The sequence below is a fragment of the Solanum verrucosum genome, unplaced genomic scaffold (genome assembly GCF_900185275.1).
Source record: "Solanum verrucosum unplaced genomic scaffold, falcon-dt-bn FXZP01000164.1, whole genome shotgun sequence".
NCBI lineage: Eukaryota > Viridiplantae > Streptophyta > Magnoliopsida > Solanales > Solanaceae > Solanum > Solanum verrucosum.
The window spans coordinates 15,430-87,518 of NW_026020388.1; the positions used below are offsets into that span (position 1 = coordinate 15,430).

At 37.0% G+C, this 72,089-nt stretch overlaps 2 protein-coding genes across 2 annotated transcripts; both read left to right on the forward strand.

Annotated features, from left to right (window-relative positions):
• The first annotated feature begins 20,636 nt into the window (after positions 1 to 20,636).
• LOC125839143 (uncharacterized) lies at positions 20,637 to 27,231 on the forward strand. The gene is made up of 4 exons (XM_049518123.1): positions 20,637 to 20,738; positions 22,267 to 22,406; positions 23,544 to 23,625; positions 27,148 to 27,231. Exons 1-4 carry the CDS (start codon positions 20,637 to 20,639, stop codon positions 27,229 to 27,231), a joined length of 408 nt encoding a protein of 135 aa, XP_049374080.1.
• Positions 27,232 to 27,375: 144 nt separating this feature from the next.
• LOC125839144 (protein THYLAKOID ASSEMBLY 8, chloroplastic-like) lies at positions 27,376 to 35,371 on the forward strand. The gene is given in 3 exon segments (XM_049518124.1): positions 27,376 to 27,574; positions 27,728 to 27,932; positions 34,843 to 35,371. Coding segments are annotated over 3 exon segments (933 nt in total).
• The last annotated feature ends 36,718 nt before the right edge of the window (positions 35,372 to 72,089 follow it).

Sequence of the window (72,089 nt, forward strand, 5' to 3'; positions counted from 1 at the left end):
AGATAGACTTCGGTATAAATCTTCTTCCAGATACTCTTCCTATATCTATTCCGCCATACAGAATGACTCCAACAAAGTTGAAAGAGTTGAAATAACTGTTAAATGCTCTTTTAGATAAGGGCTTTATTCGACCAAGTGTCTCACCTTGGGGCGCTCCGGTCTTATTTGTGAGAAAAAAAGATGGTTCCCTTAGGATGTGTATAGATTACCGTCAGTTGAACAAGGTCACCATCAAGAATACGTATCCTCTTCTGAGAGTTGATGATCTTTTCGATCAGCTTCAGGGTGCTTCATGTTTCTCAAAAATTGACCTTAGATCAGGCTATCATCAATTAAGAGTAAGGGAATGTGATATTCCAAAGATAGCTTTTAGAACCAGATATGGTCATTATAAGGTTTTGTTCATGTCCTTTAGTTTGACCAATGCGCCAACAACGTTCATGGATCTTATGAATATAGTCTTCAAACCTTATTTAGATATGTTTGTTATCGTCTTCATTGATTACATACTAATCTATTCAAGGAATGAAGAAGATCATGTTAGGCATCTCAGAATAGATCTCCAGACTTTGAAAGATAAGGAGTTGTATGCCAAGTTCTCTAAGTGTGAGTTTTGGCTTGAGTCTGTGGTATTCTTAGGCCATATTATGTCTAGCGAGGGAATTAAAGTTGATACTCAAAAAATTGAGGGAGTGCAGAATTGGCCTAGACCCATATCTCCAACTGATATTAGGAGTTTCTTGGGATTAGCTGGCTATTATAGAGGGTTTCTAGAGGGGTTCTTATCTATTTTGTCTTCTTTGACCAAGTTGACTTCGAAGACAGTAAAATTTCAATGGTCTGAAGCTTTTGAGAAAAGCTTTCAGGAATTGAAAAAGAGGTTGACTACTACCCCAGTTTTGACCTTACCAGAAGGTACTCAAGGTTTGGGCTATATTGTGATGCATCTAGAGTTGGTTTGGGTTGTGAATTAATGCAGAATGGCAAAGTTATAACTTAGGCCTCCAGACAGTTGAAAGTTGATGAGAAGAACTACCCAACCCATGACTTAGAATTGGCTGCTGTAGGATTTGCTTTGAAGATATGGAATCACTATTTGTATGGTATGCATGTGGATGTGTTCACCGATAACAAGAGTCTTCAGTATGTGTTTACTCAGAAAGATCTAAATTCAGACAAAGGAAGTGGTTAGAATTACTCAAGGATTATGACATGAGCATTCTTTATCACCCAGGTAAGGCTAATGTTGTTGCTGATTCCTTAAGCAGGTTGTCTATAGGTAGTACCGCCCATGTTGAGGAAGAAAAAAGAGAGTTAGCAAAAGATGTGCATAGACTCGCACGCTTAGGAGTCTGACTAATGGATTCCACAGAAGGAGGAATAGTGGTGATGAATCTTCATTATTGTCAGAAGTGAAAGAAAAGCAAGACCAAGATCCCATTTTGCTTGAATTGAAGGCAAATGTTCATAAGCAAAAAGTATTAGCTTTTGAACAAGGGGGAGATGGTGTATTGAGATATCAATGTAGATTGTGTGTACCTATGGTGGATGGATTCCAAGAGAGGCTTATGGAGGAAGCTCATAGCTCCAAATATTCCATTCATCCGGGTTCCACAAAGATGTATAGTGACTTGAGAGAAGTTTATTGGTGGAAAAGCATTAAGAAAGGCATTGCAGAATTTGTCGCTAAGTGTCCAAATTGCCAACAAGTTAAAGTAGAGCACCAAAGGCCCGGTGGTTTGGCTCTGAATATAGAACTTCCAGAATGGAAGTGGGAGATGATCAATATGGATTTCATCACAAGTTTACCAGGGTCCCAAAGAAAACATGATTCTATTTGGGTGATTGTCGATAGAATGACAATATCAGCCCACTTTTTGCCAGTAAAGACTACCCAATCTGCAGAGGATTATGCTAAGCTATATATTCAAGAAGTGGTAAGACTTCATGGAGTTCCGATCTCTATTATTTCAGACAGAGGTGCGCAATTTACTGCACAGTTTTGGAAGTCATTCCAGAAAGGCTTGGGTTCAAAGGTGAACTTAAGTACTGCTTTTCATCCTCAAGCTGATAGGTAAGCAGAGCGTACCATTCAGACCTTAGATGATATGTTGAGGGCGTGCGTGATTGATTTCAAAGGCATCTGGGATGATCACCTACCTCTCATTGAGTTTGCCTACAACAATAGTTACCACTCTAGCATCCAAATGACTCCTTATGATGCTCTTTATGGGAAAAGGTGCAGATCTCCTATAGGATGGTTTGAAGTTAGTAAAGCAGGGTTGACTGGGCCAGATTTGGTTCATCAAGCTATGAAGAAGGTGAAAGTAATTCAAGAGAGGTTGAAAATGGAGCAGAGTCGTCAGAAATCCTACACTGATGTTAGGAGAAGGGAGTTAGAGTTTGAAGTAGATAATTGGGTATATCTTAAAGTTTCACCCATGAAGGGTGTTATGATATTTGGTAGGAATGGGAAACTTAGTCCCCGGTATATTGGACCTTATCAAATATCCAAAAGGATTGGCAATGTACCTTATGAGTTAGAGCTACCACAAGAGTTAGCCGCAGTTCATCCAGTGTTCCACATCTCCATGTTGAATAAATGCATGGGCGATCCTTCATTGATCATACCAACTGAAAGTATTGAGATCAAGGATAGCTTATCCTATGAGGAGATTCCTGTTCAGATCTTAGACCGCGAACACTACAAGAAAAACACCCTCTAAGGAAGGGAAATATGGTCCCAGAAAGTCGAAATCTGGTCCCAAATAGTCTATTGCGACGGGAAAACGCTGGTCGCCACCCGTCCTAATAGGTCTCTTCGCTAAAGGTCAATTGCGACAGGCTCCTTTAGCTGGTCCTTAAATGTTTTTAGAGACGGAAGCAAAGCTGGTCGCAAAACTCCTTTTTAGAGACCATGTATCTCGTCCCAAATAGTTGATTTTCTTCTTTAAAAAATATGTAGCTTCTGGTTGTTAAATCCCTTTAGCGACGAGAAACTATCTCGTCGGGGATCACTTTTTTGCGACTAGTACCTATCTCATCTTAGATTAACCTTTAGGGACGAGCAATATTTTTGGTCTCTTATTGATCCCCAATGTTTCTTAAGCTTCGTATAAAAAAAAAATATTTTACCAATAAACATAAGATTGCTACAAAAAATCTCCAAACAAAAGGCTGATATAAATATAAAAATTGGTTAACATCCCATGATGTTAGTTTCAATATTTTCTGAACAAAAAAGCTTAGCTAATCAACATCTCAAGCTAGACCATGATATCATGTTTTGTATAACTTCCATAGCAAAATAATAATGATCGTCTTTTCCATCTTCTAAACTTGTATCTTGACTTGTAACTTCAATCTTCAAAATCTGCAAGTACAAAATTTTTGAGAAGACCATAAGTAACTATTGGTATATATTTGGAGTAATATGTAAACTGTATACTAAAATTAGTTAAACTTCTCATCCCAACAAAACTCTAAAATTATGCGAGGGTTATCTAGAAACATAAACAAGCTGCATGAATATAAGAAAATTAATTAGGAAAGCTTTGATATGCATTAAGGAAGAATTCAAATCTATATCAAAACACAAAAATTCGAGGACAAGAGATAGTAAAAATGGAGAAATTCCCCATCAAGAATGTGTGCTATGGATATCATAGACTCAACAACATCTCTTTATATAAAGTGCATATGGATAGTTGAGGTCCAAGGAGAAATGGGTAGATCATCTGTAATTCAAATTCCACCCAAATATGTAGAGGACAGTATGCGTTGTATCAAGAGAAGACAATAGAGGCAATTCCGAAAGGAACTAGTAGCAGGCTAGCAGCATATAGATGTCTGCTGTTGGATAATCTTCCTAGGAGGTATTCAACTCACTGGATGCTCTTAGATTATAAAAGTACTGAAAAAATACTTCGAGTGTTTTCTATCAGAACTTCAAGTCTAAAACGTCCTATTAAATTTCAAATCTGATCCAAATTTGTTCATGATTGAAATTTGTTATGGTTTCCTCATAGTTGTAGAGTTTCCTACCAGAACTTCAACTGTCCATTTAGTAGTGTATCACAAGTCTAAATTGTCTATAGTTTTCATGTTTTTATGCCTTGATGTAGAAGGTTGGGAGACAAAAACAGATTACATTCAATAGTGTATCACAAGACTAAAAGGTCTACAAATTGCATTCACAGTGATTGCATTAAATCCTAGAGAACTATCGATTGCATTCACAATGACTTCTATATCCTAAAACATCAATGCTAAAGAGAACCATTATGTATAACAAGGAATTGAGTCAGTTCTTGGTTTAATTATTCCTTCTGGAAAGAACCATGATTGGTCAAACAGTTGCGGACTATCAGTGGAATATTACGATCATCAATAATGAGATATCACATTGTAGGGAGTTTTTAAACTAATATGATGAAACATTTTCAACTTAGCTCAGTATTCTGTATTTCTATTGCTTCTTGCATATATTGTTCATTGAAAGGAAATGAAATTGATACATGACCCCCAAAACCATCCATTCTATTAGGCACAAAGCTACAAAATTGAATCTGAAAGACAAAAGTTGAATAGTCTTTGCTATCTATGCAATTAAAATCTCAATAGTTTTGAAAAAACTTACTTGTTCCAACTTCTTGGATGTATTTCTTAAGTTGATTGGTAAATGGAGGAAATGGAGTCTAAACTTTCATATAGTGTAGCTTAAGAACCATGGAGTTCTTGTGTATCTCCCGTTCCTTGACTAGAAGACATGATTAAGTATGTAAGTTCTTGTTCTCCTCCCTTCCTTACAGTACCTGGAGAAAGCCAGAAGGTGCTCAGACAACAACTCATCAGCAAATTGATAGAAGATAATAAATTGACGAGAAGAAGGAAAAAGAAGTGACTACAGGTTAAAAGAGTCAAGTGCATTGATAAATGATTACAGGTTAAAAGAGTCAAGTGCATTGATAAATGATTACAGGTTAAAAGAGTCAAGTGCATTGATAAATGATTACAGGTTAAAAGAGTCAAAGAGGATGATCTAATTATGATTTATGAGAAATTCAAAAAAATTTAGTTGGTTTACAAAAATGCTAAACTAGTCACTTAATCAAAGGAAAAGAAAATGTTAAACAGAACCTACAGCCCTGCTATATTTCTTAGAGAACTGCAGGATGAGCTTTTCCATTGTGCAAGCACATGACAGATATGCTTTGCAGTATGCTCATTCCAAGGCTAATTAATAACTATAGGGTAAAAACAAAGCTGGATATTGTCTTTGATTAAAAGAAAATGAGATTACCATCTTGACGACTTGACCTGCCCAGATTCAGCCCAGCCGCCCATTTGCCACCTAGAATTAACGGCAGAAGATTACAGAGAAGCCGATGATTATTCAAAGAATTCTTCAAATTGAAACCTCAAATATTATCAAAATGTAAGTTACTTTTTATTACAAGCCCACCCGGTCCTGGTCCATTCCAATAGCTAGCCTAGCTCGGTCTGCATTGATTTTGGGCGACAATCAGGACCAGCCCAGCCTGCCTGGGACAGTTTTGGTCCCCATTTTCTGTGCATGTTAGGTCAGTCTCCTGGGCCAACCAGTCTCAGTTTCCAGGTCTAGTCAACAAGGAATATCTAATTTGCTCCCATGTGTATGGTAGAGATAGTAGCTTACCTCCCTTTAAATCAAAACATAATCAAAGTACCTCCTCATAGATGTAAAGACTTTGCTAAATACTCCCTTTCTGCTAAATCAACCTAAACTTTAGCAGTTGAATGATAAAACTATGCTTACAATCACTTTAGTAGTAGTAAATAAGTCATTTGACACGATCACAGAAGTATTGCTTAAACAACACTAAATCAAAGACCTGAATTATGCACTGGGAGAGCTCGACGACTCCAATTGCAGGCCTTAGCCAACCATGTCCCTTAGCAGTGCATGGCATAGTTGCCATCTGCATGAACAATAAACAAGATGACCAACTCCAAGTCACAGTTGAAAAAGAGGGTAGATAAGAAACCAAAAGTTAAAGTTTAAAGTCAACTTATATTAGCCAACACATACTGAACAGTAGCAAATCATATTCATGTACAAAAAAAAAAAGGATGGCTGGTTGCATTAACATCAGACAATCTCAACCTAAAAGAAAAGTTGTTTGACAATATAAGTTCAAAACTACATCTATAAGATATCAACTAAACTATCTAGAAAAAAAAAACTAAACTATTAGAACACATAATACTGATTAAAAGAAATCTTTCAAACGGTCGAAATAGCCTACAAATCACCACCGTATAATGTAACTTATCCCATCATAGCACTATAAATGGTGGGATAAATCATTTCGAGACTAAGTAATACCCCTAACCAAATGCATGTAATCCCTTATCCCTTATACCAAACAACCCTTTTGTATTCAAGTTCTTGTTTTGATAAGTCTCCCCAAAATGAATACTAACGTACAATTATAAACGGCAGAATAATATATGAAAAAAAACAAGATTATTCCATTCACATTATTCAGAGAGAAGTGTCACAAGTACATCTTCTGTCTCAAGTGTTAGTCATAGTATTCTCAAGATTTAGCGCCAGTAAATAGAAAAGTTCACAATCATCTTATTTCAAATGAAACATATAGACATTTTCTACACAACTCAAGGGCATAAGTATGAAAACTGAAGATATAACATATAGTGATAGTCAAGCAATATATCCTTCAACCAAATGACACAAAAGATTATTGATCACACTTAATGAATGTATAATTCTCAAGTTGATATGTAAGGGAATAAGAAATAACATGTTAAAGGGAATAAGTGTATTATACAAGAATACTCAGAAGGTTTGAGGATCCAACAAAACCTGATTGCCGGTAGACTCAGCAAACAATCCTTCTGCAGCAACAACAATCAAGAAGCAAATATGAGAGCTCTGCCTGATCAAATATGACTGATTTAATATATAACTCCATCTTGAAAATAAGTTGACATAGTTGTTCATTTTCCTTCTGAAAGCTACTTAAAATCTATTATTTAAAGTTGTTTTGGTTAATTTGTGGAGATTCAGTTAGACAAGAATGGAGGAATATATTGTGCAACTATATATTAGAATGTATCTTATTGAAAAATCTTGAGTTTCCCAAGTTAAAAATCCAAATGGAACAATCACTGTTTCTACTTTCTATGTGCAGTACCATGGGAGGTAATTTGTATCAGTTAAATTGCTTTTTATATCTTTCATTAGTTCGAGTTAATTTGATTGTAAAAATATGATTTACTCATTAGATTAAGATGCCATGTTACAGAACATATTGAAAAACATGAGGGTTGAAAATCTTCACTACAATTTTAGATACTCACAATACAGTGATATGATCTTTTATATTAGATAACTATTCAATGGTGTGATTGAAATTCCTAATTTATTCTAGTTAGATATAAATCTGTTAGGAATTAGTGGCACATTACTACGCACGTGGATCAGTTTTAACAACTTCAACTACTTTTCCCGCCTTCTCTGTTAGCCTTAAAAGTTGAACAATAGTTCACTAGTTATTCAAGATGGCTTTCTCAAGTTTAATACAACTCGCTCTATCTTCTATTAGAACATTATTTTAGCTTATTGAGCTGCCAGTGCCTCTGTTCAAGAAAAGTTCACTGTTCTCTTACTATTTAGGAACACTATGTTCTCCTACGATTGATCCCTTTCATTTTTGGGATCTTATCACACTACAAATTTAAATCTATTTTAAAATACACAAGCAACTTATCTAAGAGAAGAAGAGTAAACTGAACTAGAAGAATAACTCGAACAAGAAGAGTAACTCGAAGAAAACAAACAACTCACCGAATAAGAGAAGAAAATAAGAATCAACTCGCGAAAAAGGAGGCATACCTAAGATTATAGTAAACAGAAGACATCGATTCATTTTGACAAGAATGGAAGAATATATGGTGCTACTATTAGAACTTATCTTCTTGAAAGATCTCAAGTTTCCCAAATTTCAAACAAAAATAGAACTATCATTGTTTCTACCTTTTATGAGCAACACCGTAGGAGGTAATTTGAATCAGTTCGAGTTAATTAGATTGTAAAATATAATTGATTGCTTAGACATACACAATACACTGATATGATCTATTTATATTAGATAACTATCCAATGGAGTGATTGAAATTGCTAATTTATTCTAGTTAGATATAAATCTGGTAGGAATTAGTGGCACGTTACTATGCGCGTGGATCAGATTTAACAACTTCAATCACTTTTCCCGCCTTCTCTGTTAGCCTTAAAAGTTGAACAATAGTTCACTTGTTATTAAATATGGATTTCTCAAGTTTAATACAACTCGCTATCTTCTATCAGAACATTATTTTAGGCTCATTGAGTTGCGAATGCTCTGTTCAAGAAGAGTTTACTGTTCTCTTACTATTTAGGAATACTAATTTCTCCTACGATTGATCCCTTTCATTTTTGGGATCGTATCACACTAAAAACTTAAATCTATTTTAAAATACACAAGCAGCTTATCTAAGAGAAGAAGAGTAACCTGAACAAGACGAGTAACTCGAACAAGAAGAGTAACTCAAAGAAAACAAACAACACACCAAATTAGAGAAGAAAATAAAAATCAACTCGCTAAAGATGAGGCATACCTAAGATTATAGTAGATAGAAAACATAGATTCAGTTTGACAAGAATTGAAGAATAGATGTTGCTACTATTAGAACTTATCTTCTTGAAAGATCTCGAGTTTTCCAAGTTTCAAACCCAAATGGAACTATCATTGTTTCTATTTTTTATGTGCAACACCATAGGAGGTAATTTGCATCAGTTCGAGTTAATTAGATTGTAAAATATAATTGATTCTTTAGACATACACAAATACACTATATGATCGATTTATATTAGATAACTTTATGGTAGTGCAATTGCAATTCCTAATTTTCTTAAGTTAGATAGAAATCTATTAGGAACTAGTAGTACTTGACTACACACATGGATCAGTTGAACAACTGCAACTACTTTCTTTCACTGCTAGTCTAAAAATGTGAACAATACTTCACTTGTAATTCATAATGGATTTCTCAAGTTTAATACAACTCTCTCTATCGTCTCTCAAACACTATTTTAGGTCATTTAGCTGTGAGTTCCACTGTTCAAGAACGGTTAGAAACACTCTATTCTCTTAGGATTGATCCCCCTCATATTTTGGATCTTATCACACCACAAAATTTAATATACTTAAAAAAACGGCCTTCTAGTCTAAATGAAAAAGTGTAAATCAAACAAGAAGAGTTATAATCGCACAAAACTAACAACAAATCAAATTTAGAGACGGAAAATATCAAATCGCGAAGGTGCGCATACCTGAAATTCGAGTAAGGTAGAAAATAGAGATTGAGTTGAGATCGCTGCTAGGAAGACCTGTGCTTTCTCGATTTTGAGAAAACACAGATGAAACGCTGAGAACTACGAGCTATGCTGAGATCGCTTCAAGGCAGATGTTGCTAGGGTTTTCTGATTCACGATAGTGTTTTGAGAACAAAGCGCTATTTGTCTTTTTTTATTTTTGCAATTTTAATTACACTTATGTTTTGGCTTTAAGTTTTGGTGAAAAAAGAACTTTTTTTTAATTTGACCCTTAAATTATAATTTGGGACCACTTATTAATTTTTTTAGAGACTAGATTTAGTACCTTCATAAAAACATACATAATTAAGGACCGAAATAAAATCTCGTCCCAATACATATACTTTTAGAGACATGATTATTAACTCGTCCCTAAATGTTGGTCTTAAATAAAGCTTTTTCTTGTAGTGGAAGTTCGCAAGTTGAGGACAAAAGAGGTTGCGTCAATCAAAGTCCTTTGGAGGAACCAATTTGTTGAGGAAGCTACTTGGGAAGTGTTGCTCCCCAGTATACACGCAAGTGTACGTGGTCGCGTAAGTAATATAGATTCTTGAAGAAACGAGTTATCGTTCCCAAGGGACTTATAATTAATTTATATTTACCACTTAATTCTACAAATAAAAGTAAAAGTAATCTGTTCAAAAAGTTGATGATTAATTGTTAACTACTACTGATTATAGACTAAATGAAAGTAACTAATTGTGAACGATTTTGATATAATGTTTCAAGAAGGTTTAAAGCAATTCCAGGGCCGTAGCATCCACTGAATATCATGTATCATATTATTGGCATATAACTAATTTCAGTTGTCAAGTTACTGGTTTACAGGGTTAATTGTATGAGTCGGGCTACACACCTCTAGTCGCCTACTCCAATTAGCTATCTAACTACATCGTTGAGCAACGATAAATAAACTAACTGGTGAACATTTATATTTCATCCTGTTTCGTAACCAAGCGAGTTGTTCGTCCGGGCGTCACTCCTGAACACAAATCACCTCACTTAACGGGTCGATCAAGCTCTCTATATTCTCTGGTCTATCCAATCTCTCCTCTCTCGATTTTAAGGTTAGACACTAAATTTATCTCTAGATGGCCAGTCAAGAAATACTAAAACAAGAATATAGAAGTAACTTATAATGACAACCAAGAATTAATTCATGAAAGCCTTAAATAATCAACAATCAATTCGTAGCTACAGCCCCAGAACTAGGGCGTTCTAGCTACTCATGCTATTAGAAAACAAGAAAGTACAATTTTTCATTCAAATTCTGGAAAATAGAAGAGTAAAAGGATTAAGACGTGTTACAAACTTGAATTCTTGCCCTTGCACACTAAATCAAAAGTCGACCCTTACTAATGAACCCTATGGATCTATTTATAATAATTAGAAAAACTAAGACTCAATCCCAAGCCAACAAGGAGTTCTATTTAGTTGAATGTTTGCTGGAAAAGTCGGCATCATGGTGGGGAGTCGCGCCTCTCGTCGCGCCTCTCATCGCGCCTGAAACTCGCCTCTGAGCTTTTTACCCGGGCACGTCGCGCCTCTTAGAGCGCCTGAGTGGCGTCTCTAAAATTTGGCCCTTGGCGCCTCGCGCCTAGCAGTTCGCCTGGTCCTGGGGTCTTCATCCTTGGCCGCTTTTCATGCTCTTTTACATCTCTTTTCTTCAAGTTGACTCCAATTCCCTTGAGAGTTCCAGAAACAACTAATCATGTGTGTAAGTGTACAATCATCACAAGTTACAACAAAATTTAAGCTAAGGACTAGAGATCATCTTTCAATCTCATTGACTTTTGGGCAATTATTGGCAACTTGGGCATGTAAATATGCCTAAGATCAGGAAGTTGAAGAGGATATGAAGAAAATATATCCACATCTCTTTGAATCCGGAGAAAATGCAGACGAAGGTACTAATTCTCTTCTTAGTACCCTTTAAATTATGAGTGAGCATGTTGTTTGCCTGTATTTGCTTGTTGGCTGTTAGAACTTGATGTTGCACCCTGAGCATGGTAAGAATAATCTCATTCGAGGATGAATGTTCCCAAGGGGGAGATATTATAACATCTCGCAATTTGAAATAACTAGGAAGAAGCTAATAATTGGAAATAGTCATTTTTGGAAAGAATGAAAATCTGGATATTTGTTTAAGTTAGGAAAAATTGAGTTTTTGTCAAACTCAAATGGCCATCAATCCTAGATCAGGATGAGTTAGATGTACTTATAGACATGGTTGGAAAGCTTTTGGAATGATCTTTTCAATGCCACCGAGTTTGCGCGATTCCGAGTTCGTATCAGTAAGCTATGCCTTTTGGAAGTTGGGCTGTTGGATTAAGGAAAGTCTAATCCGGATTTTTGAAGGGTTATTTAGTCTTTTCCTTACCTAATTATTCTAATTCGTTTTTAGGAGATTAATTGGGATAAAACCAGATTTTGGTAAATTTAGAAAAGTTAGAGTTCACGCTAGGGCTTGGAGAAAAGAGAAAAGAGGAGAAAGGAGAAGGGGAAGCAAGATTTGTCGATTTCGTCAAGGATAGCTTGTGGATTTTGTCGGGGGTGATCCCTAAAAAGGTATGTGAGATCACATAGTGTTGGGTTAGTTCACCCACGCGCCAATTATTATTCAATTCAGCGAAATATGTGTGATTTGAAAGTAAATCCTTTGAGTTCTTGCTGAAATTCGTTTGAATTCTTGTGGGTTGTTTTGTTGAAGTTTCTTGCGATTTGATTCATGTTTCCGGGTGTAATTTTGGTTTGAATCTATCATATATTGAGGGTATAAATGAACCTAAGTGTTTGGGGAAAGAACCATTGGAGTTTAGAAGGTTTAGAATTGAAAAACGGAGAAGAAAAGTCATCAAACACCTGGGGAAGGGGTTGGGGCGTCGCGCCCCAAAGCAGTCCCTGAATGTGGGGCTCTGGGGCAACACACTAGCTAGAGCGTCCCAAAGCAGTCCCTGAATGTGGGGCTCTGGGGTGATACGCCAGCCAGAGCACCCCAGCTTGGTCTCTGAATGTTGAGGGCTGGTGCTCTGCGCCTTTTAGAGTGCCAGGGACGCCAGTTCTCCCCACTGGTTCCCCACCTTTTAGTACATGTTCCTTAGCAATGTACCTATAATTTATAGTTTATTCCAACACTCTAAGTTACATCTAAACATCATGAAATCATCCGTAAACATGAGATCATGAACCTTGAATCCATAATCCAATTCAAGGAAAGTTAGGATCAAAGCCAAGAGAAGTAAGAGTCAAGTCAAGAGAAGTTCTTAGAGTTTTCCAAAAGTCTTTCCCAAATGTTTTAACTTTGTTCTAAGACATAAATTTCAAGTTAAGCAAAGAGTACAGAGTTGAAGTTCATTTCTTCAAAAGTATATGGGGACGAAGTATTCCCAAAGAGATTTAAAATGTTTTCACATTTAAATAAGAATAGAAACTGAGATTTCCAGCCTTCGGGCTAGTTTTCAGAAAAGAGTAATAGCTTTCTAAATGAAGCAAGAAGGGAAAATGAGATTTCCAAGATAGCCTTTGAGCTAAGTTTTTGAGCACTAATCCCAAATTACAGAAGAAGTATGTTTTTAAACATAAGAGCTAGTATAATCTGGCAGTAGTATTAAGCACTGAATTGGGGGCGACCATGAGTTCAGATAACTCACGTCTCCATAAAACCATATAGCCACCATGGGTAGAAAAGGGTCATACTTTTTAGATGAATACTTTTCACAATAGACTAGTGGATCCATTAGGCAGTTAAGGTCCTATACCTCTGTCGGGTATAAGATGCACTAGCAGCGTGAGGTAGATCGTTGTATCATCACTATAGCTCTTATGTGATGGTTGTCAGTTAGAGAAACTCCCATAGAAGTTATTGTATTTTTATATACATCAGTTTATTATATTTTTACATACATTTTAGAGTTATGATGTATCCTTGTATATACACAGAGTTGACATCATGTTTTTTAACAACTTTTCTTTATATTGCATTTTAAAAAAAACTGATGTATATTGAAATGAGTTCAGTTAAGTATTCATGAGTTGACAAGAGCCAAGGTAAGTGTTCTTCCAGATTCCCTTTCAAGCCTATGTTGTTTTAGCATTCCAACTCGCACACTCGTACATTCAATGTACTGATGCCAGTTGGCTTGCATCATCTTATAATACAGACACATGTAATTAGAATCAACATCCCAGTGCACCGTTGATCCAGTGAGCAGTTCAAAGTCAGTCGGTGTGCCTCTTTGCATTCCGAAGGATCTATTTTCATTGCTTTCTAGTTAGTTCATTATGATGTTGTGAGGTTTGTCCTGACATCCATCTCAGTTGTTTTAGAGGATTCATAGACAGTCAGATGTTACTCCTATGAGTCTTTTCATTTTCATTTCTTATTGTTAAGATTTGGGTTGCCACTTTTGGAAAAGTTGAATGTTAAATCTTTAAAACATTCTCAGTTATTTTATTATTTAGTTCAGTTAAGTTCTTTGATCATTATAGATATGAATATTGTCTTCCATTGAGTTAAGTAAGCCAGGTGAAGGGTTTGCTTGGGGCTAGCAATGTTCTTTGAGTGCTAGTCCCGCCCAGGGTGTAGACTCAGGTGTGACATGTAGAGATGACACGAGGGTTGATGAAATTGCCAATGCAGGTAGCTTTTGTAGTTATTTTATATATGAATCAAAATATAATAATGACTCTAATTGAAACTTTTCTTATATAGTTTTCTTAATAATACTTTCGGTTTACAAATATATGTTCACATAAATAAAACTATTCTTAAATTTATGTTGAATGCAGGGCTGGTGGATGAGGTGCGGCAAATTTTCATTCCAGATGCAGATTACACCAAAGGAATCCGACGGTCCATTGGTGTCCCCGAAATGGCCAGATATTTAAGGGACGAAAATAATATAGACGGAGATGATGAATCAAAGAAGATGATTCTTCAAGCTTCAATTTCAAGTATCAAGCGTAATACTAGTATATTAATTTGTAACCAACTTGAAAAGATTCAACGATTAATAAATGAGAAAATGTGGTCGATGCATCATATTATTGCTATTGACGTTTTCAAAGAAGATAGAAAGTAAGCTGTTGACGAAGCATGGAGGAATACTGTTTTGCGACCAGGCCTCGATATTGTGAAAAGATTTCTCAAAAATGATGATCATAATATTATTATTGAGTGTACATAAACTATCATTATCTCTATCTTGTGTTATTTTGTCTCTTGGTTCTTTAATTTTTGACCTATTTTGTATAGTTTGTATTGAACTACAGATATATATACTATTCTTGTCTATAAAAACATTGTTATTTATAGAGCAATATTTACGCTTTATAATTTTTTTTATTTTAAGGTCCAATCCAACCCGAAGCCCCAACTCCAAGTCCAAGTCTTTGATATTTAATATATATTAATATAAATACTCACTTACACAATTACATGAGATCATTCTTAATGTCAAGGTAATATAGTGAAAAATTAAATGACTATAAATGTTTGGGAATATTCTAACCTTAAAGTATTTGAAAGAATAAAATTCTTAACTCCAAATTTAAAATTGTTACATAGACAAAGAAGAGAGAGTAATAAATTTGCAATCTATCGGTAAGGATCATTTAAGGAAATATATTATACCTAATTCATTCACAATGATGGAAGCTTCATTCAATAAAACATTTATCTATTATTACATGCTGCACAAGGAAATATAAATAATTGTAATTGAAATAGTTATCGATAATTGTTCCTTCCCTTCTAATTAAATTAGACTTACAACTTATGACGTGTTGTTAAATAGTGTATGAAGTGACACATTATCACTTGAATGTATTCCTTTAGAAATATTATTGAGTTCTTTTTACAATCCTTTTGAAATCCATATTTCAGTCAATCTTCTATGTCATATCATAACAATGTGCATCTAGAAAATTTATCCTAAAATTATTTAAGCCTAATCTGTAACATCTCGCAAATTGAAATAACTATGAAGAAGCTAATAATTGAAAATAGTCATTTTTTGAAAGAATGAAAATCTGGAAATTTTGTTAAGTTAGAATAAGTTGAGTTTTGGCCGACTTCAAATGGCCATAACTTCTAGCTCAGGATGAGTTAGAGGTACTTCTAGATATGGTAGGAAATATCTTGGAATGATCTTTCCAACGCCACTGAGTTTGCACGATTCTAAGTTCGTATGAGTGAGTTACCCCTTTGGAAGTTGGGCTGTTGGAATAAGAAAAGTCCAATTTGGATTTTGAAAGGGTAGTTTGGTCTTTTCCTTGCCCAAGTATTTTATTTCATTTTTGGTAATTAATTTAGGGTCTAATTAGAATTAGATCAGTTTATGCTTTTACCAAAATACTCTAGGGCTTGGAGAAAGGAGAAAGGAGAACCGAAGCAAGATTCGTCATTATCGTCGCGTTTAACTTGTGGATTTCATTGGGTGTGATCCCTACATGGTATGTGAGTTCACACAGCGTTGGGTTCGTTCGCCCACGTGCCAAACATGTTAAATTCAACATGAATTCGTCCTAACAATTGAAAGTTTGTATGTTCTTGATGTGTGTTCTTGAATTTGGTATGATATTGATGAATTCTTGAGAGTTTAAGGTCGATTTCAGAGTTGTTTTGAGTTGGGTTCTTGTGTACGTTTGCTGGGTATCTGAATCTAAAGAGGATTTGAGAAGAAGAATCGAATTTAGGCGAATTGCGGTTGGAAAACGAAGAAGAAAATTAGTCAGGCAAATCTGGGCACTGGCTCCGCGTCATAGACCTGCTCCCCAGATTTGGGAAAAATTCCTTCGTGAAGCAGAGCGGTAATGGACCGTTCTGCCTCAAAATTAATTTCGCGATAAAAAATTTAAATATATATATCCGCGTCGCGGACCAACTCTCAGACAGTGATCTCTTGATATTTTCTCATGTTTAGCTATCTAAAACACTCCTAAACATCATGAGATCTTTCCTATCACAAGTCACAATCTTTGAATCCATAATTCAATTCAAGGAAAGTTAAGAGTCAAGTCTATGAGATAAGAAGCAAGTCAAGAGAAGTTCTTAGAGATTTACAAAAGTCTTTTCCAAATGTTTTAACTTCGTTTTAAGACTTAAAGTTCAAGTTGAGTAAAGATTAAAGAGTAAAGTTTGAAGTTCATCTCTTAAAAAATATATAGAGACTATGTACTCCCAAAGGGTTTAAAATGTTTTCATATTTGAATAAGAAAGGAAACCTCGGTTTCAAAAGAACCTTCGGGCTAGTTTACAAAAAAGAGTAATCGCTTTCTAAATGAAGCAAGAGGGGAGACTTTGATTTCCAAGATAGCCATTGAGCTAAGTTTTTGAGCACTAATCTCAAATCACAGAAAGAAGTATGTTTTTAAACATAAGTGCTAATATTATATTTTTGGGAGTAGTATTGAGCATCGATATAGGGGAGAGTTCAGACAACTCACAACCCCCATAAACCATGTAGCCATAATGGCTAGAAAATGGTCATACTTTTTAGATGATTCCTTTAGTGCTTTTTAGCATAGACCAGTGGATCCACTTAGTAGCTCAAGTTCTATAACCTCGGCAAGTTATAGGACGGCCCTGGCAGCGTGAGGCAAAATGTTGTATCATCACAATAGTTCTTACGTGATGGTTGTCGGTTAGAGAAACTCCCACAGAAGTAATTGTATTCTTATATACACAAGAATTTGTATTTTTACATACATTTTAGAGTTTTAGTGTATCTTTGCATACACATAGAGTTGACATCATATTTTAAACATCTTTTCTTTATATTGCACTTGTTTTAAACTGCTTTATACTGAAATGAGTTCAGTTATTGTAACATCTCGCAAATTGAAATAGCTAGGAAGAAGCTAAAAACTGGAAATAGTCAATTTTGGAAAGAATGAAAAATCTGGAAAATTGTTTAAATTAGGAAAAGTGAGTTTTTGGTCAACTTCAAACGACCATAACTCCTATCTCAGGATGAGTTGGGTGTAGATCCAGATATGGTTGGAAAGCTCTTGGAATGCGTCTGAGTAAGTTATGCCCTTTGGAAGTAGGGTAGCTGGATTAATGAATGTCTAATCCGGATTTTTAAAGGGTATTTTAGTCTTTTCATGGCCCTATTATTTTAATCCATTTTTAGGAGTTTAATATAGGTCAAATCAAATTTTAGTCAGTTTTAGAATTTAGAATTTCACGCTAAGGCTAAGGAGAAGAGAAAAGAAGAAGGAGAAAGGGCAAGATTCATCAAGATTGATAAAGATAGTTGGGAATTTTCGTTTTGTTTCACGGAGCCGTCACATAGTCTTCTCCCTCAAAAGTCATTTTTGAAACTAAATTTTAAAAGCTTCTCTGCGTCGCGGACCCACCCTCAAATATTGATTTTTGGTATTTTCTCATGTTTAGCTATCTAAAATCATTCCTAAAAATCATGAGATCTTTCCAATCACAAATCACAATCCTTGAATCCATAATTCAATTCAAGGACCAGTTAAGAGTCAAGTCAAGAATAGTTAAGATCAAAGTCAAGAGTCAAGTTAAGGGAAGTCCTTCAAAGTTTTAAAAAGTCTTTTATAAATGTTCTAACTTTGTTTTAAGAATTAAAGTTCAAATTGAGTAAAGAGTAAAGTTTGAAGTCCATTTCTTCAAAAGTATATGGGGACTATGTATTACCAATGGGTTTTAAATGTTTTCACATTTAAACAAGAAAGAAAACTTCGATTTCCAAAGGGCCTTCGGGGTAGTTTTCAGAAAAGAGAAATCTCTTTCTAAATGAAGTAGGAAGGGAAACTTTGATTTCCAAGATAGCCTTTGAGATAAGTTTTTGAACACTAATCTCAAATAACAGAAGAAGTATGGTTTTAAACATAAATAGCTAGTATTATATTTTGCGAGTAGTAATGAGCACCGATATGGGGGAGCGTTCAGAGAACCCACAACCCCCATAAACCATGTAGCCATCATGGGTAGAAAAGGGTCATACTTTTTAGACGAATCCTTTTCGCATAGAGTAGTGGATCCACTTAGTAGTTCAGGTCTTATACCTGTGGCGAGGTATAGGATGCGCTGGCAGTGTGAGAAAGATTATTGTATCATCTCTATAGCTCTTAAGTGATGATTGTCGTTTAGAGAAACTCCCACAGAAGTTATTTGTATTCTTATATAGACAGTTATTTGTATTTTTACATACATTTCAGTGTTTTAGTGTATCTTTGCATACGCCCAGAGTTGACATCATGTTTTAAACAACTTTTTTTATATTGCACTTGTTTTAAAACTACTTTATATTGAAATGAGTTCAGTTATGTTGAGTTGAGTTGAGCCAGGTAAGTTCTTGAGTTTCCTTTCAGTTTCTTTTCAAGCTTAAGTTGTGTTTTGCATTCCAACTCGCATACTCGTCCGTTCAATGTACTGATGCCAATGACCATCATCTTATTATGATGCAGACTCAGGTAACTAGGATTGACATGTAGTGCATCGTTGATCCAGTGAGCAGTTCAGAGTCTATTGGTGAGCTTCTTTACATTCCAGAGGACTCCTTTTCATTGTTTTCAGTTTTAGTATTAGTTTATTAGGATGTCGTGGGCCTGTCCCAATAACCATCTCAGTTATTTCGAGGCTTCATAGACAGACAGACAGTCAGTTAGTTTATTCAGTTGTCTTTACTTTTCAATTTATATGTTAAATACTTGAGTTTGCCTTAATTGCCAGTTGAATGTTCCTTTATAACATTCTAGTTACTTCATTAATGTGTATCTGATTAGTTAAGTCTTCCGTTGAGTTAGTAAGCCAGACCAAGGGTTCACTGGAGGCCAACAATGGTCTTCGAGTGCCAGCCACGTCCATGGTGTAGGCTCGGGGCATGACAACCTTGTTATTAGAGCACAGAGTTCAAGAGTTCTAGGGAGTCGATAAAGCCGTGTCTGTAGAGTCCTAGTTATCGATGTGAAACGCGCCACATCTATAATTAGGAGGCTACAATATTTAGGAAAATCTCTCGCTTCTTTCACACTCTTTTCGTGTGTTAGAGTTGATCTCTAAAAAGTTCCTTCTAATTTGTGCTTGCGCTTGATTTTAGATAATCATGCCGCCATGAAGAGAAGTTAGAGGTCGTCCAGCTAGGAGAAATGTTGAGGAAGAAGAGTTACCAAATGCACCTGAAGTGCAACTTGAAAGGGAAGTCACTAATGTTGAGTTCCGAGAAGCAATTAGGATGCTGAGTCAAGTTGTGACTAACCAGGTTGGGCAACTAAAAGGAGATCGACAGGGAGAGGCTGACACTTCAGAGATTTGTCAGTTCTTGTGGATGAATCCTTCAACTTTCACTGGTTGAAGCACTTCTGAGGATCCAGAGACCTTTGTTGATGAACTGACAAAGGTGTTTGATGTGATGAATGTTGCTGATACTGAGAGAGTAGAGATAGCTACATATCAACTGAAGAATGTCGCTAGGACTTGGTTTGACCAGTGGAAAAGGGGTAGAGCTGAAGATGCACCACCTGTGTGATGGGCTTGTTTTGAGAAGGCTTTCTTGGGGCATTTTATTCCCCGAGAACTGAAAGAGGCCAAGGTACGTGAGTTCCTCACACTTAAGCAGGATTCTCTAAGCGTTCATGAATATGGGTTGAAATTCACCCAATTGTCCCATTATGCTCCAGAAATGGTTGCGGACATGAGGAGTAGAGTGAGCTTGTTTGTTGCTTGGTTGGCTCGTCTGTTGAATAAGGAAGGTAGGGCCACATCGCTGATAGGTGACATGGATATCTAAAGGTTAATGGTCTATGTGAAGCAGGTAGTGGAAGAGAAGATGAGGGATAGAGAAGAGTTTAAGAACAAAAGGCTAAGACATGGAATGAGTCTGGGCAGCAGAAGAGAAATGCCAATCGGTCATCTTTCCAACCTGTCATCTTTCCAACAGAAACAGAAGGGCCCTTCTCCATCATCTGCTAGTGCACCAGCACCTAAGAACAAAAGTGAGTAAAATTAATCAGAACTTCAGAGCTAAACCTGCTTATTCTAAGGGTAGCATGGCACAAGGGGGTAGTAAGCCTCCTGCATGCGCCAAGTGTGGTAGGAACCATTCAGGTATTTGTCGTGAGCGCTTCACTAGGTTTTTCAAGTGTGGTCAGAGTGGGCATTTCATGCGAGAGTGTCCAAAGAACATGCAGGGAAATGGTAATGGGGGTAATAGAGCCTAGTCTTCTTTAGTTGCTCCACCAGACAGAAATGCCCCTAGAGGGGCTACTTCCGGTACTGGCGGAGGAACAAACCGCTTATATGCTATCAAAAGTTGCCAAGAGCAAGATGATTTGCCAGATGTTGTCACTGGTATGATCCAAGGCTTTGACTTTACTATTTATGCTTTGCTAGAACTAAGAGCGAGTTGATATTTTGTAGCTCCTTATGTTGCTTTGAATTTTGATGTTATTCCTGAGCAACTTAGTGAACCATTTAGTGTTTCTACACTTATTGTGAGTCTATTCTAGCAGAGAGACTCTATCGTGATGTCCCATTTCCAACAATCGCAAGAGTACCATGGCTGATCTAGTTGAGTTAGACATGGTAGATTTTGATGTCATTCTTGGTATGCACTGACTTCATGCCTGTTATGCCTCAGTTGATTGTAGAACTCGAGTTGTCAAGTTTTAGTTTCCAAATGAGCCAGTCTTAGAGTGGAAAAGCAGTTCAGCAGTGCCTAAGGGTCATTTCATTTCGTACCTTAAGGCAAGGAAGTTAGATTTTAAGGGGTGTTTCTATCACTTAGTCCGAGTTAATGACTCTAGTATTGCGATACCTCTTATTCAATCAGTTTCAGTAGTAAGAGAGTTCCTAGAAGTCTTTCCAGATGATCTTCCCGGAGTCCCTCCTGAGAGAGAGATAGACTTCAGCATAGACATTCTTCTAGATACTCGTCCTGTATCTATTCAGCTATATAGAATGGTACCATTAGAGTTGAAAAAGCTGAAAGAGCAGTTGAAGGATCTGTTAGATAAGGGCTATATACGACCAAGTGTCTCACCTTGGGGACCTCCGGTCTTGTTTGTGAAGAAGAATAATGGTTCCCTTATGATGGGTATAGATTACCGCCAATTGAACAAGGTTACCATTAAGAACAAGCATCCTCTTCCGAGAATTGATGATATTTTCGCTCAGCTTCAGGGTTCTTCTTGTTTTTTGAAAATAGACCTCAAATCTGGCTACCATCAGTTGAAAGTAAGGGAGTGTGATATTCCAAAGATAACATTCAGGACCCCTTATGGTCACTATGAGTTTCTGGTCATGTCGTTCAGTTTGATCAATGCACCTGCAATGTTCATGGACCTTATGAATAGAATCTTCAAACCTTATTTATATATGTTTGTTATCGTATTCATTGATGACATACTAATCTATTCAAGGAATGAAGAACAACATGCTAGTCCTTTCAGAATAGTTCTTCAGACTTTGAAAAGATAAGGATTTATATGCTAAGTTCGCAAAATGTAAGTTTTGGCTTGAGTCTGCGGCGTTCTTGGGCCATATAATTTTCTGTGATGGAATTAAAGTTGATACCCAAAAGATAGAGGTAGTGCAAAGTTGGCCAAGACCCACATCTCCAACAGATATTAGGAGTTTCTTGGGTTTGGCTGGATATTATAGAAGGTTCATAGAGGAGTTCTCGTCCTTTTCGTCCCCTTTGACCAAATTGACTCAGAAAATAGTTAAGTTTCAATGGTTTGAAGCTTTCAAGAAAAGCTTTTAGGAATTGAAAAAGAGGTTAACTCATGCCACAGTATTGACCTAAATAGAAGGTATGCAAGGTTTTGTGGTGTATTGTGATGCATCTAGAGTTGGATTGGGTTCTGTGTTAATGCAGAATGACAAAGTTATAGCTTATGCCTCCAAACAGTTGAAACTTCATGAGAAGAACCACCCAACCCTTGACTTAGAATTGGCTGCTGTAGTATTTGCTTTGAAAATATGGCTCCATTATCTTAATGGTGTTCATGTGGATGTGTTCACCGATCACAAGAGCCTTCAGTATGTGTTCACTTAGAAAGAGCTCAATCTCAGACAGAGGAGGTGGTTATAATTACTCAAGGATTATGACATGAGTATTCTTTACTACCCAGGTAAGGCTAATGTTGTTGTTGATGCTTTAAGCAGGTTGTCTATCGGTAGTACTACCCATGTTGAGGAAGAAAAGTGAGAGTTAGCAAAAGATGTGCATAGACTTGCACGCCTGGGAGTCAGATTTCTAGATTCCACAAAAGGAGGAGTAGTGGTGATGAATGGGGCTGAATCATCATTAGTGTCAAAAGTAAAAGGCAAGCAAGACCAAGACCCTATTTTTCTTGAATTGAAGGCAAATGTTCATAAGCAAAAAGTATTAGCTTTTGAACAAGGGGGAGATGGCGCACTGAGATATTAAGGTAGATTGTATGTACCAATGGTGGATGGACTCCAAGAGAGGATCATGGAGGAGGCTCATAGATCCATAAATTCCATTCATCCAGGTTCCACAAAGATGTATCACGATTTGGAAGAGGTGTATTGGTGGAACAGTATGAAGATGGGCATTGCCGAATTTGTTTCTAAGTACCCAAATTACCAACAAGTTAAAGTAGAGCACCAAAGGCCCGGTGGTTTGGCTTATAATATATAACTTCTGGAATGGAAGTGGGAGATGATTAATATGGACTTCATCACAGGTTTACCAAGGTCTCGCAGGCAACATGATTCTATTTGGGTGATTATCGACAGAATGACAAAATCAACCCACTTTTTGCCAGTTACGACTACCCATTCAACAAAGAATTATGCCAGGTTATATATTTAGGAGGTGGTAAAACTTCATGGAGTCCCAGTCTCCATTATTTTAGATAGAGGTGCACAATTTACTGCACAATTCTGGATATCTTTTCAGAAGGGTTTGGGTTCAAAGGTAAACTTAAGTACTGCTTTTCATCCTCAGACAGATGGGCAAGTAGAATGCACTATTCAGACATTAGAATATATGTGGAGGGAATGTGTGATCGATTTCAAAGGTAATTGAGATGATCACCTACTCCTTATTGAATTTGCATACAACAATAGTTACCACTCTAGCATCTAGATGGCTCCATATGAAGCTCTTTATGGGAAAAGATGCAGATATCCTATTGTATTGTTTGAAGTTGGTGAAGCAGGGTTGAAAGGACCAGATTTAGTCCTTCAAGCTATGGAGACGGTGAAGGTGAGTCAAGAAAGGTTGAAAACGGCACAGAGTCATCATAAATCCTACACTAATGTCAGGAGAAGGGCGTTAGAGTTCGAAGTAGATGATTTGGTATATACAAAAGTTTTACCCATGAAGGGTGTTATGAGGTTTGGTGAGAAGGGGAAACTTAGTCCCCGGTATATTGGACCTTATTGAATATCCAAGAGGATTGACAAAGTAGCTTATGAGTTGGAGCTACCACAAGAGTTGGCCGCGGTTCATCTGGTGTTTCACATCTCTATGTTGAAGAAATGCATGGGCGATCCTTCATTGATCATCCCAAATGAAAATATTGGGATCAATGATAGCTTATCTTATGAGGAGATTCCTGTTAAGATTCTAGACGCTAAGTTCGCAAGTTGAGAACAAAAGAGGTAGCATCAGTCAAAGTCCTTTGGAGGAATCAATTCATTGAGGAAGCTAATTGGGAAGCTGAATTGGACATAAAGAGGAGATATCCACATCTCTTCGAGTCCAGAGAAAATACAGACCAAGGTACTAATTCTTTTCTTAGTACTTTTTAAATTATAAGTGAGCATGTTGTTTGTTTGCATTTGCTTGTTGGGTGTTTGAACTTGATGTTACCACCTTTAGCATAGTAAGAGTAATCTCATTCGATGACAAATTTTTATAACGGGGAGATATTTTATCATCTCACAAATTGAAATAGCTAGGAAGAAGCTAAGAACTGGAAATAGTCATTTTTGGAAAGAATGAAAAATCTGGAAAATTGTTTAACTTAGGAAAAGTGAGTTTTTGGTCAACTTCAAATAACCTTAAATCCTAGATCAAAATGAGTTAGGTGTAGATCAGGATATGGTTGGAAATCTCTTGGAATGATCTTTCCAACGCCGCCAATTTTACGCGATTCCGAGTTCGTATGAGTAAGTTATGCCTTTTGGAAGTAGGGCTTCTGGATTAAGGATTTGTCCAATCCGGATTTTTAAAGGGTATTTTAGTCTTTTCATGGCCCTATTATTTTAATCCATTTTTAGGAGTTTAATATGGGTCAAATCAGGTTTTAGTTGGTTTTAGAATTTGGAATTTCATGCTAGGCTAAGGAGAAGAGAAAAGAAGAAGGAGAAAGGGCAAGATTCATCAAGATCGATCAAGATAGTTGGGAATTTTCTTTTTGCGTCGCGGAGCCGTCACTGAGTCTTCTGCCTCAAAATTTGTTTTCGAAACTAAATTTTAAAAGCTTCTTCGCATCGCGGACCCACCCTTAAATATTGATTTTCGGTCTTTTCTCATGTTTAGCTATCTAAAATCATTCATAAACATCATGAGATCTTTCCTATCACAAATCACAATCCTTGAATCCATAATTCAATTCAAGGACCAACTAAGAGTCAAGTCAAGAGCAGTTAAGATCAAAGTTAGGAGTCAAGTTAAGGGAAGTCCGTCAAAGTTTTCAAAACTCTTTTATAAACATTTTAACTTTGTTTTAAGACTTAAAGTTCAAGTTGAGTAAAGAGTAAAGTTTGAAGTCCATTTCTTCAAAAGTATATGGGGACTATGTATTCCTAAAGGGTTTAAAATGTTTTCACATTTAAACAAGAAAGGAAACCTCGATTTCCAAAGGGCCTTCGGGGTAGTTTTCAGAAAAGAGAAATCTCTTTATAAATGAAGCAAGAGGGGAAACTTTGATTTCCAAGATTGCCTTTGAGCTACGTTTTTGAGCACTAATCTCAAATCATAGAGGAAGTATGTTTTCAAACATAAAGAGCTAGTATAATATTTTGGGAGCAGTAATGAGCACCGATATGGGGGAGCGTTCAGAGAATCCACAGCCCCCATAACCCATTTAGCCATCATGGGTAGAAAAGGGTCATACTTTTTAGATGAATCCTTTTCGCATAGACTAGTGGATCCACTTAGTAGTTCAGGTCTTATACCTGTGGCGAGGTATAGGATGCGCTGGCAGTGTGAGAAAGATTATTGTATCATCACTATAGCTCTTCAGTGATGATTGTCGGTTAGAGAAACTCCCACAGAAGTTATTTGTATTCTTATATAGACAGTTATTTGTATTGTTACATACATTTCAGAGTTTTAGTGTATCTTTGCATACGCCCAGAGTTGACATCATGTTTTAAACAACTTTTTTTATATTGCACTTGTTTTAAAATTGCTTTATATTGAAATGAGTTCAGTTATGTTGAGTTGAGTTGAGCCAGGTAAGTTCTTGAGTTTCCTTTCAGTTTCTTTTCAAGCTTAAGTTGTGTTTTGCATTACAACTCGCATACTCGTCCGTTCAATGTACTGATGCCAATGACCATCATCTTATTATGATGCAGACTCAGGTAACTAGGATCGACATCTAGGGCATCGTTGATCCAATGAGCAGTTCAGAGTCTATTGGTGAGCTTCTTTACATTCCAGAGGACTCCTTTTCATTACTTTTAGTTTTAGTATTAGTTTGTTAGGATGTCGCGGGCCTGTCCCGACATACATCTCAGTTGTTTAGAGGCTTCATAGATGGACAAACAGTTAGTTAGTTAATTCAGTTGTCATTGCTTTTCAATTCATATGTTAAAGACTTGAGTTTGACTTAATTGCTATTTGAATGTTCCTTTATATCATTCTAGTTACTTCATAAATGTGTATGTGATAAGTTAAGTCTTCCACTGAGTTAGTTAGCCAGACCAAGGGTTCGCTTGAGGCCAACAATGGTCTTCGAGTGCCAGCCACGTCTAGTGTGTTGGCTCGGGGCATGACAGTTATCTTGAGTTGAGTTGAGCTAGGTAAGTTCTTCAGATTCCTTTCAACCCTATGTTGTGTTTATCATTCCAACTTGCATACTCGTACATTCAATGTATTGATGTCAGTTGGTCTGCATCTTATTATGATGCATCTACAGGTAACTAGGATCAACATCCAGTGTATCGTTGATCCAGTGAGCAGTTCAGAGTCTGTTAGTGATCCTCTTTGTATTCCGGAGGACTCATTTACTTTGCTTTCAATATTTTTCATTGTTAGGATGATCGGGGGTCTTGTCCCGACATCCCTCTTTGTTTTAGAGGCTTCATAGACAGTTAGTAGTTCAGTTGTCTTTACATTATCATTTCATATGTTAAGACTTGAGTTGCCATTTTTGGTCAAGTTGAAAATTTGACTTTTAAGTATTCTCAGTATTTTATTATTCAAGTTATTATAGTGCTATTAATCATTATAAATATGCATAGAGTCTTCCGTTGAGTAAGTAAGTCAGGCAAAGGGTTCGTTTGGGGCCAGCAATGGTTCCCGAGTGCCACTCCCGCCCAAGGCATAGGCTCGGGGTGTGACAAACTGGGTATCAGAGCCCATAGTTCAAGAGTCCTAGGGAGTCTATGAAGCCGTGTCAGTAGAGCCCTAGTTATCGGTGTGAAGCGCGCCACATCTATAATTAGGAGGCTTGCCACACTTAGGAAATTTTCTTACGTCTTTCACACTCATTTCGTGCGTTAGAGTTTGATCTCTAAAATGTTTCTTCTAATTCATGCTTGCGCATATTTTTAGATAATCAAGCCTCCACGAAGAGCTGACAAAGGTCATTCTAATAGATGTAATGTTGAGGAAAACGAGTTATCAAATGCACCTTAAGTGTAACCTCAAGGAGAAGTTACCAATATTGAGTTCTGTGAGGCTATCCGACTGTTGAGCCAAGTTGTGACACACCAAGCTGGGCAAAAAAGTGGAGCTAGACATGAAGCGGCTCATACCTCTAGGATCTGAGAGTTCTTGAGGATGAATCATCCAAGTTTCACGGGTTCCAGCATTACTGAGGATCCAGAGAATTTTATTGAAGAACATAAGAAAGTATTTGAAATCATGCATGTTGCTGATACTGAGCGAGTTGAAGTAGTTGTATATCAACTCAAGAATGTTGATAGGACTTGGTTTGATCAGTGGAAAGATGGTACAGTTGAGGATGCACCACCTACGAGTAGGGCTTGTTTTGAGGAGGCTTTCTTAGGGTGTTTCTTTCCCCGAGAACTACAAGAGGCTAAGGTACAAGAGTTCCTCACACTTAAGCAAGATTCTTTGACTGTTCATGAGTATGGGTTGAAGTTCACCCAATTGTCCCGTTATGCTTTAGAAATGGTTGTGGACATGAGGAGTAAAATGAGCTTATTTGTTGCTGAGTTGGCTCGTCTGTCGAGTAAAGAAGGTAGAGACGCAATGCTGATAGGTGACATGGATAACTTAAGGTTGATGGTGTATGTGCAGCAGGTAGAGGAAGAGAAGTTGAGGGATAGAGAGGAGTTTAAGAACAAGAGGGCCAAGACAGGGAATGAGTCCAGGCAACAGAAGAGTAATGCCAACCGGTCATCCTTCCAACAAAAACAGAAGGGACCTTCTCCATCATCTGCTAGTGCACCTTCACCTAAGAATAAAGGTGCGTACAATAGTCAGAATTTCAGAGCTAAACCTGCTTATTCTCAGGGCAGCATGGCGCAAGGGGGTGGTAAGCCTCCTGCCTGTACTAAGTGTGGTAAGAACCACTCGAGTACATGTCGTGAGGGCTCCACTTGTTGTTTTAAGTGTGATCAGAATGGTCACTTCATGCGAGAATGTCCAAATAACAAGAAGGGTAATGGTAATGGGGGCAATAGAGCCTAGTCTTCTTCAGTCGCTCCACCAAATAGAGCTGCACCTACAGGGGCTACTTCCAGTACTGGAGGAGGAACAAACCGCTTGTATGCTATCAATAGTCTCCAATAGCAAGAGGATTCACCAGATGTTGTCACTGGTATGATCCAAGTGTTTGACTTTACTCTTTATGTTTTGCTAGACCCAGGAGCAAATTTATCTTTTGTAACTCCATATGTTGCCATGAATTTTTATGTTATTATTGAGCAACTTAGTGAACCATTTAGTGTTTCTACACCCGTTGGTGAGTCTATTCAAATAGAGATAGTCTATCATGATTGTCTCGTTTTCGTCAATCACAGGAGTACCATGGTTGATTTAATTGAGTTAGACATGGTAGATTTTGATTTCATTCTTGGTATGGAGTTGCTTCATGCCTGTTATGCCTTAGTTTATTGTAGAACTCGAGTTGTCAAATTTCAGTTTCCAAATGAGCCAGTCTTAGAATGCAAAAGCAATTCAGTAGTACCTAAGGGTTATTTTATTTCTTATCTTAAGGCAAGGAAGTTAGTTTCTAAGGGGTGTGTCTATCACTTAGTCCGAGTTAATGACTCTAGTGTATAGATACCTCATATCCAGTCAGTTCCAGTAGTAAAAGAGTTCCCAGAAGTCTTTCCAAATGATCTACCTGGAGTCCCTCCTGAGAGAGAGATAGACTCTAGTATAGATATTTTCCCAGATACTCGTCCTATATTTATTTGGCTATATAGAATGGCACCAGCAGAGTTGAAAAAGCTTAAAGAGCAGTTAAAAGATCTCTTAGATAAGGGCTTTATTCCACCAAGTGTCTCACCTTGGGGAGCTCCGATCTTATTTGTGAGAAACAAAGATGGTTCCCTTAGGATGTGTATAGATTACCACCAATTGAACATAGTTACCATTAAGAATAAGTATACTTTTTCGAGAATTGGTGATCTTTTTTATTAGCTTCAGGGTGCTTCTTGTTTTTAAAAATAGGCCTCAGATCTAGCTACCATAAATTGAAAGTAAGGGAATATGATATTCCAAAGACAACTCTCAAGACCCGTTATGGTCATTATGAGTTTTTGGTCATGTCGTTCGGATTGACTAATGCACCTGCAGCCTTCATGGACTTTATGAATAGAGTTTTCAAACTTTATTTAGATATGTTTGTTATCGCCTTTATTGATGACATGCTAATCTATTCAAATAATAAAGAAGATCATGTTAGCCATCTCAGAATAGTACTTCAGACTCTTAGCATATAACTTCTAATCTATTCAAATAATAAAGAAGATCATGCTAGCCATCTCAAAATAGTTCTTCAGACATTAAGAGATGGGGATTTATATGCTCAGTTCTCTAAATGTGAATTTTGGCTTGAGTCTGTGGTATTCTTAGACCATAGTATATCTGGAGAGGGAATTAAAGTTGATACTCAGAAAATTGAGGCAGTGCAGAATTGGCCTAAAGCCACATCTCCAACTGGTATTAGGAGTTTTTTGGGTTTGGTTGGCTATTATAGATGGTTTGTAGAGGGGTTCTCGTCCATTTCGTCTCCTTTGATCAAATCAACTCAGAAGACAATTAAGTTTCAATGGTCGGAAGCTTGTGAGAAAGACTTTCAGGAATTGAAAAAGAGGTTGACTACTGCCCCTGTTTTGATCTTACCAGAAGGTACTCAAAGTTTTGTGGTGTATTGTGATGCATCTAGAGTTGGTTTGGGTTGTTTGTTAATGTAGAATTGCAAAGTTGTATCTTATACTTCCAGACATTTGAAAGTTCATGAGAAGAATTACCCAACCCATGACTTAGAGTTGGCTGCTATAGTATTCGCTTTGAAGATATGTTATCATTATTTGTATGGTGTTCATGTTGATGTATTCACCAATCACAATAGCCTTCAATATGTGTTCACACAGAAAGAGCTTAATCTCAGACAAAGGAGGTGGTTAAAATTACTCAAGGATTATGACATAAGTATTCTTTATCACCGAGGTAAGGCTAATGTTGTTGCTGATGCCTTGAGTAGGTTGTCTATGGGTAGTATCGCCCATGTTGAGGAAGAAAAGGGAGAGTTAGCGAAAGATGTGCATAGACTTGCACGATTAGGAGTCCGACTAATGGATTCCATGAAAGGAGGAGTAGTGGTGATGAATGGGGCTGAATCATCATTAGTGTCAGAAGTGAAAGAAAAGCAAGACCAAGATCCTACTTTGCTTGAATTGAAGGCAAATGTTCATAAGAAAAAAATAATAGCTTTTGAACAAGGGGGAGATGTCGTACTGAGATATCAAGGTAGATTGTGTGTACCAATAGAGGACAGACTCCAAGAGAGGATCATGGAGGAGGCTCATAGCTCCAGATATTCCATTCATCCAGGTTCTACAAATATGTATTGTGGCTTGAGAGAGGTATATTGGTGGAATTGTACGAAGAAGGGCATTGCAGAATTTGTTGCTATGTGTCCAAATTGCCAACAAGTTAAAGTAAAGCACCAAAGACCGGGTGGTTTGGCACAGAATATAGAACTTTTGGAATGGAAGTGGGAGATGATTAATATGAACTTCATTACAGGTTTACCAAGGTCTCGCATGCAGCATGATTCCATTTGGGTGATTGTCAATAGAATGACAAAATTAGCCCACTTTTTACTAGTAAAGACCACCCATTCTGCAGAAGATTATGCTAAGTTGTATCTTCGAGAAATAGTTAGACTTCATGGAGTTCCGGTCTCCATTATTTCAGACAGAGGTGTGCAATTTACTACACAGTTTTGGATGTCATTCCAAAAAGGCTTGGGTTCAAAGGTGAACTTAAGTACTGCATTTCATCTTCAGACAAATGGGCAAGCATAGCACACTATTCAGACCTTAAAGGATATGTTGAGGGCGTGTGTGATTGATTTCAAAGGTAATTGAGATGATCACCTACCTCTAATTGAGTTTGCTTACAACAATAGTTACCACTCGAGCATCCAAATGGCTCTTTATGAAGCTCTCTACGGGAGAAGATGTAGATCTCCTATTAGATGGTTTAGTGAATCAGGATTGATAGGACCAAATTTACTTCATCAAGCTATGGAGAAGGTGGAAGTGATTCAAAAGAGGTTGAAAACGGTAGAGAGTCGTCAGAAATCCTACATTGATGTTAGCATAAGGGAGTTAGAGTTTGAAGTAGATGATTGAGTATATCTAAAAGTTTCACCCATGAAGGGTGTTATGAGGTTTGGTAAGAAGGGGAAGCTTAGTCCCACGTATATTAGACCTTATCGAATATCCAAGAGGATTAACAATGTAGCTTATAAGTTAGAGCTACCACAAGTGTTAGCAACGGTTCATCCGGTATTTCACATCTCCATGTTGAAGAAATGCATGGGCGATCCTTTATTGATCATACCAACTGAAAATATTGAAATCAAGGATAACTTATCTTATGAGGAGATCCCTGTTCAGATTCTAGATCGCCAAGTTCGCAAGTTGAGAACAAAAGAAGTAACATTAGTCAAAGTCCTTTGGAGGAACCAATTTGTTGAGGAAGCCACTTGGGAAGATGAGGAGTATATGAAGAAGAGATATTCACATCTCTTCGAATCTGGAGAAGTTCCAAATTAAGATACTAATCCTTTCTTGGTATTTATTTATAACTTGGCATGTTGTTTTGCATTTGCTTACGGGTGATTGAACTCAATGTTGCATGTTACACTTGTATCCTAGTAAGAGTAATCTCATTCGAGGACAAATGTTTCCAAGGGGGAGATATTGTAACATCTCGCAAATCTGGAAATTTTGTTAAGTTAGAATAAGTTGAGTTATGGTTGAGTTCAAACGACCATAACTTCTAGCTCAGGATGAGTCAGAGGTACTTCCCGAGATGGTAGTTAATCTCTTGGAATGATATTTTCAACGTCACTTATTTTGCACAATTCCGAGTTCGTATGAGTGAGTACCCCCTTTGGAAGTTGGGCTATTGGAATAAGGAAAGTCCAATCCGGATTTTGAAAGGGTAGTTTGGTCTTTTCCTTGCCCAATTATTTTATTTCATTTTTGGTAATTAAGTTAGGGTCTAATCAGAATTAGATCAGTTTATGATTTTACCAATATATGCTAGGGCTTGGAGAAAAGAGAAAACAAGAGGAGAAAGGAGAAGAGAAGCAAGATTCGTCATGATCGTCGAGTTTAGTTTGTGGATTTCATCGGGGGTGATCCCTACAAGGTATGTGAGTTCACACATCATTGGATTCGTTTACCCACGTGCCAAACATGTTTCATTCAGTGTGAATTCGTCCTAAAAATTGAAAACATTCCTAAACATCATAAGGTCTTTCCAATAACAAATCATAATCCTTGAATCCATAATTCAATGCAAGGATCAGTTAAGAGTCAAGTCAAGAGCAGTTAAGATCAAAGTCAAGAAAATTCAAGAGTCAAGTTAAGATAAGTTCTTAAAGTTTTCAAAAAGTCTTTCACAAATGTTTTAGCTTTGTTTTAAGACATAAGTTTTGAGTTCAGTAAAGAGTAAAGTTGAAGTTCTTTTCTTCAAAGAAGCATAAGGGGACTTAGTATTTCCCCAAAGAGATTTAAAATGTATTTCACATTTAAATAAGAATGGAAATTGAAATTTCCGAAGAGCCTTCAGACTAGTTTTCAGAAAGGAGTAATAGCTTTCTAAATGAACAAAGAAGCGAAACTGAGATTTCCAAAATAGCCTTTGAACTATGTTTTTGAGCACTAATCTCAAAACAGAGAAGAAGTATGTTTTTTTAAAAACATAAGAGCTAGTATATTTTGGGAGTAGTATTGAGCACCAAATTGGGGACGAGCATGAGTTCAGATAAATTACGTCACCATAAAACCTTGTAGCCACCATGGGTAGAAAACGATCATACGTTTTAGATGAATCCTTTTTGAAATAGATTAGTGGATCCATTATGCAGTTCAGGTCCTATACCTTTGGCCGGGTATAGGATGTGCTGACAGCTTGAGGTAGATCGATGTAGCATCAGTATAACTCTTATGTGATGGTTGTCGGTTAGAGAAACTCCCATAGAAGTGTTGTATTTTTATAGACATCAGTTTATTTGTATTTTTACATACATCTCAGAGTTATTTGTATATTTACATACACACAAAGTTAATATAATGTTTTTAAACTGCTTTTCTTTATATTGCACTTGTTTTTAAACTACTTTATATTGAAATGTTCAGTCATGTTGAGTTGAGTTGAGTTGAGCTAGGTAAGTTCTTCAGTTTCTCTTAGATTCTTTCTAGCCCATGTTGTTTTAGCATTCCAACTCGCATACTCGTACATTCAATGTACTGATGCCAGTTGGCCTGCATCTTCTTATGATGCAGACATAGGTAACTAGGATTGACATTCCGGCGCATCGTTGATCCAGTGAGCTGTTCAGAGTTTGTTGGTGATCCTCCTTGCATTTCGGAGGATCTATTTCATTGCTTTCTAGTTTAGTTTATTAGGATGTTGTGTGGTCTGTCTGTCCCAACATCCATGTCAGTTGTTATTAGAGGCTTCATAGACAGTCAAACGTTAGTTCTCTAGTCTTATTCATTTCATTTGTATCGTTTAAGAGTTGAGTTGCCATTTTGGATTAGACATTATTTCTTTAAGTTATTATATGAATATTGTCTTCCGCTGAGTTAAGTAAGCCAGGCCAAGGGTTCGCTTGAGGCCAACACTGGTCTTTGAGTACCGGCCACGTCCAAGGAGTAGGCTCGGGGTGTGACAATAATTTTATTATTGAGTGTACATAAACTATCATTATCTCTATCTTGTGTTATTTTGTCTCTTGGTCGCTTTAATTTTTGACCTATTTTGTACAGTTTGTATCGAACTACAAATATATATACTATTCTTGCCAATAAAAACATTGTTATTTATAGAGCAAATATTTAAGCTTTATAAATATATTTATTTTAAGGTCCAATCCAAGCCCAAGCCCCAAGTCCAAGTCCAAGTGTTTGATATTTAATATATATATATTAATATAAATACATACTTACACAATTACATCAGATCATTCTTAATGTCAAGGTAATAGAGTGAAAAAATAAATGACTATAAATGTTTGGGAAGATTCTAACTTTAAAGAATTTGAAGGAATAAAATTCGTAACTCCAAATTTAAAATTGTTACATAGACAAAGAAGAGAAAATAATAAATTTGCAATCTATCGGTAAGGATCATTTAAGGAAGGGAAAAAGGACAAATATACCCCTGAATTATCGTAAATGGTATGTGTATACCCTTCGTTATACTTTTAGGATGTTAGTGCCCTTACCATCCAAATTTTGGTGTATATATACCCTTTATACTAACGGTGGTACACGTGTCTCAATCTTAACCGTCGATTCATTATTTGTTAAAATTTTATCCAAAATTTGATAAAACCCACCTGAATTATTAAAAAATCCACCCGAATTATTAAAAAAATCCACCAAAATTAATATAACCCAAAACCCCCAATTAATTCACTTAATTTCACATCAAGAGACTTGTTTAGTAGCATCATTTCCCCAATCTTCATCCCCAAATCATTCTCATTCTCAAGTGAAATTCCCCTGTAGTCAAAGGCTGATCAAGCATCGTCGCAATCCAAGCTCTAAAACGAGCTCAAAGAACTGACCCTTCCCAAATCGAAGCTCAAGACTCAAAAACCTTAAATCGTCTCATCAAAACAGATCTAATTGCAGCCTACAAAGAACTTCTACGACAAGACCTTTGCGATTTGGCCCTCAAAGTATTACCAGCCGTTCAATTGGAATGTGATGTCCCTGATTTGGGGCTTTATGCTGATATGGTCTTAAGTTTGACCCGGAGGGTTTTGCTTAACATAAATATCGATGAATTGATTTGTAATTTGGAGAAAGTGGTGACGATTGAATGTGATGATAAGTCGCTGGTAAGGTTGGTAAGGGTGTTGGTTGCAGGTGAACATGTGGAATCTACTATTAGGATTTATGAATTAATGAAAAAGAATGGACGGGGTTCTAGATTTGAGATTGATGAATATGTAGCTAAGGTTTTAAGAAGGGGGTTTAAGAGATTTGGAAAAGAAGAAATGGTTGATGGAGTTGATCAATAATTATAGAGATTGTCGAGATTAGTTTAGGGGAAACATTAAATTTTGACAACTTCCACTGATTTTCTTTTGTTTGGGTGTGGGTATTTTTTATTTGGGCGGATTTTCAATGAATCAGGTGGGTTTTTTTTTTGGGTAGAAATTTATTAAATATCGGGTCGGCTAATAGGATTAAGACACGTGTATCATCGTTAGTATAAAGGGTATATATGCACCAAAATTTGGACGGTAAGGGAACTAACAACATAAAAGTATAACGAAGGGTTTATACATACCATTTACGATAATTCGGGGATATATATGTCCTTTTACCCTTTAAGAAAATATATTCTACCTAATTCAATCACGATAATGGAAGATTCATTCAATAAAACATTTATCTATTATTACATGCTGCACAAGTAAATATAACTAATTGTAATTGAAATAGTTATTGATAATTGTTCCTTCCCTTCTAATTGAATTAGACTTAGCACTTATCATGTGTTGTTAAATAGTGTATGAATTGACGCATTATCACTTGAATGTATTCCTTCAGAAATATTATTGAGTTCTTTTACAATCCTTTTGAAATCTATATTTTCGTCAATCTTGTATGTGATCTCATAACAATGTGCATTTAGAAACTTCATCCTAAAATTATTTAAGTCTAATCACCCAAATTTAAGCTGACGTATCTTTAGGTTTTTTTCAAGAATTATTCCTATCCAAAATGATATGACTTTTTTTTTATTTGGTATATAACAATTCATAAGTTCATAATCACATTTTTACTATAAATGTCTATTTATATGGGATCTCCAAACAATGTACATTTGATAACTTTATCCTAAAGTTATTTACTTGTCATTACCAAAATTCCAGTCAACATATGTATACATTTTTCAAAAGTCATTAATCTTAGCCTAAAAGATATCAGTATTTCTGAATATGGTATGCCAATTAATAAGTCCACAAATACATTTTACTATAAATTCTCAATGAAATCTCTTTCATAACCTCCATCAAGAAAAATCTATTCTTTTGTATAGTTTATAACATCTCAAGTGCGGTTTCTACTTATTAACTTTATATTTATAAAAAATATTAATGTATGAGTGTATGCATGAGTGGTTTTGATGATATTATTTGCTATTTTAAACTAATTATTATTATGATTTTATTTTATGTGTAGCTAAAATGAATACTTTCATCAACAACAATGTCATGAACCTAGTCTACACCCTGGACATGGCCTGCACTTAAGAACCATTGCTGGTCCCTAAGCGAACCCTCATCCTGGCTGACTACAAGCGAAAGACTAACTTAAGCATGCAAAAGCTTAAAACTGAATATAATTCAAATAAACTCAACTTTTCAAAACTTTAACTCAAATGAACAACTTAGAATAAAAATAATATATTCAACTCGCCATAAAATAGGCACTTAAGTCTTTAAAACATTTAATAAAATAAATGATACAAACTTCTCAACTATATTGACTATATATGAAGCCTCTAACTGATAAAGATGGAAGTTAGGACAAGACCCATGATATCCTAACAACTGATATAACTGAAAGGTAAATGAAATCCTCCGGAAGCAAGGAGGCTCACCATAGCTAACTCGAACTCTCGGATGTATCAACGAATCTCCTGTTGATGATCCTGAATACCTGTGTCTGCATCATGAAAAGATGCAAGCCAAATGGCTCAGTACATGGAATGTACGAGCATGTGAGAGGAATTCTAAAGCATAACATAACCTTGAAACTTGATACAAAGGAAACATACTTACCTCTTCTCAAACTTACTCAATTCAAGGAATACTCAAGGACACTCAAACTACTCAACTTACACAACTCAGAAGTATTGAAGGATAAGATACTCAATTCAGAGATTAGATACTCAACTCAAAGATATGATATTCGACTCTTGGTACTCAACTCTGGATACTCAACTAAATATAAAGCAACAATACACATGTAATATATGGAAAGCTTTATAAAATAGTAAAACAACTTAGTTCGTTAAAGAAAATGCAATAACAAACTCAATTTTACTTATATAATAATTAATATAGTTTCTGTGGCAGTTTCTCTAACCGGCAACCATCACTTAAGAGTTATAGTGATGATACAACACTTTACCTCACACTACCAAGGACCATCCTATACCTTGCCATCAGTATATGACCTAACTTAACTTAGTGGATCCACTATTATATGCTAAAATGATTCATCTAAAAAGTATGACCCTTTTCAACCCATGATCGCTACATGATTTTCATGGAGACTTGAGTTAATAGAAAACTCGCATCCCCACATCGGTGGTCAATAATACTCTCAAAATATAATACTAGCTCTTTATGTTTAAAACATACTTCTTTCTATGATTTGAGATAATTGCTCAAAATCTTAGCTCAAAGACTATCTTGGAAATCAAGGTTTTCTCTCTTTGATTTATTGTGAAAGCATTTACTCTTTAAATGAAAACTATCCCAAAGGCTCTTTACTATAAAATTAGTTCAAAGGCTCCTTACTGAAACACTAGCTCAAAGGCTCTTTTAAAAACCTCAGTTTTCCGTTCTTATATAAATGTGAAAACATTTTAAACTCTTTTGGGAATACATAGTCCCCATATACTTTTGAAGAAATGAACTTCAACTTTACTCTTACTCTTTACTCAACTTCAAAGCTTAAGTCTTCAAACAAAGTTTAAACATTTGTAAAAGACTTCTTAAAATATGGTTAATGCCGAATGATGGACATGAACGACTCAATGCAAGGTTTTCAATACCCATAGATAGAACTCAATACTTGGAATTCAAGAACTTCAATGATACTACTCATCTCAAGATTTTTCGACTTATAGTGTTCATGCGGACTTATGGGCATCAAATATTTAACTCAAGTACAAGGGATTAGGAACTCAACACTTAAAGGCTTAGAACTTGAAGATACCACTTCTCTGAAAGATGCTCAACTTACGAAGTTCATGCAAAATTATGGGCATGAAACAACTCGACTCGAAGGTCTACAAACTACCTAGAACTCATGTATATGACACTTCTCATTCTATTACTTACTACCTCAAGAGTTAGTTCAAATCGATGGTTGATCTCAATGATTCACAATTGAACCTAAGGGCTTTCTTGAACTCTACTTTTAACTCTCTCTTGAATGTGAATTATGAATTCAAGAGTTATGGTTCATGATATGAAAGATCTCATGATGACAAAGTAGACTCATGAGTACATTCTCTTCATCCTCACAAGTTACTAGAAGTTGTAGAAGACTCCACAAAATGACTCAAAGGGACTTTGTTAGAATGTTCGAAAGAACTCTCAAAACTTGACTCTTAGCTCTACCTTGAATTTCAATTATGAATTCAAAGTTATGATCATGTTATGAATGATTCTAGGTGTTTAGAAGTAGGTTAGAGTAGTTAGTATCGAAAAAGAGTGAAGGTGCACTTTAAGCGATCTCAAACGGGGAAACCGAAGACAAATTGGATTGGGCAGGCGACCCTGGCGCTATGGGTGGCGCGGGGCTCCAGCCCCTAAACTTCAGAGGAGGGTTTGGGGCACTCTAGCTGGCGCATCGTGTCAGTCCCAACCCAGAAAATCTGATGAATTTTCCTTGCTCGTATTCTCACCCTAACTCGGCTAGAATCGAACGGTTTCTTCCCCAATCACTTGAATTCGATTACTTAACATAAGTACATCTAATATACTCAAAACAACACTCAAATTACTAAATTTCATCTCAATAAATCATCAAAACCCCAACACAACAAGATTTTGAATGAAATTCAAGAACACCTATCAAGAACTCATCAACAACTCTAATCTTTCAACTTTAAGAACGAAATTCCACTGAAAATAACATGATTGGCGTGTGGGTGAACAAACCCAACACTATGGAAGATTACATACCTCTTAGGGATTAAATCCATGGTGAAAATCTGCAACAAGACGCAAGAATCTCGACAAACGCTTCGATTCTTCTCTTTTCTCTTCTTCTTTGCTCTTCTTGAACTCTAAACTAATACCCTAGGTGTAAACTAGGATTATAAAACTGAACCTAATCATATTAGACCCCTAAAATATTTCTAAAAATGAATTAAATCTGATTGGGTAAGGAAAAGACCAAAATACCCCTCTAAAATCCGGTTTTGACTTTCCTTATCTAGACAACCCAACTTTGAATAGACATATATCCCTCATACAGTATCGAAACTGAGCAAACTCGATGGAGTTGGAAATATAATTCAAAGATCTTTCCTACGGTATCTCACAGAACACCTAACTCATCCCGAGCTAGGTGTTATTTTCGTTTGAAGTAAACCCAAAACTCATACTTAACTTAACTTGCAAAATTTCAGAGTTTTGCTATTTCCAATTTAGTAATTTTTCAAACTCAAGGTGCTACATCTAGTGAACTTAACACTTAAGAAATTTTTAATTCCTTGGTAAAAATCACACTCACTATGATGACCGGTTCGAGTCTTAGTGCGAAAAAATTTCTGGGGTGTTACAATATCTCCCCCTTGGGATCATTTGTCCTCGAATGACGACTGCACTGGGTACGGAACAGGGTTACTCCTACTAAGGTCTGAGTCTAATGGTGTGCTATTAATATATTCAAGCTTAACCGAAATCCTTATGTTCGGGTTCTAAACTGCGATAGCAAATCTCATCCCAAAACTATTACTCTTTACCACCACATTGGGCTCATATCAAGAACCACCTAATGTTTAACAACACCACATTCAAGCTTAGTACTCTAACAACCCCATTACTAAAAGGACCTATAAAAAGATATCCCCCCCACTCTTTAGAACACATTACTAACTTACTCTCAAACACTTGACTTGATTTCCCATCTTATCATCTCCCCCTTAGGTCTAAAGCTAACACTTGAAAGCTATGATCTATTCCAACATCTCTAAATGGTCTACGTCCTATTTTACTCTAACACTTTGGAGAAGCTTATCTCATGACTACCGAACTCTCCATAAGCAGGTAGTAAGACCTCTTTCTAATTACATATCCTCTCGTCACACCTCTTAATGCTCTTGTTACACTTGTGACTTAGCCACACTTCACTGCCCTTATCTAAAGGTTTATTGCAACTTATCACCTCAATTCCTCACCTACTCTATGTCAAGTCTTCTAGATCAAATCCTAAGACTAGCATCATCACCCTCATGTTGCCATTCTTTTGATCATGATACTCATCTCAAATTCAAGCTTAATATTTTTTACTAAAGCTGAATATCAGTATGATTGCTCACCTACTATACTATACCTCAATACTTGATCAGTTCTATAACCATATGAACATTATGACCCTCTCAGACAAATCATAAGCCTAAATTAGATCTACCAATTCATAAATAATATGCTCTCTTATTCAACACATGAATTTAGTCTCCTCGAATATGATGGCACATCGACATCAACTCTATTCAAGTTAAAATATGATCTAAATCATCTTGACTAGCAACTCTTACTCTACCCATAAGGGAATACTCCTCATCAATAACTTACTGGGTGCATCACCATAATAACATAATCTTCCTTATCACTATCTCCCTTTCATAGATCTCTATACCTCTGCATACTTTCCTCTAAATCTGGCCACCGTCAATACTACTGCTCATAATCTCGTAACTCATGATGCCTTTTCAGGAGAAAATACTATTCAAGCTCTAATCATACTTTCTCACGACGATCTCAACTGAAACATGACTTAAAGAAGAGAGTACAACTTACGTTTAGCTCAAACACACGATTCTTATAATATGAAGGCATTACTCTGAAACTAACACTTAGCTTACTCATGTGCTTCTCTCAAGCCCCTCTAGAGTCTCATGACTTTCTCAAGGCTCTTGCTAAGAACAACTCATCTATAAGGATCTTTACAAATTACTTTGCAACCACCTCTAGTATGATGGGTAGTCGAATGAATATGAGAAATGCACGAGTTAGAATAAGTCTGTATGACTTAGATCTATTGCATGATTAAGAGTATGAAAGAGGGAACCTCTTCTTAAATGTGTGCAGTCTCTCATTTATAGAACTGGGCCCTCACAACCATAAACAAGATCCTACTTGACACGGCTTTATAGACACCCTAGGACACTTAAACGCTGTGCTCTGATACCAAGTTTGTCACAACCCGAGTCTACACCCTGGACGTGGCCAGCACTTAAGAACCATTGCTGGTCCCCAAGCAAACCCTCATCCTTCCTGACTACAAGCGAAAAACTAACTTAAGGATGCAAAACCTTAAAACTGAATAAAATTCAAATAAACTCAACTTTTCAAACTGTAACTCAAATGAACAACTTAGAATAAAAATGTAACACCCCGTATCCGAAACAGAAAAAAAATGCAAATTTTGAGAAGTTGCAGGTGCAACCCACGATCCGTAGGTCAGACCACGGTCCATGGTCTGTGTCCATGGATCACTCGTTTACCTAGCCTCTGACACGACTTACAGTCGACCAACATGGACCGTCGTTTAATCCACGGTCCGTAGGTCTAACCGTAAATGGGGGTCAACAGCCAGTTAGATAAAAATTATGATTGGGTAAACATCAAATAGTCATAACTCTTAGCACAAAAGTAATTATGTGTCCCATGACCTATGATATGATAGATAATTGAATCCTCTTTCCAACACCACCAAGTTTGCTAAAATCTCACCTCTGAGTAAAATGTTATGGTCGTTTTAGTGAAGCCCTGTCAAGCAGACTCGACCGACGACTCTAATCGACGGACCGTCGATTGACCTATGGCCTGTTGGTCCAATACGTCGGTCACTCCGACATCAATTAATTTAGGGGTTTTTTGGTCTTTTCCTATTTCGTTTAACCCCTGAGGTACATCGTTTAGACCCTAAATCATGTGGTTTTAGTCAGTTTAAGACTAGAAACATAATTAGAACTTATCCAAGTCAAATCATTAATCAAAACTTAGAAAATTAGAAGCAAGAGAGGAGAAAAAGGTCAAGAACCCTAGTTCAAGAACGCAACAAGTTTTCTTCAGTTCCAGCCCAGAAATCAAAGTATTTCTCCGTGAAATTCGTCACCAGGTATGTGGGATTTCACTAGTGGGTTCCTTTTGCCCATTGGTTCCCTTGAATTCAGTCAGATTCTTGATTTCATGATTATGAACAGACCTAGGGTTTCTAGAATTTCAACAGATCATCATGAATTAGTTATTTATATGTTCCAAATCAGATTATCATGTTATTACTCAGTTTATTGCATGAATTTCAGAACCCTAGCTATGTATTTCTTTAGTTCTTGAATTACACATGCTAGGTAAGATATCTCAGTTATTCAGTTATACATGCCTCAGTTATTAATGCATTATTATGATATTAATTGTTGCATTTTCAGTTTACATGTTCAATTTTGAGCTATCCAGTATGTTACATAAATCTATTCATAACTAGTTAACCACTTAATTCATTGGGAGTAGCATAATATTGAGTTGGACTAGGGTTCAACGTACCCATATAGTCCCAGAATTACGAGCCACGTAGGTGTAAGTCCCCTCTGTGGGCAACATCTGTTTAGTGATCACGCCAGTATGCCTCTATACCTCTGGCAGGGTATATTGGGTCCTCTCGATGGGGCGTATACATCGGACTCCACATTTAGCTCATGTGATTTTATAGTCAGTTATTAGTAGCTCCCATAGTTCAGTCAGACTCTATTGCATTGCCCACATTTACAGTTCATTCAATATTCAGTCAGCATGTTATAAATTGGTCATTGCATTCAGTTATCTCAGAATTCAGTATCTATATCATGTCCAGATTATTTCATTGCTTTATTGCTTTGTTTAACTATTTGTTATTTCAGTTTTACTCTATCTTGCATGCTCAGTACCTTTCAAGTACTAACGCATACGTGCGCTATAACTTCTCGTGATGTAGGTTTAGGTTCTCAGCAACCAGATCACGCTTAGATCGATTCCCGATCTCCATTTCAGCAGAATCAGTGGTGAGTCCTCATTCTCCGAGGACAATAGTCATGAGTCACTTTTCAGTATTTTTAGTCCTTTAGTTTCAGTTTTCCTAGACTTAGCTAGGACCTGTCCCATCATTTCTAGTCAGTTAGAGGCTATTTTCAAACCTAGTTAGATTCAACTTAGTATTGAGTTAATATCTTCTTTGTATTAAATTCAACAGTTATCATTTATCTCTGTTATAGTATATGGGTATTCCCCATCTTCTCAGATTTCTTTATGATTTAGTTTCCGTATCAGTTTATTATCTTTAGTATGCTCATGATCATGCTAGCAGGGTTATCTTGGGATTATTTGTGGTCCTAGGTCCCGTGTTCACATCTCTGGGGTAGTCTCGGGGCGTGACAAACTTGTTATCAGAGCATTAGGTTTAAGATTCCTAGGATGTCTGAAAAGCTGCACTAAGTAGAGTCCTTTTCATGGGTGTGAAGTGCATCACATCAAATGAGAGGGTGGCTATAAAGTGTTTTAGGAAAACTTCACTTTTTTGATATTCTTATCGTGCGTTGGTATGATCTCCTTTCTAATCCATCGTTATGCGCTTAAGATCATGCCTCCTCGTAGAGCTTATGCATGGAATTCTAATGCACGCAATGCTAACGTAATTCCTCTAGTCCCAGACCTTGAGGTTTCGAATGCAGAGTTTTGGAATTCGATTCAGCTTTTGGCTCAGAGTATGACCAACCAAAACAATCAACAAGTTCCAGTTCCTACTAATAGAAATGGTGGATCACTGGCAGCTAGAGTTTGAGATTTTTTTTTTAAGGATGAATCCGCCTGAGTTTTAGTGTCACAAGTTGGTGAAGACCCACAAAACTTCATTGATGAGGTAAAGAAAATCTTTGGAGTGATGCAAGTGATTGGTAATGGTAGGGTTGAGTTGGCATCCTATGAACCTAAGGATGTGGCTCACTTATGGTACACTTAGTGGAAAGATACAGGGGCTACTCTTGCCTTTGTAACTCCCAATATAGCAGTAATCCTAGGTGTCAGTCCAGAAACTCTCTCAGAACCCTTCTCAGTCTCTACTCTAGTCTGTGACCCAGTTATAGCTAGACGGGTATACAAAAATTGCCCTGTCACAGTCTCTCAAAAAGTCACCTCAACAGATCTTGTAGATTTGGATATGGTAGACTTCAATGTCATTCTAGGCATGGATTGGTTACATTCATGTTATGCCTCAGTCGATTGTAGAACTAGGATTGTTCGTTTTCAGTTTCCAGATGAACCAATCCTAGAATGGAAGGGTAGTAGCTTAGCGCCTATGGGTCGATTCATTTCTTACCTTAAGGCCAGAAAGATGATCTTTAAGGGTTATCTCTATCACCTAGTTTGGGTTAAGGATTCTAGTTCCAAATCTCCAATCTTGAGTCAGTTCCAGTCGTTAATGAGTTTCCAGAAGTGTTTCCAGATGATCTTATCGGAGTTCCTCCCGAAAGGGAAATCGACTTTGGAATTGTTCTCCTTCCAGATACCCACCCTATCTCTATTACTCCTTACAGAATGGCTCCAGCTGAGCTTAAGGAATTGAAAGAGCAGTTGTGCACCAGTGTTGTTCATAAAGAAGAAATATGGTTCTCTCAGAATGTACATTGACTATAGGCAGTTGAACGAGATCACAATCAAGAATAAGTATCTCATCCCCAGGATTGATGACTTGTTCGACCAACTTCAGGGTGCTAGTAATTTCTCAAAGATAGTGACATTCCGAAAACATCCTTCAGAACTCGATATGGTCATTACAAATTTGTAATTATGTCATTTGGACTAACCAATGCTGCTGCAACTTTCATGGATTTGATGAACAGAGTGTTCAAGAAGTACTTAGACTTGTTCGTTATCGTCTTTATTGATGATATCTTCATTTACTCTAGGAATGAGGAAGAACATGCGAGTCATTTGAGAGTTGTTCTGCAAACTCTCAAAGATCGCCAGTTATTTGCAAAATTTAACAAGTGCGAGTTTTGGTTACAATCAGTTGCTTTCCTTGGGCATATTGTGTCTAGTGAAGGAATTCGAGTAGATTCCTAGAAGATAGAAGCAGTAAAACAATGGCCCAGACCTACCTCTGCTACAGATATCAGAAGTTTCTTAGGTCTAGCGGGCTATTACAGACGGTTCGTGGAAGGATTTTCATCCATAGCCTCACCATTGACTAGGTTGACTCAGAAAAAGGTTATGTTCCAGTGTTCAGATGATTATGAGAAAAGCTTCGTAGAACTGAAAACTAGGTTGACTACAGCTCCTGTCTTGACTCTATAAGAGGGTTCAGATGGTTATGTGATCTATTCTGATGCATCCAAGGTCGGCCTAGGTTGTGTGTTGATGCAGCGAGGTAAAGTTATAGCTTATGCTTCAGACAACTTAAGGTGCATGAGAAGACTTATCCGATTCATGACCGCAAGTTTGCAGCAGTGGTGTTGACACTCAAGATTTGGAGACACTACTTGTATGGTGTTCATGTATATGTGTTCACAAACCATAAGAGCCTCCCATATGTTTTCACCTAGAAAGAGTTGAATCTTTGCCAGAGAAGGTGGCTTGAGTTCCTCAAAGATTATGATATGAGCGTGCGTTACCATCCAGGTAAGGAAAATGTAGTAGCAGATGCTCTTAGCAGATGCTCTTAGCAGATTATTCATGGGTAGTGTAGCACATGTTGAGGAAGAAAGAAGAGAGCTAGCAAAGGATGTTCACAAACTTCCTCGCCTAGGAGTTCGTCTTAAGAGCATATCAGATGGTGGTGTAATGATTTAGAATGGGGCAGAATCTTCTTTGGTAGTAAAGGTTAAAGAAAAGCAAGACAGTGATCCAATCTTGCTTGAGCTTAAGGGTGCAGTCCACAATCAGAGAGTTGAGGTATTCTCCCGAGGGGGAGATGGTGTGCTTTGCTACCAGGGTCGATTATATGTTCCTAATGTGGGAGAGTTGAGAAAACATATTCTTGCAAAGGCCCATAACTCCAGATATTCTATTCATCCAGGTGCCACTAAGATGTATCGCGATCTGCGGGAAGTCTATTGGTGGAATGGTATGAAAAGAGATATAACAGACTTTGTGGTTAAGAGCCCCAATTGCCAGCAAGTCATGGTAGAACATCAGAAGCTAGGAGGCATGACTCAAGAGATTGACATTCCTACTTGGAAGTGGGAAGTGACCAACATGGACTTCATCAGAGGTTTACCTCATACTCGCAGACAACATGACTCCATTTGGGTGATTGTTGATAGGGTTACTAAGTCTTCTCGCCTTTTTGGCGGTCAAGACTACAGATTCGGTGGAGGATTATGCCAAGCTTTACATTAATGAGATTGTGAGGTTGCATGGGGTTCCATTGTCTATCATCTCAGATAGAGATCCTCAATTTACCTCTCATAACTGGAAATCATTTCAGAAAGGTCTTGGTACTCAGGTTAATCTTAGCACAACATTTTATCCCCAGATGAATGGTCAGGCAGCGCGTACCATTCAGAGTTTAGAGGACATGTTGAAAGCTTGTGTGATCGACTTTAAAGGTAGTTGGGATGATTACCTTCCTCTCATTAGGTTTGCCTACAACAATAGTTACCATTCCAGCATTCAGATGGCCCCTTTTGAGGCATTGTATGGGCGTAGATGTAGATCTTTAGTTGGATGGTTTGAAGTAGGTGAAGCAGCCTTAATAGGACCAGATTCAGTCCTTGATGCTATGGAGAAAGTGCAACTCATTAGAGATAGACTTAAGACTGCTCAGAGTCGTCAGAAGTCTTATGCAGATGTGAGAAGAAGGGAACTAGAGTTCCAAGTTGATGATTGGGTTTTCTTGAAAGTGTCACCTATGAAGGGGGTGATGAGATTTGGCAAGAAAGGAAAGCTTAGTCCCAGATATGTAGGCCCTTACCGGATCTTGAAAAAGATTGGTAAAGTGGCTTATGAGTTAGAGTTGCCAGCACACTTAGCAGCATGCATCTAGTCTTTCACATTTCTTTTTTTAAGAAATGTGTGGGTGCTCCAGCATCCATAGTGTTATTAGAGAGTGTGGCCGTGAAAGATAGTCTCTTGTATGAGGATGTACCAGTTGAGATTCTCGATCGTCAGGTTAGAAAGTTGAGAAATAAAGAAATCGCTTCAGTCAAGATTTTGTGGAAGAGTCAGTCCGTAGAGAAAGCTACTTGGGAAGCAGAAGCAGCCATGAAGTCCAAGTATCCTCAGCTCTTTCCTACCAATTCCATTCCAGCTTGAGGTAATAGTTCCTCTTCAGTTTTTCAGTCATTCATGCGTAGATTCAGTCTTAGTATCATGTTCCTTTAGTTTGGACTTGTATTTTCAGCGGATTTGCATGTTCTTGGAACTAAGTTCAGTTAGAAATTTAGTTCTAAGTGTTTAGTGGTAGGGAATGCAGCCCTCTCCCTCCATTTTAGCTAGTTTAGTTACCATTCGAGGACGAATGGTCCCAAGGGGGAGATAATGTAACACCCCGTATTTGAAACAGACCAAAAATGCAGATTTTGAGAAGTTGCAGGTGCAACCCATGGTTGCCATCCACAGACCGTAGGTCAGACCACGACCCATGCTGGTGGTCCGCTGTTCGCCACTGCAATCCCTCACTAAACCCAGCTCAGAAAATCAACTAAGTCTCGATCCACGAACCGTAGGTCAGACCCCGATCCGTGGTCAGTGTTCGTGAATCAAGACTCCTTTACCCAACCTCTGACAAAAACTATGGTCGACCAGCATGGATCGTCGTTCAATCCACGGTCTGTAGGTCTGACCATAAGTAGGGGTCAACAACCAGTTAGATGAAAATTATGATTGAGTCAACTTCAGATAGTGATAACTCTTTGTACAAAAGGAATTATGTGTCTCATAACCTATGATATGAAAGATAATTGAATGCTCTTTCCAACGCCACTGAGTTTGCTTAAATCTGACCTCCGAGTAAAAAGTTATGCTCGTTTTAGTGAAGCCTGACGGGGAGACTCGACAGACGATTGATTGACCTAAGGCCTGTAGGTCCAGTCCGTCGGTCACTCCGACAACAATTAAGTTAGGTGTCTTTTGGCCTTTTCCTATTTTGTTTAACCCCTAAGGTATGTCGTTTAGACCCTAAATCATGAGGTTTTAGTCAGTTTATGCCTAGAAACATAACTAGAACTTATCCAAGTCAAATCATTAATCAAAACATAGAAAATTAGAAGCAAGAGAGGAGAAAAAGGTCAAGAACCCTAGTACAAGAACGCAATAAGTTTTCTTCAGTTCCAGCCCAAAAATCAAAGGATTTCTCCGTGAAATTCGTCACTAGGTATGTGAGATTTCACTAGTGGGTTTCTGACGCCCATTGGGTCCCTAAAATTCAGTCAGATTCTTGATTCCATGATTATGAACAGATCTAGGGTTTCTAGAATTTCAACAGATCATCATGAATTAGTTACTTAAATGTTCGAAATCAGATTATCACGTTATTACTTAGTTAATTGCATGAATTTTAGAACCCTAACTATGTATTTCTTTAGTTCTTGAATTATACATTCTTGCTCAGATATCTCAGTTATTCAGTTATACATGCCTACGTTATTAATGCATCATTATCAGATTAATTGTTGCATTCTCAGTTTGCATGTTCAGTTTTGAGCTATCCAGTATTTTACAGAAATTCAATCATCACCAGTTAACCAGTTAATTCATTGGAGTAGCATAATACTGTGTTGGACTAGGGTTCAACGTACCCATATAGTCCCAGAACTACGAGCCACGTAGGTGTAAGTCCCTTCTGTGGGCAACATCGGTTTAGTGATCACGCCAGCATGCCTCTATAACTCTGGCAGGGTATATTGGGTCCTCTCGATGGGGCGTATACATCGGACTCCACATTTAGCTCATGTGGTTTTATTGTCGGTTATTAGTAGCTCCTACTGTTTAGTCAGACTCTATTGCATTGACCACATTTACAGTTCATTCAGTATTCAGTCAGCATGTTATAAATTCATCATTGCATTCAGTTATATCAGAATTCAGTATCTATATCATGTACAGATTATTTCATTGCTTTGTTCAGTTCTATGTTATTTCAGCTTTACTCTATCTTGCATGCTCAGTACCTTTCAAGTATTGACGCATACGTGCACTACATCTTCTCGTGATGTAGGTTTAGGTTCTCAGCATCCAGATCACGCTGAGATCGATTCCCGATCTCGAGTTCAGCAGAATCACTGGTGAGTCCTCATTCTTCGAGGACAATAGTCATGAGTCTCTTTTCAGTATTTTTACTCCTTTAGTTTCAGTTTTGCTAGACTTAGCTGGGGCCTGCCCTAACATTTCTAGTCAGTTAGAGGCTATTTTTAGATATAGTTAGATTCAGCTTAGTATTGAGTTAATATCTCCTTTGTATTAAAATCATCATTTTTCATTTATCTCAGTTAAAGTATATGGGTATTCCCCATCTTTTCAGATTTATTTATGATTTAGCTTCCGCATCAGTTTATTATCTTTCGTATGCTCATGATCATGCCAACAGGGTTAGCTTGGGATCACTTGTGGTCCTAGGTCCCGTGTCCGAGTCTCGAGGGGTGACAAAAATAATATGTTCAACTCGCCATAAAATAGGCACTTAAGTCTTTAAAAAAATTTAAAAAATAAATGATACAAACTTCTCAACTATACTTACTATCTATGAAGCCCCTAACTGATGAAGTTGGAAGTCGGGACAAGACCCAGGACATCGTAACAACTGATATAACTGAAAGGTAAATGAAATCCTCTGGAAGTAGGAGGCTCACCATAGCTAACTCGAACTATCAGATGTATCAACAAATCTCCTGTTGATGTTCCTGAATACCTCTGTTTGCATCATGAAAAGATGCAGGCCAAATGACTCTGTAAGTGGAATGTATGAGCATGTAAGAGGAATTCTTAAGCATAACATAAGCTTGAAACTTGATACAAAAGAAACATACTTACCTCTTCTCAAACTTACTCAACTCAAGGAATACTCAAGGACACTAAAAATTACTCAACTCAGAGATTAGATACTCAACTCAAAGATATGATATTTGACTCTAGATACTCAACTCAATATAAAGAAACAATACACATGCAATATATGAAAAGGTTTATAAAATAGTAAAACAACTTAGTTCGTTAAAGAAAATGCAATAACAAACTCAACTTTACATATATAATAAAATAATATAGTTTCTATGGGAGTTTCTCTAATCGAAAACCATCACTTAGGAGCTATAGTGATGACACAACACTTTACCTCACGCTGCCAAGGATCATCCTATACCTTGCCATCAGTATAGGACCTAACTTAACTTAGTGGATCAACTAGTCTATGCGAAAATGATTCATCTAAAAAGTATGACACTTTTCTACCCATGATCGCTACATGGTTTTCAGGGACACTTGAGTTAATAGGAAACTCGCATCCCCACATCGGTGCTTAATAATACTCCCAAAATATAATACTAGCTCTTTATGTTTAAAACATACTCCTTTATGTGATTTGAGATAATTGCTCAAAAACTTAGCTCAAAGTCTATCTTGGAAATCAAGGTTTCCTCTCTTGCTTATTATGAAAGCATTTACTCTTTAATTGAAAACTAGTTCAAAGGCTCTTTACTGAAAAATTAGCTCAAAGGCTCCTTACTGAAACACTAGCTCAAAGGCTCTTTTAAAAATCTCAGTTTTCCGTTCTTATTTAAATGTGAAAACATTTTAAACTCTTTTGGCAATACATAGTGCCCATATACTTTTGAAGAAATGACCTTCAACTTTACTCTTACTCTTTACTCAACTTCAAAGCTTAAGTCTTAAAACAAAGTTTAAACATTTGTAAAAGACTTCTTAAAATATGGTTCATGCCAAATGATGGGCATGAACGACTCAATGCAAGGTTTTCAATAACCATAGATAGAACTCAATACTTGGAATTCAAGAACTTCAATGATACTACTTATTTCAAGATTTTTCGACTTATAGTGTTCATGCGGAATTATGGGCATGAAATATTCAACTCAAATACTCAAAGACGCTTCTCAAAAGAGATTAGGAACTCAACACTTAAAGGCTTAGAACTTGAAGATACCGCTTCTCTGAAAGATGCTTAACTTACGAAGTTCATGCGAAATTATAGGCATAAAACAACTCGACTCGAAGGTCTACAAACTACTTGGAACTCATGTATACGACACTTATCATTCTTTTAATTACTACCTCAAGACTTAGTTCAAATCGATGGCTGATCTCAAGGATTCACAAGTGAACTCAATGGCTTCTTGGAACTCTACTTTTAACTCTCTCTTGAATGTGAATTATGAATTCAAGAGTTATGGTTCACGATATGAAAGATATCCTGATGAAAAAGTAGACTCATGAGTAAATTCTCCTCATCCTCACACTCACTTTCTCGATTCTTGAAACAAGTTACTATAAGTTGTAGAAGACTCCACAAAATGACTCAAAGGGACTTTCTTAAAATGTTCGAAAGAACTCTCAAAGCTTACCTCTTAGCTCTACCTTGAATTTCAATTATGAATTCACAGTAATGATCATGTTATGAATTATTTATAGGTGTTTAGAAGTATCTTAGAGTAGTTAGAATCGAAAAAGAGAAAAGGTGCACTTTAAATGAACTCAAACGGTGCAACCGATGACAAACAGGATGGGGCAGGCAACCCTTGCACTATGGGTGGTGTGGGGCATCAGCCCCTAAACTTTAGAAGAGTGTTTAGGGGAGCTCTGGCTGGCGCATCGCGCCAGGCCCCAACCCAGAATATCCGGCGAATTTTCCTTGCTCATTTTCTCACCCTAACTCACCTAGAATCGAACGGTTTCTTCCCCAATCACTTGAATTTGATTACTTAACATAATTTAGATAAGGGCAGTGAAGTGCGGTTAAGTCACAAGAGCAACAAGATCATTAAGAGGTATGCCTAGATAGCATAATTTAGTTGTCAATATCGAATAGGTCCATAGCTTTCAAGTGTTAGATTTAGACCTAAGGGGGAGATGAGATATCAAGTCAAGTGTTAGAGAGTAAGATAGTGATGAGTTCCAAAGAGTTTGGGGGATATCTTTTTAGAGGTCCTTTTAGTAATGAAGTTGTTACAGTACTAAACTTGAATGTGGTGGTAAGGAGTAATAGACTTGGGATGAGATTCCTTATAGAGAGGTATAGAATGCGAACTTAAGTATTTGGGTTAATCTTGAATATAGTAAGAGCAGACCATTAGACGCAGAACTTAGTAAGAGTAAACCATTTCTTATGCAGTCCAGTCGTCATTGGAGGACGAATGATCCCAAGGGGGAGATATTGTAACACCCCTGAAATTTTTTCGAACTAAGACTCGAACCGTTTATCGTAGTGCGTGAGATTTTGCCAAGATATTAAAAATTTCTTAAGTGTTAAGGTCACTAGATGTAGCACCTTGAGTTCCAAAAAGAATTAAGTTGGAAATAGCAAAATCTGAAATTTTGCAAGTTAAGCTAAGTATGAGTTTTGGGTCGATTTCAAAGAACCATAACTCCTATCTCAAAATGAGTTAGGTGTGGTACCAGATACTGTAGGATAGACCTTTGAATTATCTTTCCAACGCCACCAAGTTTGTGAAGTTTCAAGTTTGGATGAGTTTGATATGGCCTTTTGAAGTTAGGTTGCCCAGTTAAGGAAAGTTAGCTGGAAATAGTAAGGGGTATTTTGGTCTTTTCTTTATCCAGTAAGATTTAATTCCTTTTTAGTAATATTTTAAGGGTATAATCTGATTAGGTTCAGTTTTATAATCCTAGTTTACGCCTAGGGTTTTAGTTGAGAGTTCAAGAAGAGAAAAGAAGAGGAGAAAAGAGGAAAGGATGAAGGCGTTCGTCGACATTCTTGAGAGTTATTGCGGATTGTCGCCATGGGTTTGATCCCTAAGAGGTATGTAAACTTCCATAGTGTTGGGTTCTTTCACCCACTCACCAATCATGATTTATTCCGCGTAATTTCATTCTTGAAATTTAAAGATTAGAGTTCTTGATGAATTCTTGATAAGTGTTTTTGAAGTTTCATTAAGTTTTGATGTTAGATTCTACTTGGGTCAACTTTAAACGACCATATCTCTTGGAATATAAAGAGATACGTGAGCCATAACCTATCCAATAAAAGGTATTTGAATCTCCTTTCCAACACCACCTATTTCGCATCAATCCAATTTCTGAGTAAAAAGTTATGACTATTTTTGTAACATATACAGTGCTGTTACGAATTAGCCGACGGGAAAATATTAAAAAGAGTCATTTTTTTCTTTTTACCTCCAAGAAAACCATAAATTAATTTCTTGACTAATAAAAGGCTCAAAACAATCAGATTTTCTTCTTCACTAATGAAAATCATAATTCTTGGCCATAGGAATTTCAAGAAACTAATTCAAGAATCTCAAGAAATGTTTTGTTGATTGTTTACCTTCAAGCTAGGGTTTCAAGGCTTCTAATCAAGTTCTTCTTCTAGATTTTTCAAGAAGAATCTTGTTCTTCTAGGTATTTAAGGCTATCACAGTGTTGGACTAGTTCATCCTCTCGCCCTACATCTACTTTCAGATCAGAAAAAGAGTAATCTAGGATACTTTCCCTAGATTTGAGTATTCTTTAGATCAGTTGATTTTGAGTTCTTGAATTCATCTTTCTTCTAAAAGTTCTATTCCTAATTATCAAGTAGCTATGTTGTTATTGAGATCCTTCATATCACGAATCATAACTCTTGAATTCATAATTCAAATTCAAGAGAGAGTTAAGAGTAGAGTTCAAGGAAGCCTCTAAGTTCAATTGTGAATCCTTTGAGATCCATCATCAATTTGAGTTAAGTTTTGAGTAAGTAAGTAAGAGAATGAGAAGAGTTGTATACATGAGTTTCATGTAGTTATGTAGACCTTTGAGTCGATTCGTTCTTGCCCATAATTCCGCATGAACTCCATAAATTGAGTATCATTGAGATGAGTAGTATCTTCAAGTTCTAAGTCTTGAGTATTGTGTTCATAATACCCTTTGAGATTATATACATAATCATGGGAATATTACATGCTACCCATGAAGTCCTTGAGTTAGGTTATTCATGTCCATAATTCCGCATGAAGTCTATGAGTCGAGCAATCTTGAAACGAGAAGTATATTCGAGTCCTTGAGTTGAGTAGTTCGTGTTCATAAATTCCGTATGAACCCTCTGAGTTGAGCATTCTTGAAGTGAGTAGTATTGTTGAAGTTCTTGAGTTCCAAGTATTGATTTCTATGTATGGAAATTGAAAACATTGCATTGAGTCGTTCACATCCATAATTCGGCATGAACCATATTTTAAGAAGTCTTTTACAGACGTTTTGACTTTGTTTTAAGACGTAAGTTTTGAGTTAACCAAAGAGTTAAGAGTAAAGATTTGAAGTTCATTTCTTCAAAAGTATATGGGGACTATGTATTCCCAAAAGTGTTTAAAAAAAATTCACATTTAAATAAGAACGGAAACTGAGATTTTCAAAGAGCTTTCGGGCTAGTTTTTAGAAAAAAGTAATAGCTTTCTAAATGAAGCAAGCAGGGAAACTGAGATTTTCAAGATAGCGTTTAAGCTAAGTTTTTGAACACTGATCTCAAATCACAGAAGAAGTATGTTTTTAAAAACATAAGAGCAAGTATATTTTGGGAGTAGTATTTAGCACCGAATTGAGAGAGGGTTCAAAGAACCCACAACCCTCATAGAACCGTGTAGCCACCATGGGTAGAAAAGGATCATACTTTTTAGATGAATCATTTTCAAGATAGACTAGTGGATCCATTAGGCAGTTCAGGTATAATACCTTTGGCCGGGTGTAGAAGGCTCTAGCAGTGTGAGGTTGATCATTGTATCATCACTATAGCTCTTATGTGATGGTTGTCGGTTAGAGAAACTCCCAAAGAAGTTATTTGTATTTTTATATACATCAGTTTATTTGTAATTTTACATACATCTCAGAGTTATTTGTATATTTGCATACATACAGAGTTGGCATCATGTTTTAAACAACTTTTCTTTATATTGCACTTGTTTTAAAACTGTTTTATATTGAAATGATTTCATTTATGTTGAGTTGAGCCAGGTAAGTTCTTCAGTTTCCTTTCAGATTCTTTTCAAGCTTATGTTTATGCTTTATAATTCCTCTTACATGCTCGTACATTCCACGTACTGAGCAATTTGTCCTACATCATCTCATGATGCAGACACAGTTAGCTATGGTGAGCCTCCTTGTTTCCGGAGGATTTCATTACTTTTCAGTTTAGTCAGGATGTCGTGGGTCTTGACCCGACTTCCATCTTTATCAGTTAGAAGCTTCATAGATAGTTAGTATACTTGAGAAGTCTGTATTATTCATTTATTTTATTAAATGTTTTTAAGACATAAGTTGCCTATTTTATGGCGAGATGAATATCTTATTTTTATTCATAGTTTTCTTTTCAGTTAAAGCTTTGTATTTGAGTTATTGCTTTTAATCAGTTTTTAAGCTTTGTATGCTTGAATCAGTTTTCCGCTTGTAGTCAGCCAGGATGAGGGTTCGCTTGCGGACCAGCAATGGTTCTTGAGTGCCGGCCACATCCAGGGTTCGTGACAAATTTGGTATCAGAGCACAAGGTTTAAGTGTCCTAGGATGTCTATGAAGTCGTGTAAAGTAGGATCTTGTTTATGGTTGTGAGGGCCCCACTTCTATAAACGAGGGACTAAAGATATTTAAGAAAAGTTTCCTATATTTCATACTCTTAATCGTGCAATATAGCTATGTCATAGAGACTTATTCTAACTCGTGCGTTTTTTAGAATTATTCGACTACCCATCATACTAGAGGTAGTTGAAAAATAGAGTCAGTTCTTTGTCAATGAGGTGTTATTAGCAATACTCTTAAGGAAGTCATGATATTCCCGAGGGGCTTGAGATAATCCCAAGAGAAAGTATGTTTAGAGCTTGGGTAGTATTTTCACCTGAAAAGGTAACATGAGTTATGAGATCATGAGCAGTAGTAGTGAAAGAGCCCAGAATAAGAGGAAAGTATGCAGAGGTTTAGTGATTTAAGAAAGGGAGATAATGTTTTGAAGAGTTATATTATTATAGTCATGCACCCAATAAGTTATTGATGAGGAGCTTGTCCTTATGGGTAGAGTAAAAGTTTCTAGTCAAGATGAGGTAGAGTATATATTTGTTAACCAGAATAGAGTTGGTGTCGATGTGCCATTGTATTAGAGGAGACTAAATTCATGTGTTGAATAAGAGAGCAGATTATTTATTAGGTGATAGATTTAAGCTAGGCTTATGATTTTTGAGAGAGAGAGAGCCCATAATATTTAAAGCGTAATAGAACTAATTAGGCATTGATATATAGTGAATAGTACTTATGTTGCGAAGTCGAAGGTGATAGTAATTGTAAGTATGAAGACTAAGAGGAGACGATTGAGTATTTGTCATAAGGTCCTTGTGGATGAGTGCTTCTGAATTTGTATCTAGTAGTTGTAAGTTAGTATAGTAAGCTAGCAATCATATTAATATTCAGGTTTAGTAACAAACTTTAATCTTGAATTTGAGATGAGTGTAATGATCAAAAGAATGGCAGCATGAGGGTGATGATGTTAGTATTGAGACTTGATCTAGAAGACTTGGCATAAAGTAGGTGAGGATTTGAGATGTTAGCTGGAAAAGATATGAGTCGTACAAGTGAGAGGCCATAACATTTAGATAAGGGCAGTGAAGTGTGGTTAAGTCACAAGAGCAACAAGATCAGTAAGAGGTGTGCCTAGATAGCACAATTTAGTTGTCAATTTCGAATAAGTCCATAGATTTCAAGTGTTAGCTTTAGACCTAAGAGGGAGATGATAAGATGAGATATCAAGTAAAGTGCTTGAGAGTAAGATAGTGATGAGTTCCAAAGAGTTTGGGGGATATCGTTTTAGAGGTCCTTTGAGTAACGAAATTGTTAGAGTACTAAGCTTGAATGTGGTGGTAAGGAGTAATAGACTTGGGATGAGATTCCGCATAGAGAGGTATAGAATCCGAACTTAAGTATTTGGGTTAAGCTTGAATATAGTAAGAGCAGACCATTAGACGTAGACCTTAGTAAGAGTAAACTATTTCTTACCTAGTCCCGTCGTCATTCGAGGACGAATGATCCCAAGGGGGAGAAATTGTAACACCCCAGAAATGTTTTTGAACTACGACTCGAACCATTTATCGTAGTACGTGAGATTTTGCCAAGCCATTAAAAATTTCTTAAGTGTTAAGGTCACTAGATGTAGCACCTTGAGTTCCAAAAAGAATTAAGTTGGAAATAGCAAAATCTGAAATTTTGCAAGTTAAGCTAAGTATGAGTTTTGGTTCGACTTCAAAGGACCATAACTCCTAGATCAGGATGATTTAAGTGTGCTACCAGACACAGTAGGAAAGAAATTTGAATTATCTTTCCAACGCCGCCAAGTTTGTGAAGTTTCGAGTTTGGATGAGTGAGATATGCCCTTTTGAAGTTAGGCTGCCCAGTTAAGGAAAGTTAGCCGGAAATATTAAGGGGTATTTTGGTCTTTTCTTTACCCAGTAAGATTTAATTCGATTTTAGTAATATTTTAGCCGTATAATCTGGTTAGGTTCAGTTTTATAATCCTAGTTTACGCCTAGGGTTTTAGTTGAGAGTTCAAGAAGAGAAAAGAAGAGAGAAGAGGAGAAAAGAGGAAAGCATGAAGGCGTTCGTCGACGTTATTGAGAGTTATTGCGGATTGTCGCCATGGGTTTGATCCCTAAGAGGTATGTAAACTTCCATAGTGTTAGGTTCTTTCACCCACTCACCAATCATGATTTATTCAGCGTAATTTCGTTCTTGAAATTTAAAGATTAGAGTTCTTGATGAATTCTTGATAAGTGTTCTTGAAGTTTCATTAAGTTTTGATGTAAGTTTCTACTTGGGTCAACTTCAAACGACCATATCTCTTAGAATATAAAGAGATACGTGAGACATAACCTATCCAATAAAAGGTATTTGAATCTACTTTCCAACGCCACCAATTTCGCATCAATCCAATTTCTGAGTAAAAAGTTATGACTATTTTAGTAATCTATACAGTGATGTTACGAATTAGCCGACAAGAAAATATTAAAAAGAGTCGCTTTTGTCTTTTTACCTCCAAGAAAACCATAAAACGAATTTCTTGACTAATAAAAGGCTCCAAACAATCGGATTTTCATCTTCACTAATGAAAATCATAATTCTTGGCCATAGGAATTTCAAGAAACTAATTCAAGAATCTCAAGAAATGTTTTCTTGATTGTTTACCTTCAAGCTAGGGTTTCAAGGCTTCTAATCAAGTTCTTCTTCAAGATTTTTCAAGAAGAATCTTGTTCTTCTAGGTATGTAAGGCTATCACAGTTTTGGACTAGTTCATCCTCACACCCTACATCTACTTTCAGATCAGAAAAAACGTAATCTAGGATACTTTCCCTAGATTTGAGTATTCTTGAGATAATTTGCTTTTGAGTTCTTGAATTCATGTTTCATTTAAAAGTTCTATTCCTAATTATCGAGTAGCTATGTTGTTGTTGAGATCCTTCATATCACAAATCATAACTCTTGAATTCATAATTCAAATTCAAGAGAGAGTTAAGAGTAGAGTTCAAGGAAGCCTTTGAGTTCAATTGTGAATCATTTGAGATCCATCATCAATTTGAGTTAAGTTTTGAGTAAGTAAGTAAGAGAATGAGAACAGTCATTCCCTAAATGGTCACCCAAGTTTAGGGAATTGCCTTGAAATATCATTTATTTATGTTTCACTTAAGATCAAAATATCACTCAACTATCACTATTTTCCTCCAAATATAGTTAACACTTTAAAAACCTTAATCTCTCCTAGTTGGCATGCCATGTTATTAAAGTCTTTTTTAAAAGAATAGACTTATTTAATTCCACATCATTAGCGACCGAGACCCCCGCTTTACTGGGAACTTTTGGAGAGAGTTGTTCGAGATACTTGGCACAAAACTTCACTTCTCCACAAGTTTCCGTCCACAGACCGACCGCCAGATAGAACGTGTCAACACCCTGTTAGAGTGCTACCTAAGGCACTATGCTAGTGCGCACCAAAATGATTGGGCAAGACTCCTAGACATGGCACAATTTTCATATAATTTGCAAAGGAGTGAGTCCACCGGGTGCACACCGTTTGAGTTGGCGACAGGCCAACAACCCCAAACTCCGCATTCTCTATCGGCTGCCTTCGAAGAAAAGAGTTTAGTAGCTTACCATCTTGCCAAAGGATGGGGAGAGCAGTTTGACACTGCCAAATCCTACTTGGACAAGGCAGTAAGCAATATGAAAAAGTTTGTCGACCGCAAGAGACATCCCACAGACTATAAAGAAGGTGACATGGTCTTGGTAAAATTCAATCCAAGACAGTTCAAAGTACTAAGAGGCGTTCATCAAATCTTAGTGCTAAAATATGAGGGTCCATTCCGGATCGTTGCTAAGGTAGGCAAGATCTCATACAAGGTGGAGTTACCTCCACACTTCAAAATCCATCTGGTGTTTCATGCAAGCGTCCTCAAGCCCTTACCATGAGGACAAGGAAGACACTAGCCAGAACCAATCCCGACGGGCACCCATTACTGTCACCACCTCGCATGATCTGGAGATTGAGGCCATCATAGACTATCAAGCCAAACGGAAGCGAGGAAAAAAAGTCAGCGCCATCCTTATTGTGCATTGGAAGGGACAATCTCCGGAGGAGGCCACTTGGTAAAGATATGAAGACTTGTGGCAATTCAAAGACCAAGTCCGGGAGTTTCTGCAGCAATGCGCCGCGGTCGTCGCATCATCAGGCGGGGGAGCATATCATGTCCTGCCACTGCCCGAGGCAGATTTTGCAGCCAAGTAAGGCATGGAGGCTTCTAGAGTTAATGAGAGGCTTGCGGAGAACTCTAGAAACCTTTAGATTTTTCAAGAAGGCTAGAGAAAATCCTTGGACAATGTAGAACTCTGTAGAAAGGGACATTTGTGTAAATATCGTAGGGACTTATATACTAATTTTAAATTACACTTTAGTCCTTAGGTAGTAGTATAAATAGAGGTGCCAACCATTTGCAAGGCATCAAGCAAGTTGTAAAGCAATCTTCCAAAGCAATACAAAAAGCCTTCTTCAAAAAGCTCTCTTTTGATCTTCCTAAGTCTTTCCTTTTCATTCTCTTAGCGATCTTAGCATAAAGAGTTTTCTTGAGCTTACAAGATCTTGAAATATAGTGAGTAAGTTGTCAAGAGCCGCACAGAGCGTTAGTGAAAACTCTAAGTCCGTGACATATAGCTCTGTTAGCTATGGAGGCCGGGCTTTGTATAATTATGCTCATTTGTATATTTCTCTTGCGAATATGCAAGTAGTGTAAGTATACACAAATTTATATATATATAATTAAGAAATTTTCAAAACTCCGTTTATGTATTTTGCTTGCCAATATACAAATAGGGTAATTTAATTAATATGATTTTTTCATAAATTGTATACAAATAGTTAGGGTAAGCATCTACAAAATTATGAAATTATACAATGAGGAACCGAAATATGCAATTTTGGGATTTGTAAAAATCAGGTGAATTATACAATTCAAGAAAATAGAAAGAATTAGGGAAACTGTAGCCGCGAATTACCATTTTCTTAAACTGTAGCTATTTTACCTGAAACAACGAAGAGTTTTTCGTCTAACACAAATTCTAGGTAGCCTAAAGTGCTTGTAAACCTTACCCTCTAAACTCACATGGATATTACTAGGTCTAGAAGACTTATCTCACTTTTTGGCAGCATATTAATATAACAAACACCAACCAAGCAATGTACGGTGACACTTCCCAATCTTACATTAATTTATAATCAACAAAGAAAAGGCTTCATGAACTATTCTAAGGTACATAACATTCCTCTGCGCCTTAGAACAAATTTTAGCCCCTTTAAAATATTATACACAAGGTAGTTACAGTAATTACAAAGGTGGTTACATCTGCAGTGTCTCTGACACATGTCAAGGACAGATTTAAACTAAGTCTAACAACTATATTCTAACACTCATAGTACAATTTGAATTTAAATACATCAAGACCATGTGCCTAGCACATATCTGTTTAATGCCTAAGCTGAAATTAAACCATGCCAACACTTGGAATATTTCAGCCTATTTCTGACACTTAGTTTTATTTCTGCAAATTAGCCAACTCGTATCAACACTTGTAATTGCCTTTGTCTTGCCATCTTCAAGTCCCACAACCTTGCGTTTTCAAGCCAACACACTGCCTTTCCTTGGGGACGAGCATGCCCAAAAGGTTCCATACGCTAGTCTTTGCCTTGCATGTCCAAGCTGCCTTGCCAACACTCAAGCACCTTGAACACATTGTTGCACAATAAAACTTTGCCGCACAACTGGACTATTTCACCCACGTACATGCAAAGACCAATGCCCAAATCCTTAGCATGACTGCCCGATGCTTGGTTAGTTAGACTAAGGGTATAACAAACCACCCCTACCTCTTAAACTCGATGCCCTCATTGAGATTGTTTTGAGATAGTCATCATTTGGGTCATAGAACCGCCATAAGTCTTTTGCCTTTTCCCAAACCTCATCATCCTCACTCGCCATTCCAATAGATCAAGAACTCAGTCTTTGTGTTCTTACTTGTGCCAACGACCCAGTGATCAAGGATCCTTTCTATATAAGCATCAAACTATTTTGGTATAGATGGAGTAGCCCTCTTCAACTTGTTCCTGTATGGATCATCTCTGTCTGCAAAGTAATGTTTTAAGAAACTAACATGGAAAGTAGGATTAATCTTTAACCTTTCTGACAGCTTCAATCTATAAGAAACTGCACCCACTCATTGTATCACTTCAAATGGGTCGTCATATTTAGAAATCAAACCCCGATGTTGAGTCTTACTCCCAATCTATTTCCAGATTTGGGGAGTGAGTTTTAGCAACACTTGGTGACCCACACTGAACTCTAGTGAGCGACAATTTTGATCAACATACTTTTTCATGCACCGTTGAGTCTTGAGCAGGTTGTCTTGTGGTTCAGAAATCATTTCAAGTTTGTCCCTTTTAACCATGTACACCGTTGTTGGACACTTCCCCTAATTCTGGCTCTCTACCTAAGACAATTTCGACTGGACTCATCTCTGTTGCCAACAACTTGTGCAGATTATAGAAAAATTGTGTAGTGTCAGGTGATGCAACCCAATTCCGCTGGCTTGCCGTTACATAGTGCCTCAAATATTCTTCTAGCAAGTTATTAATCCTTTCTTATTGTCTATCTATTTATGGATGATTTTTAGTAAAGAATTTCAAATAAGCTCCTATCATATTGAACAACGCTGTCCAAAATCTGCCCGTGAACCGAGTATCTCTATCACTCACAATATTAGCTGGAACACCAAAGTACTTAACCACATTTTATAAAATAATTCAGCAGCAACCTCAGACGAACACATATTAGGAGCATCAATAAAAAAAGAGTACTTCGAAAAAATTTCTACTACCACCTAATAGATGCCATTCCATCAACCTTAGGAAAACTTGAAATAAAATCCATGCTTACTGACAACCATGGCCGTTGTAGAATAGGTGAGGGATGCAATAAACCATCTCCTTCTTACATTCAGTCTTTTCCACTTGACAAACATGACAAGTCTTCACGTATGCCTCTATATATTCTTCCCTCTTTGGCTAGAAATAAATAAGGGACAGTAGAGCCAACATCCGTTGAACACCTGGATGACCAGCCCAAGTAGTTTCATGCGCCTCTTTCATTTAGTCTTTACTCAAACCACTACCATTTGGTAAAACGATCCTCTTCCCTTTAAAATGAAGCAGACCGTCCTTGATCTAGTACCTCTTCATTGTCCCATCTTGAACTTGGCCCATCAACTTTACATATAATGAATCATTCAAAGCGCATAGTCTGATCCTATCTAAGAAATCAGCCTCAAGTTGAAAAATAGAATACAAGGCAACAAATGCCTCTTTACGGCTTAAGACATCCGCAACTTGGTTGTGCTTTCCTGGCTTATGCTCCCGCACAAAGTCATAATTTTGCAAAGATATCCTACCAACTTGCTTGCTTTTGACTTATATTTTTATACATCTTGAAGAATGTATTTTCCATATTATCAATTCTCACCACAAAGAGAGTACCCAACTAGTATTCCCTCTAAGCCTGCAAGCAATGTACAACAACAACCATTTTTTTTGCATGAGTTGAATAACAAGATGAACCTGTTTCACCAATACGCCCCCAATAACCTTGTGTGTCACGTCATTATGTACTTGAAAAGGTAACTCAAAAACATGCAGCTTAAATATTGGCTCTGATGCAATAGCTTCCTTCATGTTTTGAAAAGCTTCTTCACATCTCACAGACCATACACTCTTGACATCATTCTTTGATAAATAAGTCAAAGTTGATGCCTTTTTCGAATAACCAACAATAAATATTCTATAATAGTTAGCCAACCCTAGAAACGATCTCAAATCCTTCATGTTGTGTGGTTCTTGACAATCAACAATGGACTACACTTTCTTAGGATCTATTCAAACTTGATTTTCACTAACTAGGTACCCCAAATACATTATATCTTTTTGAGCGAACTCACAGTTCTCCATTTTTACCTAAAGTGTATAATCCCTTAATTGACAGAGGACCAAAGTGAAGTGTTTCACATGTTTATCCAACGTTCGACTACATATGACAATGTCGTCTAAATAAACAACTACAAAGTAATCAAATTAATCAAACAACACATTATTCATTCAGTTGCAAAACGTAGACAAGACATTGATTAGCCCAAATGGAATGCAAAGGAATTCCTACGACCCATACTAGTTACACATGTTATCATTTCGCTATTCTAACATGTCAGTAGCCTATCCTAAGGTCTAAATTTGTGAACCAATATTCCTTTCTCAACTTGTCCATCAGATCCTGCACCAACGAAACTGGATTGAACACCCTGTAGTCCACACACATCCTTAACGTCCCATGTTCTTCTTTTAAAATAAAATAGGCGCACAATAGGGGGCCTTAGATGGGTGAACCAGTCAAACATCCACCAATGCATTCAACTATTTACACAATTCAGCCAACTCCTTTAGAAGCATACGAGAAAGAGCCTACATAGGAGCAATTGAACTTGGCACCAACTCATTTTTATAATCAATATCCCTTCTCAACGGCAACTTCTTTTGCAATTCAGGTGGTATAACATCATCAAATTGCCTGAACACATCAGTTATACAATCAGGCCCTTCTACCTTCACATCATGCTTCAATTCGACTAAGGTAACAAGGATAGTTTCATCTCCCATCCTCAGTCCTTTGTTCTTCTTCGCAACTTTACCAACCTTACCAAATGAATAAAAACCTTTAACGAATCCTAGATTTCCCTCACTCATGATCATCACTCCATCTAAATGAGGAAAATGAACAAACTAAAATTTCCTGAAGATATCAATCTCAAGTATGATCTCAAAGGCACCTACCGACATCACCACTAAACTTTGTTTTCTTACCCAATTTTCAGTTGTCATAGGCACACCATTGGCCATACCCATAGTGGATTGTCCCTTCGAGTTAATAATCTTAATGTAGGAAGGACTTTTAATCAACTTATGCCCCAATTTTGTCGCGAATGACATCCAGAAATATATGAGTAGCCCTCACATTAGTCATGGCCATCACACACTTCCCTTTAACTTCAATTTCTATATGAACCATAGAAGCATGCTGATTCGAAGCCTTGGACTGTCACGCCCCGAGACTACCCCTTGACGTAAACATGGGATCTAGGAGCACAAGTGACCCTAAGCTAACCCTGAGTTGGCATATCATAAGCATACTAAGATAAACTGAAATGAGAAATATTGTGTAGAAGCTTAAAACATGATATAAACTGAAATGGGGAATAACCAATACTGTCAAAATATACAAGACTATGAGTTTCATAACAACTGGAAGTTAAAACTCAAAAACAAAACTAAATCTAACTATGTCTAAAATAGCCTCTAACTGACAAGAGATGTTGGGGCATGTCCCCAGCTAACTCTAGTAAAAACTGAAACTAAAAAAGAAGACTGAAATAGGAAACATATCTATTGTCCACGAAGTATGAGGACTCACCACTGATAATGCTTAATACGGATCGGGAACAGATCTACACGTGATCTGAATGCTGAAGACCTGAACCTACATCACAAAAAAATGTAGGCAGAGTATGTGTTAGTACTTGAAAGGTACTGAGCATGTAGGATAGGGTAAAACTGAACATATATATATATATATATATATACACAACTAAATAAAGCATGTTGATCAATGATATAATCTAACCATAATAAAGATACTAAAATATGTTTATTATGAACTAAAGTGAATGTAATGACCAAGTACATAATATGCTGAAACTAAATACTGAAATATATCTGGTAACCTGGTCAATGCACTAGAGTCTGACTGTGGGACCTACTAATAATCGACATAAAGCCACGTGAGCTAAATGTGGAGTCTGATATATACGCCCCATCAAGATGGCCCAATATACCTTGTCAGGGGTATAAAGGCATGACTAGCGTGATCACTAAAACTGATGCCCATAGAAGGGACTTATAAACCTACGAGGGCACGTAGTTCTGGGACTATGAGGGTGACTGACCCTAGTCAAAATCGTTATTAAGCCCAGTCCTAACTAGAATACATACAGTACAACATAACTGAAAATAACTGGATAGGTCAGTATTCTGACATGCAAACTGAAAATGCAACATTAAGTACTGATAATGAAACATTTGAAACTGAGGCATGTATATATGTTTATTTGTCCCAGATAGTGTAATTCATAAACTAAACGAATCTACACTACTAGAGTTCTGCGTTTCACGCGAGGAACTAAGAAAAAGTGTTATGAATGCATGATAATCTGATTACGAGCACTTAAGCAACTAAATCATCACAACTATCTAAAGTTCTAGAAACCCTATGTCTAAGCAATATATAAGGAATCAAGAATCTGACTGAATTTTATGGACCTAGAGGATGAAATGAATCCACTAGTGAAATCCCACATACCTGGTGACGAATTTCACAGAGAAATATTTCAATTTCAGGGCTACATTTGATGAAAACTTGTTGTGTTCATGGAGAGGGTTTGGTCGATGCTTTCTCTTCCTTTGTGCTAAGTTTCGATTGATTTTTGAGAATAGTCTATTAGGGTAAGATTTTATTAAGTTACTAGGCTTAAACTGACCAAAACTACATAGTTTAGGGGGTTAAATGATGTAGTTTAGGTAACCAATAAATACGGGAAAAGACCAAATGACCCCTGACTTAAAATCTATCGAGGAGAACCACGACACCAGTGACGGCCCATTACTAGGACCACCGTCGTCGACTGGGTTGTTGTCTATTGGTAGTAGCTACTAATCCTAAGGGTACTATCCACGAGCCCTACCACAGACCGTGTAGAGGACCACGGACTATGAAGTTCACCGTGGTCCCTCACTTGCGCTGGTGGTCTGATGGCTCAGGTCCACGGGCCCTCCCACTACCCGTCATCAAGACCATGGCCCGTGGAGGGCTCTGTGGTCTGATGTCAGGGACTGAGAGGTACTGCCTCGCTACCACGAGCACCAGTACGGCTCATGTGGTGGTCCTTGGCCTATGAAGGGTCCTATGGTCTACCATTCCTGGGCTGGATGTGAACCATGGACAGGTCGACAGACCATGGTTCCATTTACGGTCCATGAACCCTGTCATGGGTCACCCATTTTTCTGGTGTTCTGGTCTAATAAATTCTGAGGTGTTACATGGACACCCCTTTATTAATCAACGAAATCTAATGAAAAGACAAGCCCAAAGCATTCGCCATAGCAGACACAACTTTTTCTTCCTCCTCACATTGATTCAACTTTACATCAAGAAATGCATTCCCTCTTTTCTAGTTTGGACAAAACTTGAAAAAATGAGGACCACCACATGTCCAACAACCCGTCGAATTACCATATTTGTTCTTTGGCTTGTCTTTGTTTCCTTCCTTCATTGGTGCCTTCCATTTTTCAACGTCATTGTGTCTCTGATTCTCCCTTTTCTAGTCCCCCTTTTTCTCACCGTTTTTCTTATGTTTCTAAGTAGAAGGAGCATCATCAGTAGGTTGAGTCAACAGAAAATCCAGCAAGGAGTCAGCGGCAATGATTGCCCTCCAGCAAATCCTTCACATTCTTTCTCCAAAGTTCATTCTAACCCTAGCCTTGTATTCCCAAAATAAAAGTTATGTAATTTGTCCTCATAAGACATATTTTTGATGAATAACAACAAATTGGTAAATTCCTTTATCTAATTCAGCACCTAACCGTTTTTCCTTAGCCTCTTCAACCTATCCCTTTCAAGTCATGATGCATTATTAGGGAGAATTTGATCACAGATCTCCCTTTTTACCCAGGCCTAATTATTTATTGTGGGTCGGACAGCATCGTCATCTTTTGTATTCCGATTACTCCACCAAATTTTAGCCTCACCTATTAAAGACAGAGTTGTGATACTAAATTTGTCTATTTCAGCAACCCTTGCAGTTGTGAAATACTACTCTATATCCCAAATGAAATTCTCCAATTCTATAGCACTTCTAGCGCCTCGAAAGGCCTTTGGTTCAGGAATTTTTACCTTAGAAGATTCCCCTCACGTGGCTCCTGATGCAGTAACAACAAGATGCAACAATACAAGTTCTGCCCGATGATTTTAATTTTCCTTCGACAGTCCTTCCAATTGTAGTGTTGCTGCCTCTCTGAATTTGAGATTTTTAGCCATATGTTCGTCTATATAAGCACGATATAAACCAATAGCTCCCTGAAACATCTCAAATTATTGTTTAAAGCCATTGATATGGGTACAAAGATGAATGAACACATGATTATCTCAGCGTTCATAAGTGATCCCAACGAAGTCCTCAATTCTTCGGAACTGCTCACGAAATTCAATATTTGTCACCATTGTTTTGCCGTGAAATAGGGGTGATTTTTTCATCTAACACAACTTCTAGGCAGCCTACAACATTTGTAAACTTCATCCTCTAAACTCACACGAAGTTGACTTAGTCTTGAAGACTTAACTCACTTTCTGGCAGCGTATAAATATAACAAACACTAAACAATGTACGGGGACACTTCCTAACCTTTTGATTAACGTATAATAAAAAAAGGAAAGTCTTCACGAATTATTCAAAGTCACAAAACATTCTATTCACCTTAGAATAAATTTAAGTCCCTTAAAAAAAATTGCACAAGGAAGTTACAATAGTTACAAAGATGGTTACATCTTTCTTGTGCCTGACATATGTCATTTCTAGATTTAAACTAAGTCTAAGAGCTATATTCTAATAGTCATAATACAATTCAAATTTAAATACATCAAGACTTGTTCCTAGACCATGTCTCTCAAATGCCTTAGCCGAGTTTAGGCTATGCCCAACACCTGGAATATTTCATCCTGTTTCTGACACTTTGTTTTATTTATACAAATCTTCCAACTCGTGCCAACACTTGTAATTGTCTTTGTCTTTCCATAGTCAATTCCTACAGCCTTGCCTTTTCAAGCCAACACACTTCCTTGACTTGCCGACGACACTGCCAACACGTATGCCTCAAAGGTGTCATGCGCTAGTAATTGCCTTGCACATCCAAGTTTCCTTGCAAACACTCAAGCACCTTGAACACTTTGATGCACACTAACACTTAGCTGCACAACTGTACCGTTTTGCACATGTACATGTGAAGACCAATGCCCAAATTCTTGACATGCCTACCCGGTGCTTGCTTAGTTAGACTAGTGGTCTACCAGTACCTAATATAGGCAAAATGTTTTCTATTCTAGATAATTTTGCTAAGAATTTTAACTATAGAGTGAAGGGTGGACAGAGAGTTGCACATACACAAGATCTTTCGTGTGAAAGCACATGACTTAAAATTTTCCTTTACCATATTAAACTTTGTTTGCGGGTAAAAGAAGGCTATCAAATTGAAAATACTAGAACCCAAAGGGTGAGCATCTAATTCAAGTTATTATTGAGGGTAAATCTATTAGGTATTAAGTATTCATGTTCATGTGTGATTGTAGTTAATTTGTATTGTAAATTTTATAATCTGAAACCTCATAACAGAGTTGGTACCAAATTAAGAAGATTAGAGGATCATTGGTAAGTTTATCCTTCTTGATAGTTCATTATCAGTTTGAATGTTGAATAAAAGAATAGTTTATAGGTTAAGGAACAATTACAATTTAAATGCTAACAGGAGTGAAGTAAATTTGGTGGTAACTTACAACAATTAATCGAGACATTTCACTGAAAGCTAAGACAATTGGTAATTGAGATTTCTACGATAAACCACACTGCTAAATCAGGGAATCTCCACATAATAGAGTAAACACATAAGACAGTGAAGCTGATGGTTTGTTGCGAAAGGTAGAGAGTTTCTTTAATGCGAACAACATGGGATACCAGTTTATTCAAGGTTGAAGATGGATGTTTGTGATTTTGTTGGATATGCGGTAGTTTTTATTAAATAGACTAAATCTAAATGTTGAGAGTATTTGGGATTTGGTCGAGTTTGGCGCCTGTCCAGATTTCAAATGTTGTAGGTGAGGATTCTTTAAAGTTATTAACTTCAGGGAACCAAGGTAACGTAGTCACTCATTTGCCCAAATGTTCCACTCTCTAACCAGAGCCAATGTTACAAGCCAAGAACGTCTTATAGTTATCCTAATTCGATTGGCTGATTGTTGAAGCATAGAAAATAAGGGCAATCCTATGCTCTGTATACTTACATTGTTAGAAGTTCTTTCGGAGAGTGAGAGTATTGGTCAGTCCCAAATTCTTAAGTGAAATAATGTGTGAGGGACTTCTTTATGGTGAGGGCACTATGTTTGCATTTACCAGTTTGTTGAAGCCGACTAAAAGATTGTTACTAGTACAAGCATGATCGACTTTGTGTAATGGAATGTCACCCATTGATCCTTGCATGTTAGATAGACATTTTTTTTTAATCTAAGCTTTATTTAAATAGTTGTTGCATATTTTGATTGTTTTCTTATGTATTTGAGCATCGGGTGTTTTTATTTTTCATTTCTTGAGGACAAGCAATGATTCTAAGTTGAGGGTCTTATGTGACGTGAACTTATAGCTCATTTGACACTGAAAATAAAGGATTAGTCTAAGAAGTCGAGCCTTTCTTTGTGGATATGATGGTTCTTATGTTAATATGCATGTAAAATATGTTCAATCAAGTGATGGAAGGAAAGAAGTGAAAAATGAACTATGCAAGACTATACATTTGTCAATACGAGTCGTGGTTCTATGTAGGGGGCGTGAAGTTCTCGTAGAGATAACATGGAAAAAAATAACTTGAAGTCTTATGAAAAGAGGCCCTACATGGGTTGTGGTGCACTGTGCGGGCCGTTCAAGAGCTTGTGAAAAAGTTGCGAGTGAAGTCAACAGGTTTTGTTAAAGTCTTGGTTCACGAGGGGTTATTACAGGCCGTGAAGAGCTTCACAAACCATCTAACCTACTCGTGAAGTGATTCAACTTTTATGTTTACTAATTCGTGTAGGACTCTTTTCTAAGATTATTTTTAATCCCTTAGGGTTTATTTTTTAATTATTATACTCTAAAACAAGTTCTTTGTGGGGAAACGATAGTTTCCTCTTTTGATACATTTTGGTTGATACTTTTGATCTTGATTTCGTGCTCATAATAAAGAAGCTTTTAGTTTTTCAATTATTGTAAGTCTACTTTGTTATTCTTTCATTAATGTCTACTACTTGTTTCCTCGAGAATATGAGCAGCTTAACACAACAACTAGGGTTATTGGAAGTATGATTAAAACACAAAGCTAGAATCAAATACAAATAACTTTTGATTGATGATTGCATATGGCGTCTCTATTTTGATAATGAATGATTTCTAATGAGTGCACACATTAGACCATGCCTGTATTCATCACTTGTGTGAGAGTAAAGTGATGATTAGGAAAATCTAGAGACGAGATATACTAACTTGTTCTAAAGACTTGAGCTCAAGAGAGGATAGTCTTCTTCAGAAGTATGCAATAATAAACTTCAAAACACAATAAGACCAAGAGGAGAAGACTGATATTCATCCAATAGAGCTAAAAGGTATTTAGATGTACATAACTTGTTATGAACGTACGAATCTGTCGAGAAATCATTATTTGTGTAAGGATTCAAGGTGTAAGACTAAAGGTCATGGGGAACGAAATCCTAGTCTTCTTTAATCAAACATCAACTCTTGGAGCTATCGTTTTCTACTGTTAGCTTTTAATTTTAATAACAATTGGTTACTTGAATACAGAACAACCCAGTCTTTACTTTCTGCAATTTAGTTTACTTGGGAATATTAACTACAACTGAATAAAAGCACTAATATTGTTATTTCTACTGTAAATTCCCTGTGGGACCAACCTCAACTCCAGTTGAGTTCTATAGTTGACTTCGATCGTTTATAAATATTAATTGAGGTGTAAGTTTGGACGTATCACTTGTGCCGACTATATTAGCCTAAAATGACCATTCTTGAGCTGATGAAATTTTGGAATTTGATTCTGAGGTCGTCTTTCTGTTCATAAGCTCCAAAACACAAAATATCACACAAAAACCAAATGAACCACCAGTTGACCAAATTGTCAGTCCCA

What these genes read in the sequence shown, in the direction of transcription:
- LOC125839143 (XM_049518123.1), top strand. Translation starts at nt 20,637, where the DNA reads ATGCCCCTAGAGGGGCTACTTCCGGTACTGGCGGAGGAACAAACCGCT. An exon ending in TTTGCCAGATGTTGTCACTG is followed by an intron (nt 20,739 to 22,266) that starts GTATGATCCAAG and finishes GTGTTAATGCAG; the next exon opens with AATGACAAAGTTATAGCTTA. An exon ending in AAGCTATGGAGACGGTGAAG is followed by an intron (nt 23,626 to 27,147) that starts GTGAGTCAAGAA and finishes GCATATTTTTAG; the next exon opens with ATAATCAAGCCTCCACGAAG.